Source organism: Asterias rubens, chromosome 7 (assembly GCF_902459465.1).
Source record: "Asterias rubens chromosome 7, eAstRub1.3, whole genome shotgun sequence".
NCBI lineage: Eukaryota > Metazoa > Echinodermata > Asteroidea > Forcipulatida > Asteriidae > Asterias > Asterias rubens.
The window spans coordinates 5,104,954-5,164,159 of NC_047068.1; the positions used below are offsets into that span (position 1 = coordinate 5,104,954).

The 59,206-nt window shown below is 38.4% G+C and overlaps 2 protein-coding genes across 3 annotated transcripts; both read right to left on the minus strand.

Moving 5' to 3' along the window:
- Window positions 1-328: 328 nt before the first annotated feature.
- On the minus strand, window positions 329-33,089 carry LOC117292573 (RAD50-interacting protein 1-like). 2 transcript variants are annotated; one of them, XM_033774679.1, is made up of 14 exons: window positions 32,874-33,089; window positions 29,431-29,672; window positions 27,437-27,610; window positions 26,921-27,061; window positions 25,365-25,521; window positions 24,839-24,952; window positions 24,137-24,362; window positions 22,182-22,319; window positions 21,364-21,563; window positions 20,647-20,754; window positions 20,099-20,253; window positions 19,043-19,223; window positions 12,275-12,393; window positions 329-1,410 (listed from the first exon to the last, which is right to left on the minus strand). In XM_033774679.1, the coding sequence occupies exons 1-14, from the start codon at window positions 33,027-33,029 to the stop codon at window positions 1,197-1,199; spliced, it is 2,325 nt and encodes a 774-aa protein (XP_033630570.1). In that variant the 5' UTR covers window positions 33,030-33,089; the 3' UTR covers window positions 329-1,196. The 2 variants fall into 2 exon arrangements, with proteins under 2 accessions (XP_033630570.1, XP_033630569.1); XM_033774678.1 differs by having other exon boundaries at window positions 27,437-27,667.
- Window positions 33,090-49,902: 16,813 nt separating this feature from the next.
- On the minus strand, window positions 49,903-57,481 carry LOC117293118 (NADH dehydrogenase [ubiquinone] 1 alpha subcomplex subunit 3-like). The gene is made up of 4 exons (XM_033775337.1): window positions 57,376-57,481; window positions 54,052-54,126; window positions 52,437-52,514; window positions 49,903-51,468 (listed from the first exon to the last, which is right to left on the minus strand). The coding sequence occupies exons 1-4, from the start codon at window positions 57,419-57,421 to the stop codon at window positions 51,419-51,421; spliced, it is 249 nt and encodes an 82-aa protein (XP_033631228.1). The 5' UTR covers window positions 57,422-57,481; the 3' UTR covers window positions 49,903-51,418.
- Window positions 57,482-59,206: the final 1,725 nt, after the last annotated feature.

Below are 59,206 nucleotides of genomic sequence, written 5' to 3' on the forward strand. Positions count from 1 at the left end.
TGTTTAGTTTAATTAGTGAGAGGGTGTTTAGTTTAATTAGTGAGAGGGTGTTTAGTTTAATTAGTGAGAGGGTGTTTAGTTTAATTAGTGAGAGGGTGTTTAGTTTAATTAGTGAGAGGGTGTTTAGTTTAATTAGTGAGAGGGTGTTTAGTTTAATTAGTGAGAGGGTGTTTAGTTTAATTAGTGAGAGGGTGTTTAGTTTAATTAGTGAGAGGGTGTTTAGTTTAATTAGTGAGAGGGTGTTTAGTTTAATTAGTGAGAGGGTGTTTAGTTTAATTAGTGAGAGGGTGTTTAGTTTAATTAGTGAGAGGGTGTTTAGTTTAATTAGTGAGAGGGTGTTTAGTTTAATTAGTGAGAGGGTGTTTAGTTTAATTAGTGAGAGGGTGTTTAGTTTAATTAGTGAGAGGGGAGAGATGACAAAGGGAAGGTAATCAAAACTGGGAATTTGAGAAAGGCTGGAAAAGATACATGTATAGAAGCAGTTATGATTTATTGACATTCTAACTAATAGATGCAATTGAGTTGCAGTAAAAATCATTTTAAATGATTTAACAAACGCTCATTTTAACTTCACTTAATTGAATAAGACAAGAAAGCTATCTCTGTCTTTTTGGAGATGAGCAAACACAATTTTAACAAACAATAAAACCCTTTTATAATTGATATCTGGGAAACTCGGCCATAAAAACTTTCTTTAAATAAGTATGGACTGTTCACTTTGATTATTTTTTACTTATTAATGTGGGAGATTGTACACATACCATATTGAAGATACCACCAATGTGCGCAGCCACAATATCATGGGCACACGTTTTGTTTGTGTCCATTTTATAAACAACGGTTTGAAAACCACTGATGTAGCCGTTATATCATCAATCGCTGTGTCAATGATGAATAAAAAGTACTTGAGTTTGATCTGCAAAGAGTTACTCAATATTGAAGATACCACCAATGTGCGCAGCCACAATATCGTGGGTACACATTTTGTTTGTGTCCATTTTATAAACAACAGTTTGAAAACCACTGATGTAGCAGTTGTCTCCATGCTATTTATATCAGTCAACAATCGCTGTGTCAATGATGAATAAAAAGTACTTGAGTTTGATCTGTAACAAGTTACTCATTATTCATTAAGTGTCTTTGTAGCCATAAGTTTACCCATGGTTATGTCTGTACACCATTGATTCATCTGACTCCTACTTTGGCCAATCAGTGCGTAGATTGAGTATAATCTCAGCAACCTTTGGAGATAGTCGATAAACACCAATGTCTTTAAGAGCTACTTGTGGTGCAGGATCCTTGGAATGTTGGTCTATTGATTGCTTGGCATGTAGAGTTTGATATAGAAGCTCTCTAAGTAAGATGGCTGAACCTGTCTTGAGATTCAAGAGAATGCAAGATTCTTTCACTCTGCAAAGATAACAAGAAATAAGAAATACACTCATACAAATATTGACAACAATAATAGTGGCTTTTTATAAAGCACTCATATCCATCACTCAGTGAGGCTCAAGGTGCTTTAACATTCAGTATTTTCCAAGGAATAATGTGTAGCCAATCAAAGCCAATCTTTAGGATAAGTGCTTTGTTTTTTAAGGTGAATTACACAACACATGAGACCAACGACTTTGTCCAATTCAAAGTACACAGTAGCAATAATGGTTGAGTGTTTTGCTTAAGGATGCAAGTGTCACCACCCACAGTTTGCTATAAAGAAACCCCAGAGCTTGAGTCCATTGTTGTTATCCACTTGGCCACTTAAGACATAGTTCATTGTGACAACATCCAAAGTGAATATCTTGAACTGCAACAAAAATACTCTATTCTTTCCCACTGCTGAGATAAGACTAAGACAAATAAAATACTATATTTTTGAGTATGTTGTAATGATATTCCAAATTAAATATCTAAACATTTTTAACTGCAACAATATTGTATACATGTATGTGGTTCAAACCTATTTTGTAATGATGCTTCAATTGGAATGTCTACTTTGTAGAGGGAAACTTTACAGGATTAAGAATGTGGGGCACTACATTAAAGGGATATTATAAAGCAACGAAGCCTTAATTGCTCAAATTAAACCATTGCTTCTGAGTGGCAGATGTAAACCTTGTTTTCCTTTCAAAGTTTTGATTGGTTTGAAGCTTTGCATAGGAATGAATTGAGTGGGTTTAGGAGTAACAACCATGTGATTTAATTATATTTAGGAGAAAAGTATGTTAATTGTATTGAACTTCAAATTTAAACCAAAAGAACAATCCTTGCAGGAATCAACTACTTATTTGTTTTTCAACCTTACACTGATGTAATGTAAGCACTGCAGACTCAATACTTTCCAGATTTCTGATGAAAAATCCACAAGTTATTCACAAGGGTGGGATTCGAACCCGTGACCTTTGCATTGCTAGAGCATATGTCTTACCAGTAGACCACAAAGCTAGCAGGGGATTCGAACCCATGACCTTAGCATTGCTAGAGCATATGTCTTACCAGTAGACCACCATGCTAGCAGGGGATTCAAACCCATGACCTTAGCATTGCTAGAGCATATGTCTTACCAGTAGACCACCATGCTAGCAGGGGATTCGAACCCATGACCTTAGCATTGCTAGAGCATATGTCTTACCAGTAGACCACCAAGCTAGCAGGGGATTCAAACCCATGACCTTAGCATTGCTAGAGCATATGTCTTACCAGTAGACCACCAAGCTAGAAGGGGATTCGAACCCATGACCTTAGCATTGCTAGAGCATATGTCTTACCAGTAGACCACCAAGCTAGCAGGGGATTCAAACCCATGACCTTTGCATTGCTAGAGCATATGTCTAAACAGTAGACCACCGAGCTAGCTCAGTGGATACAGATGCCATTAGAATCTCATGTGTTAGCAGTTGGTTGCATTGAATAAAAAGGAATTTTTAAGGTCAAAACCAAATGATATTCTTTATCCCCGACGACGAAACAAGACCATCTATGAACATAGACATGTAGCTGTGAAAGGAATTTGATTAGCCATCTGGATAAAATGGATAACGTTTTCACTAGTTAAGTGTTTCAACCAAAGCATTTGGGCAATGGAATATCACACATTCATGAGATGGTTAAATCACTGCATACTGAAAACATTATGGGTGAAACCAATATGGGTGAAACCAATATGACTGAAACCAGTATGGGTGAAACCATTATGGCTGAAACCATTATGACTGAAACCAGTAAGACTGAAACCAGTATGACTGAAACCAGTATGACTGAAACCAGTATGACTGAAACCAGTATGACTGAAACCAGTATGACTGAAACCAGTATGACTGAAACCAGTATGACTGAAACCAGTATGACTGAAACCAGTATGACTGAAACCATTATGACTGAAACCAGTATGACTGAAACCATTATGACTGAAACCAATATGACTGAAACCAATATGACTGAAACCAGTATGACTGAAACCAGTATGACTGAAACCAGTATGACTGAAACCAGTATGACTGAAACCAGTATGACTGAAACCAGTATGACTGAAACCAGTATGACTGAAACCAGTATGACTGAAACCAGTATGACTGAAACCAGTATGACTGAAACCATTATGACTGAAACCAGTATGACTGAAACCAGTATGACTGAAACCAATATGGCTGAAACCAGTATGACTGAAACCAATATGACTGAAACCAGTATGACTGAAACCAGTATGACTGAAACCAATATGGGTGAAACCATTATGGGTGAAACCAATATGACTGAAACCAGTATGACTGAAACCAGTATGACTGAAACCATTATGACTGAAACCAGTATGACTGAAACCAGTATGACTGAAACCAATATGGGTGAAACCATTATGGCTGAAACCAGTATGACTGAAACCAGTATGACTGAAACCATTATGACTGAAACCAGTATGACTGAAACCAGTATGACTGAAACCAGTATGACTGAAACCAGTATGACTGAAACCAGTATGACTGAAACCAGTATGACTGAAACCAGTATGACTGAAACCATTATGGCTGAAACCAGTATGACTGAAACCAGTATGACTGAAACCATTATGACTGAAACCAGTATGACTGAAACCAGTATGACTGAAACCAGTATGACTGAAACCAGTATGACTGAAACCAGTATGACTGAAACCAGTATGACTGAAACCAGTATGACTGAAACCAGTATGACTGAAACCATTATGGCTGAAACCAGTATGACTGAAACCAGTATGACTGAAACCAGTATGACTGAAACCAGTATGACTGAAACCAGTATGACTGAAACCAGTATGACTGAAACCATTATGACTGAAACCAGTATGACTGAAACCAGTATGACTGAAACCAGTATGACTGAAACCAGTATGACTGAAACCAATATGGGTGAAACCAGTATGACTGAAACCAGTATGACTGAAACCAATATGGGTGAAACCATTATGGCTGAAACCAGTATGACTGAAACCAGTATGACTGAAACCAGTATGACTGAAACCAGTATGACTGAAACCAGTATGACTGAAACCATTATGACTGAAACCAGTATGACTGAAACCAGTATGACTGAAACCAGTATGACTGAAACCAGTATGACTGAAACCAGTATGACTGAAACCAGTATGACTGAAACCAGTATGACTGAAACCAGTATGACTGAAACCAGTATGACTGAAACCAGTATGACTGAAACCATTATGGCTGAAACCAATATGGGTGAAACCATTATGGCTGAAACCAGTATGACTGAAACCAGTATGACTGAAACCAGTATGACTGAAACCAATATGGGTGAAACCAGTATGACTGAAACCAGTATGACTGAAACCAATATGACTGAAACCAGTATGACTGAAACCATTATGACTGAAACCAGTATGACTGAAACCAGTATGACTGAAACCAGTATGACTGAAACCAGTATGACTGAAACCAGTATGACTGAAACCAGTATGACTGAAACCAGTATGAGTGAAACCAGTATGACTGAAACCAGTATGACTGAAACCAGTATGACTGAAACCATTATGACTGAAACCAGTATGACTGAAACCAGTATGACTGAAACCAATATGACTGAAACCAGTATGACTGAAACCAGTATGACTGAAACCAGTATGACTGAAACCAGTATGACTGAAACCAGTATGACTGAAACCAGTATGACTGAAACCAGTATGACTGAAACCAGTATGACTGAAACCAGTATGACTGAAACCAGTATGACTGAAACCAGTATGACTGAAACCAGTATGACTGAAACCAGTATGGCTGAAACCAGTATGACTGAAACCAGTATGACTGAAACCAGTATGACTGAAACCAGTATGACTGAAACCATTATGACTGAAACCAGTATGACTGAAACCAGTATGACTGAAACCAGTATGACTGAAACCAGTATGACTGAAACCAGTATGACTGAAACCAGTATGGCTGAAACCAGTATGACTGAAACCAGTATGGCTGAAACCAGTATGACTGAAACCAGTATGACTGAAACCAGTATGACTGAAACCAGTATGACTGAAACCAGTATGACTGAAACCAGTATGACTGAAACCATTATGACTGAAACCAGTATGACTGAAACCAGTATGACTGAAACCATTATGACTGAAACCAGTATGACTGAAACCAGTATGACTGAAACCAGTATGACTGAAACCAGTATGACTGAAACCAGTATGACTGAAACCAGTATGACTGAAACCAATATGACTGAAACCAGTATGACTGAAACCAGTATGACTGAAACCAGTATGACTGAAACCAGTATGACTGAAACCAGTATGACTGAAACCAGTATGACTGAAACCAGTATGACTGAAACCAGTATGACTGAAACCAGTATGACTGAAACCAGTATGACTGAAACCAGTATGACTGAAACCAGTATGACTGAAACCAGTATGACTGAAACCAGTATGACTGAAACCATTATGACTGAAACCAATGCAGCTGTGAAACCAATCCTGCTGTGCTAACAAGACCAGTTCTACATCAGCTTGACTTTTACAATATTGATTTCTTTAAAGGTTGCACCAAAATTGGAAACTAAGCAATCTTTTTAGAGACTACTGTGTGTGATGGAGGTATAAATGAGTAGCTCCAGAATGCTGGTAATGTCATGGTCTCATGAGCAACTGTCTTGGGAATTAAGTTAGGAGAATGAGCTGAGTTTACTCTTGACAACCATTGATTTACATTCATTTTATCGTCTTTCTTAAAAGCCTTTTGCTAAACTCAACTCACATTTGATCTCCCTGCCATACTCAACATTCACCACTTACAATAAATGTTGCAAGAATAATTGTATTTTGATCCATGCATGTAGGCCTGTATTTTTCAATAAAGTAACTATTACTAGTAAGATTTACCAGCACCTGATTTAGTCACAACGAAAAAATTAAAGGCACTTGTGCTGACAGCCCATAGGATTATGTGTTTAAAAGGGTTTCCTGAGTAAGCAGAGCCATGTAATTGGGTCCAGTTTTGATAACTGTCTCATTCATCACCAAAACATTGATTGAATGCATCACATAGTTATGTACTATTAATTTATGCAAGTTTGTTTCTTGTTAGTAACATTTTAGATATAATATGCCTTCCAAAAAAGCTTATCAACCAAGACAAACAAAGTTATTTCTTTAAAGTCACTGGACACTACTGATAATTGTCAAAGACCAGTCTTCCCACTTGGTGTTCTTCAACATATGCATAAAATAACAAACCTGTGAAAATTGAACTCAATTGGTCGTCTAAGTTGTGAGATTATAATGGAAGAAAAAAACACCCTTGTCTAATGAAGTTGTGTGCTTTCAGATGCTTGACCTAAAAACCTAATTCTGAGGTCTAAAAATAATATTCTTGGAAAAATACTTCTTTCGCAAAAACTTTGTAACTTCAGAGGGAGCTGTTTTTTTTACAATGTTTTATACTATAACCATCTCCCCATTACTCGTTTCCAAGTGAGGTTTTTTGCTAATAATTATTTTGAGGAATTACCAATAGTGTCCACTGCCTTTAACAAAATGAGACATTTTTTACTATGAGGCATATTTACGCCCGACTTTAGTAAAACCTTTTTCAGTCAGCTCAAGTTATCTATAAATAAATCATGTCCTTAGATTTACTTCATTGATAGAGGACACTGTTCGAGAAGTACTTTGGAATCTATAACTCAGGGATTACAAATTCCATCATTTGAACAAACATGTATCTCTTAAGAATTGGGTCTTTGTTTCTGTTGTTTGTCAGCCATGACTCCTACTCATGCGAACAAAAAACATTTCTGCATGTATACATTAACTCAACATGGCAATTCATACTGTAGCTAGCTAGAAGTGCCTCTACAAATTGTCTTAATTTTTTATTTAGTGAAGCCCCAACAATTATTGTCATGTTGGCGCCTTGTTGTCTGGCGTCAGTCTCTCCACTGAATAAGTCAGTACTTAAGATGTACAAGTTATTCCAAAGATTGTTGTCCTAAGCATGTATCCTTGGGGTAGAAATGAATCCAAGATAATTATGTAAATTGTGTTTCTTAGTTTATATCTACAAAGAAGATAAGAATGAGCAAACTGAATCCCACATAGTTACCTGCCAAAGTACAAGTGCCCTAATAAGATCAAGTGAACTATAAATAGGAGACAAGCAGAGTATAGGCCTTCTGTTTGCAACGTGGAGACCACTTGGCTCCAACCACACTCCTCCAGAAGAGATTTCACCCAGGGATGAACTGGCAAGTTTACTATTTATAGTTCATTCTTATCTTATTTTCCACACCATGCAAAGATTCATACACCACGTAAGTGCCCACTTAACACTTTACACATGCAAGAATTGAAAAACCACAAGCAAAAAGAAAGAAAAGACCCAACATTTTTAAAACCCTTTTCTGCGGAAAAGCACCATCTGACTTAGAATTAATTTTATCAATACATAGTACAGTACATGTATGTAAAGGAAAAGTTTGATATAGACAAAGCAAAGTATGCATTGGTATAGTTCCAACATATGTTCAATAGATGGATATATTAATACAATTTTAATGTTGATAAAGAATCTGAATTCACGAAGGGAGTTAAAGTACAAGTAATAGGGCAGCAGGACAGCTGGTCAACTAAAGGGCACCTGTAGTAAACATTTATCTTTTGATGAGCTTTACTTCATAATGTATGATAACAAATTTACATCAATATTTTGTAAATTGAGTTGAAAGTGAATTTCTGTAGACATTTAAAGCCATTGGACCCTTTCAGTCAACAGTATTGTCCAAGGCCCACACTTCGTGTATCACAACTTCTATATATAATAACAAACCTGTGAAAATTTAGGCCCAATCGGTCATCGGAGTCGGGAGAAAATAACGGGAAAACCCACTCTTGTTTCCGCACATTTTGCCGTGTCATGACAAGTGTTTAAAATAAATCTGTAATTCTCGATATCGAGAATTGATATTGTTTTAATGTTTTCTCTAAAAGTAAAGCATTTCATGGAATAATATTTCAACTTTCTCCATAACCTTCTGTAAACCCTGTAAGTTATTTGTAAATCTGTGAACTTTAAAAAAAAAATCTGTACTGAAAGTGTCCAATGGCTTTAAAGAAAATCTTTTCTGCACAACTGAGGCCGTTGTTGCAGTGATGTTATTTCTGGGTGACTTTTTCTAGGTGAAATTGTGAACCCCAAATTTGCGATGAGTGTGAAAACAAGTTTGTAATTGGTGTACTGGCATGAACTTACAGTCCCTTACACACTAACAAATCACTAATGAAAAAGAAAGTTTACAACAGCGGAATAACCCCAATTCCATCCACTTTTTGTGCAAAATTTAATTGCAACAATGAGACTTCTCGCTGACATGACATATTATGGAAATATTCTTCAGCACAAACATAAGTTTTGCACCAGAATCACCTTAAAAATGGCAAAACGAAAGTTTAAGGTGCATCTCTAATGAATGCAATTTTGTTTTACATTTCATGAAATGATAGATGTTGCGTAGGGGATAAAGAATATTAATTTTGGTTTGACCCTTAACACCCTTCTGTGTTAGCACTGTATACATGTACTTAACACTTTCCCTGAATCCTGTCAACAAAAATCACGTAGGCAAATAACTCGGGAATTAAATGAAATGCTTAAACAAATACATGAACAAGTCACATACATACTGTATAATGTGCATTTTAGCTACATGGTTAAACTCGATTGGCCTTGCCTCGTGCCTCCTTGTCTTAAACCACCTCAGGTGGAAATTACCCTGAAGGAGCGTTGTCATGGTGACTTTGATGTCAAGATAAAGTTCAGATCACTTAGCAGGAGCCCTAGAATGGCTTTATCTCAAGGTCAACTCTCATTGTTTGGTTAACATGTCACCTGGTTATTATGATGCAATAAATTCTGCTTGTTTGTCTCTCCTGCCCTTTTTTTCCACAAAGGTTAGATTAATTTAAGGCACTGGACACTTTTAGTAATTGTCAAAGACCAGTATTCTCACTTGGTTTATCCCAACATATGCATTAAATAACAAATCTGTGAAAACTTGCACTCAATTGGTCATCGAGGTTGCAAGAAAATATTGGGGGAAAAAAACCACCCTTTTGCCAAAATGTATGTGCTTTCTGATGCATAATAAAAGGCTTCAGGCCTGAAGTCTTTTAATATTTGACTGAGCAATTACCTCTTCCTAAAAAAAATACATTACATCTGGGGGAGCCGTTTCTAATAATGTTTTATTACTATCAACAGCTCAAACATGTTGCGACTTGTCTGCATTCAAGTTTGAAATGTCATTTCATCAAATAAATGCTTGTTCAATTTGTTTAACAGTGTTTAATTCAATTTTGAAACATAGAATTTATTGAAGGATACAATTACAACAGAAAGTGGAGAAGGAAATCTCAGCAGATTCCGAGAATGGAACAGAAAGAACACAAAGCAGACAATACACAACACCTTCACTGTGATACATTTATCCTGATTTCATACTCTACATGACAAATCCTGACTAATCTTGATTGTGCTAATTTGAAAGACATCTGTATTTGCCCTTCTGTTTACACACCTATGTTTCAACATCCCTCTGTTTGACATGGCTGGTGTGGTTTCCTATTCCTAATAATAATAATAATACACGGTTTTTATATAGCGCTTTTTCACGGGGTGTCTCAAAGCGCTTTTGACATTATTACCCCTGGTCACTGGGCCTTAAATCATTCCTTAAACCATCTCAGCTCCCTGAGGAGTATACAGCCTGTGCGACAATTATATGCACTACATGGCTAAACCAATCACAAGAACCATCTCTGCCCTCACAGGTACCCTAACCCTAGCTCTAGCATGTAAATCATTTATAATGGGGATTGTTGGAACATAGTGGTGTGGGAACTTTATAGTGGTTTTTGAAACATGGAATTTTTGTTAACACAGGGGTGTCATCATATAGAGCAGACACAACCCTTACAGTACATGTGTACATTTAGACCAGCAGCTTCTTGTATATCTTGACAAAAAATATTAGGGAGGCTAACAACATAGGGCCTGATAGTCAGTTGGCATAGTGCTGACACGTTGATCCAAAGGTTGCAGTTTAAAGTCAATTTGTTTTTGTTCAACCAAAAATTATTTTACAAAAATCAGTAGTTAGTTGTTCTCTGTCTTAACATTACTTTGTAGTCTTAAAGTCCACTCTATAAAATCTGTTAGGGACTCAAGTTATCAAAGTTAATGAGTAATCTACATGTATCTAGGTTTTAGATTCACAACCTAAGGTCCAGCTAGACAGTATTCAAGCACAATACTTGATCACAACAAATATACTTCCAACAGTAAATAGACAGAAGAGAATTCTGTGCCGTATTGCAAATACAAAATATGCCTCAAATCTTGGAACCATTTAACTGTCAATTTCTGTCAAAAGATGAATTGACTTATAGCAGTGTGTATATATGGAGATGGCTCTATGCACACCAAGTCATGATGAAACTTGCTGTTTTATTTGCAGTTGATTATGGAATCGTGTACGAGGGTAGTCGACCGTACGTTGTACATCAAGTAAGACTCATAGTTCTGATCCATGAATTGTGAAAATAAAGGCAGGCAACAAACCCCTGGTTTAGCTTTAATGACAATGACAGCTGGTGCTGTGATTAATGTCACGAGGTTGGGTACCAGATGATAGAGGTATTTAAATCTCTATAATTTTCCAGAATGGTGTGCTTATTTTTGGTACCTATGGAAACCAAAGACAAAGCACAAAAGGTAAATAAGCGGTCTGCGTATAGGGGAATTCTAAAGACTGGGGTGCTCCATACGGAGATTTGTGTACAAAGTCTATGGGAAACTGTCAAGTGCAGGAACATAGGAAAAACAGAAGAATCCTCCACAAAGATGCATTTTTTGAAAATGTTTGTCTGTCTGTACACTGTGTGCCTGTGTGTTATTGGAACTCATTACTGAATTCACTGCAGGAAGAAGATATTAATTTCATCTTCAACCACCCAAAATAATGAACAAAATACGTTTTGAGATTGTTTCACTGTTGTTACAGTACATGTATATGGGCCATGCATTACTGCATGTAGTCCAAACAAAAGCCATTACAGACAACGATGCATTGTTTTCACTGTTTTAATTGCATTGCTCTGATTAGATCTTTCTGTTTCCAACCAATACAAGCTTGATAATGAAGGGTAAATCTAGATAATTTAGTTGTTTAATAATACCTTAAAAGGATAATAATCTTCTTCTTTTTTTCTTGTCAATAAAAGAAAAAAATGTACTTGATGGTTTGACTGACAAACACCTGCTGTTTGTTAATTATTCACTACAACCAATCATTCACCCTGTTGACATTGGAAAGCCTTGCCAGAAGCTTGTTTACATTCTAGATCCTTATTCAGTTCAGATGCCTAAATCTCTCAAATCATTCTAGCCTCCAGTCTTATTCAGTAAGATCCCACCTCATCAAGTTGGATTTACTGTCAGGATAAAACATTGGACTATGGAAACTAACAAAGTACAAAACAGTTTGTTTATCATGGAGATGATGCAGATGGAATTGGTATACATACTATCCCGTTTGTCCCCATTACAACTGATTCACCCAATCAGTGTATCAAGTACCATCAAATAGAAGGAATTCACCAACATCAAACTAACTCTCCCAATCAACACGACCAACAAATTAAAAACCACCAAAGCAAAGAAACAAAAAGAAAAACAAGCATCATATTCCTTGTATTATATCAAATATATGAAAGATTATCACTTACTCTTTGAAGAAGTTGTCTGGGCGTTGAGTGAAGTCTCCGAATTGAGGGAATATTCCTCGAATCATATCAAACTGAAGTTGGGCAGCTCCTCCTTCATTAAACTGACTGGCAAGAATTACCTACAAACAACAGACAGACATTTAATTTGAGCTACTTCAAGCATGGTGTTCATCTCAAAGCCGGTTTTGTTGTTGCAGACATTAAGCCCTTTTCACATTACTCTATTCCCCTGGGTTGCCCCCCTGGGTTGCCCCCCCTGGGGAATAACGACCAGCCTTTTTGCATTTTGGCCACTTTACCCCAAGTCTGCCCAGGGAATAGGCTTCCTCGCTGCAGAGTAGGGGTAAGCGGTAAAACCCTGCGATAAAGTGCAACCCTAACCATGTGGAATAGGGGCACAATAGGGGATACAGTGCAGTGGCTGCACTTAAACATTGCAAGCAATTGTGAAAGAAGATAATATACAATAAGTTTGATCACTCTTCCACACCATGATAAAGGTCATCTGGTGATTCTTCCTGGTGAGCCTAGGTGAGGGGTGCAACGTAACCAAACTGAGAAGGCAATTAGTCAGGACTCTTTTTTGCTACTTCACAGAATAACTGATAGTTATGATTACTGTGGTACACAGGAGACATGACAACAAAACAGAAACAGTCACGGCAATTGACAAACATCTCGATTGTTTCTTTAAAAGTGACCATTTAGTTTACATGTTTGTGTCTAAACCATATCCTAACTACATGTAATCAACATATTATCCCAATGAAACATTTTTATAAAATGTTTCTCAAAGTAACGTTGACCGCACGGAAACAAATCATTAGCTTGTGGTACAACATTGTTAAACTGAACCAATCATCTGGTATTCTTTTGAGCATGACCCTGGTGTAAATCATGATGCACTGATGAGATTACACAATTCTTCTTATAACACCCCATACAAATATTCTGCCTTTTCATTGGTTTAGAGCACGTCCCACGATATGTCCTAGTTTTACTAGACGGTGGCCGTGTGATAGTGCATCAATTGCAGTGTGATAGTCCAACGACTATCACACGGCAGGCAGTAACCAGACGTCTTTTTACCCACCTCGAATCCAATCAGTTGTGCATCTGTGTATAAAAGCGCGTACGAACGTTACGTGTACGAAGATCATAAATAGTCTGTTGGGGTGTTATTAAACAAATATTGACTGCTTTAACTCGTGCTCTTGCACCTCGGGAAAATAGAACGCTCCTGGGGATCACCATATCACTCAGGCAGTCAATATTTGTATAAAAGACCTTATGCATTGGCGCCATCAAGCTGCCATCTTAGAGGTAAAACGATGACGAAACAATCAAAACACAAAGACTTGTACACGCGGGGCACAGGTTTGGCCAATGAACGGCAGTTTTTCGACCTCTAGGTGAGGGCGCCCTACTGAAATGACATCATGTGAGTGAGTGAGTGCGCCACCAGCAGCCCCTCGCGATTGGTCTCCGCAAATTCTCAATTTTCTCCGTATTTTGGTGGTGTATCTAAGCATCAACACCCCAGAAAGCAGAGTGACCGGTAGTGGACTTTATCAAGCATTGTGGCAGGCAAGTAAAAACCCTTGATTATTATCAAGCAAGAACTATCAATTGTATTACTGTCACTGCCACTATGATTCCGCCATGACACACCACTTGGGCTACTACCTGCTTCTTGTGTATGCTACCTGTACATGTACATGTGTACACATCTCTTCAATGTGCCCACCCATGAATTATCACTCATCCCAGCAGTTGCTGCGGTACAGCTGCAGCATGCTTAGGGAAATACGATCCACCATGTCTCCTCAAAAACTGAAACTACCCGACAATGTGTATAACTATACCCTGAGTCTTGGTATTGCCAAACGACGTCGTATCCATAGGGGCTGTAGGGGCGGGGAGCACAAACAACGACATTTGAATGCATCTTCTAGTTCACTTGCTATATTACCCAGTAACAATTCTCTCATGACAACTGTGGGTTTGATGAATTGTCAATCGGCATGTAACAAGGCTGATATCATCAAGGACTACATTCAAGATCACAACATAGACATAATTGCCCTAACTGAAACATGGATTAAACCAAATGATGACATATCTCCCGCTCAAGTCACCCCCAGAGGTTTCAAGCTTGTTCACGCCCCCAGAAAGGCAAGGAAAGGTGGTGGTGTGGCCCTACTATACAAATCTGGACTTATGGCGTCCGTTGCTAAGCAAAGACATGACAACCAGACACCATCTCACAGTTCTTTTGAACACGTTGAAGTCGACATTACCGTTAACAACCAACACTTGCGTCTCATTGTACTTTATCGACCACCTCCATCAGCAAAGAATAGAGCCCCATTCAGTGTGTTCAGTGCGGAATTCACAGAACTTCTTCGATTATCTTAGGAGACTTCAACATTCATTGGGACAAAAACACTAACGAGTCAAGAGTACTGAGTGATCTCCTTATGCAATACGATCTGCAACAATTGGTAGATTTTGATACACACAAGTCCAGTCACATTATTGACTTTGTCATTACCCGCCGATCAGACTCTCTTATTCAATTGGTATCAGCTTCCGAGTTTGTTTCTGACCACTGTGCAGTCACTTGCATCATGAACCTTTGGAAACCCGAGTACACGAAAAGCCTACTCCACTACTGCAAAGTCAACTCCATTGATTTGAACAAGTTTGCTGATGACGTCATCACATCTCCCCTCAGCACAGCTCCAGCGTCGACGGTTAGCGCTCTCGCCAATCAGTATAACAGTGTGCTCAGTCAGCTGATCAATTCCCATGCACCTGTGAAGACACGCTACATTGTTGATCGGCCTGCTGTCCCCTGGTATAATGAGCTTATCAATTCCCATGCACCTGTGAAGACGCGCTACATTGTTGATCGGCCTACTGTCCCCTGGTATAATGAGCTTATCAATTCCCATGCACCTGTGAAGACACGCTACATTGTTGATCGGCCTACTGTCCCCTGGTATAATGAGCTTATCAATTCCCATGCACCTGTTAAGACGCGCTACATTGTTGATCGGCCTGCTGTCCCCTGGTATAATGAGCTGATCAATTCCCATGCACCTGTTAAGACGCGCTACATTGTTGATCGGCCTGCTGTCCCCTGGTATAATGAGCTGATCAATTCCCATGCACCTGTGAAGACGCGCTACATTGTTGATCGGCCTGCGCTCCCCTGGTATAATGAGCTGATCAATTCCCATGCACCTGTTAAGACGCGCTACATTGTTGATCGGCCTGCTGTCCCCTGGTATAATGAGCTGATCAATTCCCATGCACCTGTGAAGACACGCTACATTGTTGATCGGCCTGCGCTCCCCTGGTATAATGAACGGCCTGCGCTCCCCTGGTATAATGAACGGCCTGCGCTCCCCTGGTATAATGATCGGCCTGCGCTCCCCTGGTATAATGAACGGCCTGCGCTCCCCTGGTATAATGATCGGCCTGCGCTCCCCTGGTATAATGAACGGCCTGCGCTCCCCTGGTATAATGATCGGCCTGCGCTCCCCTGGTATAATGAACGGCCTGCGCTCCCCTGGTATAATGAACGGCCTGCGCTCCCCTGGTATAATGAACGGCCTGCTGTCCCCTGGTATAATGAACGGCCTGCTGTCCCCTGGTATAATGAACGGCCTGCTGTCCCCTGGTATAATGAGCTTATCAATTCCCATGCACCTGTGAAGACACGCTACATTGTTGATCGGCCTACTGTCCCCTGGTATAATGAGCTTATCAATTCCCATGCACCTGTGAAGACACGCTATATTGTTGATCGGCCTGCGCTCCCCTGGTATAATGAGCTTATCAATTCCCATGCACCTGTGAAGACACGCTACATTGTTGATCGGCCTGCGCTCCCCTGGTATAATGAGCTGATCAATTCCCATGCACCTGTGAAGACGCGCTACATTGTTGATCGGCCTGCTGTCCCCTGGTATAATGAACGGCCTGCTGTCCCCTGGTATAATGAACGGCCTGCTGTCCCCTGGTATAATGAGCTTATCAATTCCCATGCACCTGTGAAGACACGCTACATTGTTGATCGGCCTACTGTCCCCTGGTATAATGAGCTTATCAAGTCACATGCACCTGTGAAGACACGCTACATTGTTGATCGGCCTGCGCTCCCCTGGTATAATGAGCTTATCAATTCCCATGCACCTGTGAAGACACGCTACATTGTTGATCGGCCTGCGCTCCCCTGGTATAATGAGCTGATCAATTCCCATGCACCTGTGAAGACGCGCTACATTGTTGATTGGCCTACTGTCCCCTGGTATAATGAGCTGATCAATTCCCATGCACCTGTGAAGACACGCTACATTGTTGATCGGCCTACTGTCCCCTGGTATAATGAGCTTATCAATTCCCATGCACCTGTGAAGACACGCTACATTGTTGATCGGCCTGCTGTCCCCTGGTATAATGAGCTGATCAATTCCCATGCACCTGTGAAGACACGCTACATTGTTGATCGGCCTGCGCTCCCCTGGTATAATGAGCTGATCAATTCCCATGCACCTGTGAAGACACGCTACATTGTTGATCGGCCTACTGTCCCCTGGTATAATGAGCTGATCAATTCCCATGCACCTGTGAAGACACGCTACATTGTTGATCGGCCTGCTGTCCCCTGGTATAATGAACGGCCTGCTGTCCCCTGGTATAATGAGCTTATCACACTTGAAAAGCGTTGACGCACTAACTAGAGAGGAGGTAGCGGAAATCCAGGCTTGTAATTGATCATGACATTTTCAAAACAAAGCGTGGCAGATGTAAACTCATCTGCGCTGAAGCCAAGTCTAGTTATTACCGCGAGAAAATACAAGACTGTGAAGGTAACCAAAAGGCTCTCTTTGAAAAAACAAATCACCTCATGCACAGGAAAACAACCCACAAGCTTCCTACTGACACGCATCCGAGGGAACTAGTGAGCAGATTTTCAGCTTATTTCACTAGCAAAGTTGATCAGATGAGAAGTGACCTGGTTTCAAATCAAACAGGCCCCATACCCTCACCTATCACAGTTAGCAGTAGCTCTGACCCAACCCCACCACCGAGTCCAATCCTCGAAACCCTGAGACCTTCTTCGGAGGACGAGATCGCCAAGATTATCAAGAGATCTCCTCCCAAGTCATGCCCACTGGACCCTCTACCGACATTGCTGGTTAAGAACTTGAACAACTCATTGGTAGTCCCAATAACCGGGCTGATCAACATGTCTCTCGAAAGTGGCCAGTTCCCAGACAGCTTCAAAACTGCTTCGATCAACCCAGTAATCAAGAAAGAATCTTTGGACTGTAATGACTTAAAGAACTATCGTCCTATATCTAATTTGTCCTTTGTGTCAAAGGTCACTTAGAAGGTCGTTGCTGCAAGACTAAACGCACACTTGTTAGAAAACCAGCTGCGCGAAAGTCACCAATCTGCGTACCGTAAGTTTCATTGTGTGGAAACGGCCCTTCTTAAAGTCCACAATGACATCATGTGCGCAGTCGACAGCAAAAAGGCTGTACTGATGATCTTGCTCGACCTCTCAGCGGCCTACGATACAATTGACCACGATGTTCTCATCCAGAGACTGCATTCTAATTTTGGTATTGGGGGCACAGCTTTAAACTGGATCAAATCCTACCTACATAACCGTTCTCAACTACATGTAGTTCAAATTCAAGGGGAATCATCACCGGAGGCCAAAGTATACTATGGAGTCCCGCAGGGCTCTGTCCTAGGTCCCGTTCTTTTCACCCTATATACATCGCCACTTGGTCAAATTGCTAGGAAACATCATTTACAATCACACTTCTACGCTGATGACACACAATTATACACAACTTTCAGTCCCAACTTGGTAGGTAATCACAACAACAACATCCTCTTGTCACTCTTGTCTCTTGTAAGTTCAATCCTTCTAAAACCAAGTTCATAATCATCTCTTCTCCACAACTCCGCAACAAAGTTCCCATCCAACACATTCAGATTGGCGATACCCTGGTCACACCAAGCACAGATGTACGAAATCTCGGCGTGCTCTTTGACCAGTGCATGAACCTAGAAAAACATGTTTCTCGTGTCTGCCAATCTTCCTACATGCACCTCAGACGCATCGCTAAGATCAGACGTCTTCTTTCCATGAAGGCAGCAGAGCAACTCATCCATGCGTTTATCACCTCCAGACTGGATTTCTGCAACAGTCTGCTTGCTGGCCTTCCACAGAGCACGCTGCAGCGCCTCCAATCTGTTCAGTGCGCTGCAGCACGTCTCTTGACTGGAAACAAATTGCATGACCACATCACTCCAATCCTTTTTAATCTACATTGGCTTCCCATCAAACAACGCATCAAATTCAAAACAATCATTCTCACTTTCAAGGCACTCCAAGGTTCAGCCCCACTCTATATTGCAAACCTGTTGACTCCCCGTACTACAAGACCGGGTCTTAGATTCACCAGCAACATGCTCCTTGTTCCCGGGTCTCGTCTAGCCAGCTACGGGGACAGGGGGTTTTCCATTACAGCACCCAGGCTCTGGAATTCACTCCCTGAAAACCTCAGGGAAATCCATAACATCTCCATCTTTCAGCATCAACTTAAGACACACCTGTTCACACTTGCTTTCCCTCTTTCCATCTTGACCGGCGCCTTTGAATGGTTTTTCACCAGATTTAGCGCGCCTTTATAAATGCTGTGTTATTATTATTATATTATGTGCATAATGAGCATTTACCTCTTCATAAATGAACTTGTTGAGGTCATGAGCTATTCCCTTCCACAGTGTATTGAAGACAGATGGACACAGTTGACTTCTTAATTGTAAGAGTCTTTCTTTCAACAACTGAAGGAGTTCACATAAGGAAGCAGAAAGGGCCGGTGTGATGTAGTCTTTGGCAGAAGGCATTGAAAACCATCTAGAAAAGAAATCAACAACTCATGTTCAACTTAAACACTAAGATAAACTAATGGTTTCTATTGTTTGAGTCATGGAGAACATGTTATAAATTAAGACATACTTTTTTGACCCCTGTTTTATCACATTCACTAATAATGTAAATAATGAAAGAGAGTCAATTTTGGAAACATTTCTGCTCATTTTCATAGACATGTATTTCCCAATGCTGCCTAAAACCCTGTTTGATAGGTGGAGGAAAATATTGTTGCATCAGGGCAAAAACTTTCTATCTCGATTTTGCAAAATTGTTTTAAATCACACAAAAATTTGTTGAGTGTACATCTGGTCTATTTGAAGCGGGTTACAACAATTTCATTCTCAGGCATAATGTAAGTGTGACATGAAGGTTAGGTGCTACAATGATTAGGTTGTTATCTATGTAATCAAGAAACATTTCTCTACGACATGAACACATCTTTTCATTCCAATATTTTCCAGCATAGTGTGTACTCAATATTAACCAAAGTTATATATGTTTTTAATGATTTTTTGCCAATTTGCAGCAATGTCACTTGTGACTACTGTCCAAAATGTTTACCTCTGTTGAGGTCAACCGTATAAATGCTGCGTTACCTAAATGTGCCACTTACTTTATTAAACCAAGATTACTATAATTATGACATAAATTAAGAAAACAGAATTAGCAGTTTAAAACTGCTTAATACCAACACAAGGATCTATGGTATTAATGCCAACAATAGTTAATGGCTTGACATTTCAACCCTAGCAGAGTCTTTCTTGAAGGCTAAAGGACCAAATTGATGACATAAATTGAGTACTCATCTAGATTCCACATTTTCCAACAGAGGAGTATATCATTCCTGGGTAACTTACTTGTCTTTGCGGTAGGGTCTTCCTCTACTCTTGATGTCATTAATGACTGTCCTTAGTAACGTTGCTGTCATGTCATCTCTAAGGAGACCATATAAATGAAGAATGTCATCAAAGACAGTAGCTTCTAAGACATCCATCTGAGTCTCTCCAAGAACCTGCAAGATTAAAGAAAGAATGAACACTCAATCATTAATTATTAACTGATCAAGGATGTGTACAAAAATAACAAAATTTTAAATGGATTTCAATTTTGCATCAGGGATAAAGAAAAATAGTTTCTTTTTACCCTTACAAGTTACACCAATGTGTGCTAAGCACTGTATTTTCCAGACTTTCCAGTGTTCTGTGAAAAATCATTACCAATCAAACATAGGATTCCAACAGCCTCTAGCCACCGCTCAAGTAATGCAAGGGTTGTGAGTTCAAAACAAATTCGCATGATTTGCATTTGACCTTACTTTACAGAGACAAGTGGGACTCAGACTCGGACAAAAGGGGACTTAGACTCAGATTACAGGGACTTATTACAGCACTAGTGTCTAGTTTACCTGTGACATCTTGCTAACATCTTGGTTGGAAGTCAGAGTTTCCAAGGCACTGTTAAAACTCTCCATTGTCTCCTGCTCCTTGCTATAAAATTGAAGCTGAAGAAAGAACTGAAAGGACAAAACAGACATACATGTACAACATTGTCATGTCAAATAGGCCCAAGATCAACATTTTATATTTCAGTTGTACTTTAGGTCTCCCATTTAGGCACAATTCATTTATTAAGACTTATAATTTAATGTTTGAAGAGACGAGTCAAGTAGAAGTATACATGAATAGAGAGAGAGAGGCAGGGCAGAAAGCACAAAAAGCCAAGGGATAAAGAGACAGGGGGTCGAGGGAAGGGGCTGGTTTGACCACAAGAGTTTGCAAATACAAAGAACATCAAAGGTGAGAAGAGGGAGAAAAGGTAATTAATTATGAAAGAGGCAGACTAAGAAGGGGGATATGTGTGGGGAAAAGGAGAAGGTAAAGACAAAAGGTGATTAGTAAAATATTCTTCTTTGATGTTTAGACCGTTAAGTTGAATAGTCTGAAGATCTCTGTGGTTACTCAGAAACTTTGAGTAAGAAATGGAGTAATAAGGAAGATTGAAGTGATGTTCTACAGGTGTATCAGCTTTTGGAAATAATCAATTCCTTGAATAAAATCTTCAACTTGCCAAATGACATGTCTCTCATCTTCTGAGAAGCAAAGCTACACTAGTCTACACTCACCACTTGCTCAGACCATTCTTTGAGGATATCCATGATATAATTGACACCATTAAGGATTGCACTATGTCTTCCAGCAAGGGGATCATTTAATTCCAACTTCATGACTTGCAAGAGGCGGACTCTAAAGTCATCTAGAAGATAAAGTTGCAACTCCAGAAATCTCAGATGATGAGTTGGGGAAGGAAGGACCTTGTAACGCTCTGAAAAATTAAAAGAGCAGAATATTAATCTTCAAAGAACACAACAATTCTTCTATCATTTCACAATGTTATAAACTTAAGGAGCATAAATGAAACTTGTTTAAGTGTTACATTTAACTTAAGCATTCTTGATGGTTTTTTTGTTAATTAATGATTAAGGGCATAAATTCTCTGAAGCTAGACCGTCAAGGAGAGACGAGCAATGTGAGAAGCAATAGCAAACAACAAGAAGCTACAAAAATGAATCTTTCAAATTTATCATTCCATTAAGGAGTTTCTAACACGAAGAGCCTTCAATTAGGAAAACTGAGAGCACAAACAAAATACAATTTTTTACAGAGTCAGAGGCTGTGGAAGACTCACACAATTCTTTGTAAATGTTTTTATTTCTACTTCCCTATAAATGTCTACAAACATATGCCAACTGCATATAGCTACAAGGCAACCTTGGTGGTCTAGTTGGTAAGACATCTGCTCTAGATTGGCAAAGGTCATAGGTTCCAATCCCACCCGATTAATGCGCTGTGATTTTGTCACAGGATTCAGGAAAGTACTGAGAGGCACATTGGTGCAAGGGTTAAACCAACAATATTCTTTATCCCCATCTTTGATACCAACCTGTAATAACCAACATTAATGTCATGAAACTCTCTACACACTCAGGTACTTTAAGATCATCAGTTTCTTCTAGGTCTCGATACTGTGGTAGCCAAGCTGTTGGGAGACCTAGTAAGGAATCAATCTTCTCAACAGCAACTGTAGATTACAGAAGAGAAACAAAAAGGAATACAAATAGAGAATCAGTAACTGTAGATTACAGAAGAGAAACAAAAAGGAATACAAATAGAGAATCAGCAACTGTAGATTACAGAAGAGAAACAAAAAGGAATACTAATAGAGAATCAGCAACTGTAGATTACAGAAGAAAACAAAAAGGAATACAAATAGAGAATCAGTAACTGTAGATTACAGAAGAGAAACAAAAGGAATACAAATAGAGGATCAGTAACTGTAGATTACAGAAGAGAAACAAAAAGGAATACAAATAGAGAATCAGTAACTGTAGATTACAGAAGAGAAACAAAAAGGAATACAAATAGAGAATCAGCAACTGTAGATTACAGAAGAAAACAAAAAGGAATACAAATAGAGGAATCAGCAACTGTAGATTACAGAAGAGAAACAAAAAGGAATACAAATAGAGAATCAGCAACTGTAGATTACAGAAGAGAAACAAAAAGGAATACAAATAGAGGAATCAGCAACTGTAGATTACAAAAGAGAAACAAAAAGGAATACAAATAGAGGATCAGCAACTGTAGATTACAGAACAGAAACAAAAAGGAATACAAATAGAGAATCAGTAACTGTAGATTACAGAACAGAAACAAAAAGGAATACAAATAGAGGATCAGCAACTGTAGATTACAGAAGAGAAACAAAAAGGAATACAAATAGAGAATCAGTAACTGTAGATTACAGAAGAGAAACAAAAAGGAATACAAATAGAGGATCAGCAACTGTAGATTACAGAACAGAAACAAAAAGGAATACAAATAGAGAATCAGTAACTGTAGATTACAGAACAGAAACAAAAAGGAATACAAATAGAGGATCAGCAACTGTAGATTACAGAAGAGAAACAAAAAGGAATACAAATAGAGAATCAGTAACTGTAGATTACAGAAGAGAAACAAAAAGGAATACAAATAGAGAATCAGCAACTGTAGATTACAGAAGAGAAACAAAAAGGAATACAAATAGAGGATCAGTAACTGTAGATTACAGAAGAGAAACACAAAGGAATACAAATAGAGAATCAGTAACTGTAGATTACAGAAGAGAAACAAAAAGGAATACAAATAGAGGATCAGTAACTGTAGATTACAGAAGAGAAACAAAAAGGAATACAAATAGAGAATCAGTAACTGTAGATTACAGAAGAAAACAAAAAGGAATACAAATAGAGAATCAGTAACTGTAGATTACAGAAGAAAACAAAAAGGAATACAAATAGAGAATCAGTAACTGTAGATTACAGAAGAAAACAAAAAGGAATACAAATAGAGAATCAGTAACTGTAGATTACAGAAGAGAAACAAAAAGGAATACAAATAGAGGAATCAGTTGCTTCACAACCAGAAACCCTTTTACAACTAAAGTGAGCATCCAAATTACTAAATCATACAAAATTCAGTTTTCTTGTGGTTTTGTTTTTAAAGGTCTGTAAAACTGTGCTATACATTATGTCTCATCTAACTAAATTTTCAAGACTTTATTTAATTGTGAAAGTAAAATGTTTCATTTCCCGCATTTTTTTATAGTATTTTTTGTATTAGAGTTCGCCCCAAACAAGGCTACAAGCCACTCTTGGTTTGGGACCACAATAAGAACAATTATTATTAGAAAAGATACAAACAGTATCCCCAGGGAGCTGAGAAAGATTAAAGGAATGATATTGGCCCATGGTCCTGGCCACTAAATGTTAAGTGTAATGATACGGTTATTGTAAAATGCACTACACATGAAATAGTTATTGTTATTATTGTTATACAAAGCACAATGTAACTTACATTTCTTCTCTACAACAAGCCATCTCTCAAAACATTCCTTCCCAGTTAAGACATAAAGACATCCTGGTTGATTCTGAGGATAGTTGTAATTATTCCTTAGTTCCCGATCAAACATTAAATGTTCATCAATTGTATGAGATAGAAGATGTTCATCATATAGAAGCTCTGGGATGTCACGCTGAAGCTTGGATGCTACGATGTTCAGAAGGCCACGGGTGAATTCAACCTAATAATAAGAATTGTAATTAATGTTGAATTTGCATAAGGGATAAAGAGAAACTAATTTTGGTTTAACCCTTGAGGGCCGGTCCCACTGCAGCGATTACTAGAACGATAACGATAACGACGCAAAGAGAACGCATTCTATTGGTTGAATGAGCGTGTGCGTGTTCTGGAGCAATTTAACCAATAGAGTGTGTTCTCTCTGCGTCGTGATCAGTATCGTTTTCGTTATCGCTGCAGTGTGACTCGGCCTTTACACCAATGTGTGTAAGAACTGTATCATAAGTATTTTCAGGAGTGACAAACAAAACCCATTACTCGGATGGGATTCGTACCCACAGAGATTGTGAAAGACTGTGTAGGCTCTGTGTGCTTTAGTACCTTAGCATTGATATGACCAAAAACAAAACCCATTACTCGGGTGGGATTCGCACCCACAGAGATTGTGAAAGACTGTGTAGGCTCTGTGTGCTTTAGTACCTTAGCATTGATATGACCAAGATGTTCAGCATCCAGGATTGGCTGGAAGATATTCTCTAAGAAGTCGCTGTGATCTCGGATCCAATTCAAGACTTGAGTCAAGTACCACTCCGGCTGAAAATAGAAACAAATTTAAACTTCACAAATAGTTTGACGTTACGTTATTATATTTGAAACATTAATACTGGTTCACATCTTTAGATTGGGCCAAGATTGCCACGAGAAGTGGGCCAATATTGACAGGAGAAGTTGGGTGGCTTGTGGTGCTTGGCTTGCCAAACCAGACTGGGAATACAAGATAAGCCGATAGTGATGCTGTGCCATGCCTACCTTGTAGAAATATGTGATCGAGGGAGGGGCATTTTTCAGGCTTAAAAGTCTCAGCACAACAATGGGTATGGAGAATAAGGGGTAGTAGTTAAGGTAAAAGTGGAACCGATGCCTCAAATCAACCAATGGCACCCACAGTACATGCTGTGGTGCCCTGTGCTTTTGCAGTGGTGCCATTTCCAGAAATAAAAATTACCTTATCCAGTCCATTGGTTTGCTTCTTGCCGTGGAAGTGATAACGAAATCTCTTATGAAGTGGTTTGAGCAGCAAGTACAGAGGGAGGAGTAAAGGTCGCGACCCTGGAAGATGGTTATACTCCTGGGTGGAGGTATCTTCAGACGCTAAAGAATCTCTAGATTAACTACTAAGGAATAAGTCAACTAGCTCCAAGTCCTTTCAATAATTTAAAAGATTAAATCTTTTACTAAATCTCCCAGAAAACAGTTCCAATCAACACCTTGCATTATGATGGCACAAGCCCAAGACAGTCCACCCACTGTGGCCAATGAAGAGCTAACATTGGCTGAGAGAGTCACATGCAGCTGGTGCCTGTGTCTATTGTTTGGCATCAAAGATGGCGGCCAATGCAAAGTAATAGTTGAGAAATCTATATTTATGCACACGCACAAAAACGATTTTGGAGTAGTCTCATAAAACTGCTTAAATCACACAAACTTACTATAAGCACAATTGGAACAAATCCTGTTAAGCAGCTTGAGTCTACCCAACAAAATATCATAAACTATAGAATGTGGGCAAGTAAACTAATAAATAGTGAACATTTATAGACTGAAATTTTCTGACAAATATAATAATCTAATTTCAATACCAAACTTCAATTCTGAATGTAAACATTTCCAATAGATTTGCGTCAACGGACAGTAGCCTACGACGATTGATGATGATTGTTTAGAACTCAGTGATAGAACAACCAATTGGTAAAACTGTGTCCAGAACTAACTGTGTACAGAAATATACTGCGTACATGTGTGTTGTTGATGCATACACACTTAATAAGCACAAGTGGAATGTAGTGGAATGTAGTGGAATGTAGTGCGTACTACAAGACCGGGTCTAAGATTCACCAGCAACATGCTCCTTGTTCCCCGGTCTCGTCTAGCCAGCTACGGGGATAGGGGTTTTTTCATTACAGCACCCAGACTCTGGAATTCACTTTCTGAAAACCTCAGGGAAATAACATCTCCATCTTTCAGCAGCAACTCAAGATACACCTCTTTACACTTGCTTTCCCTACTACTTGAGAATTCCCTCTTTTCCATCTTGACTGGCGCCTCTGAATGGTTTTACACCAGATTTAGTGCCCCTTTATAAATGCTGTGGAATGGTTAATGATTATTATTATTAGTGTGTCTATGTCCCATATACCAGGATACCAAAGGCCGAATGGTGCGTGGGACACCAACACACTACTGTACTACATGTTTCAAGCTCCCTAATAATGAAACGCATTGAGCAGAGTTTCAATAGCAAAACACGCAGGCTGCAACATAATGTGGTGATATGATATAATATCACACTGTTGTTGCTATCGATCGACCAATCAGAATTGAGAATTTAGTCTGCTTGAAGATAATACAATAAATCATTATGCGGGCTCAATAGTGTTTCTACCATTCAAAACCTGACAAAAGAAAATTTAGTCTGGCATAGTATCATTTAAAACCAGAGGGGGATGACGTTGAAAGGTCAGATAGGAGGGTTTTATAACGAATGGACACTCCAAAGGATACGGTAATTGCAGTTTGACAAGCTGACCAAAAAGTATCTCAACTCTTTCCTTAAGTTCAGCTTGCTGAGCTGGTGGTGGTGGCATTGGTACAGCACTACTAACAAATGGCCAGTTTAACGCCGCCAGTACTTCTTCAAACTCACTGTAAGAAATGTTAAAAATCAAAATAACAGGTTGACATGAAAAATACTGGGGAGGAAACACTTTCAATAATTAGGCACTTTATCCTGGGTGGTTGAGCACTGATGTAGTAACTTAGACCTAATTTCATGGCACTTATTACAACAAAATTCTCCCCTTTTATGTCAATCCTGTGATTCACTGGGCCATAAAATTATGCGAAAAGTAGCACCATGACATTGGCCCCTGCTCAGGTAGATCACTAAGATAGTTAACTAAATAAGGGGATTGAAACTAAGCTTGCTAACTTCTCTTTGAGGATCTTGTGCCAAAACAACATCGTTGAAGTGACAAATGAAACAAGGTTGGTGCACTAAATAAAGGGATTGAAACTAACCTTGCTAACTTCTCTTTGAGGATCTTGTACCAAAACAACACCGTTGAAGTGACAAATGAAACAAGGTTGGTGCACGATGATCCATGCAGCACTTCAATAACTTGAGTAAGTTTAGCAAAGTGAGTAACAGCACTTGGCATAGCACCAGCGGATATCCCTTTCTGAACCTCGGAGCTGTGGAAGAGTTTGAATGGAGCTGAGTTGACCAGGAGAGAGCCTTGGATCTCTGAGCTGTTAGTGTCAAAAGATAACGGTGCAAGGGGTGCAAGTTTGGCAGAATTCACGGCAGGTGGGTGCAGGATACAGGACAGAGAGGGGAGGGGGAGGGAGGGTTAAGGTTAATAGAGGGTAGGAAAAGGTAGGCAAACAAAAGCAACTTATTGTTAGTTTGCACTCAACAAATTAACAGCTATGACTTTTATAAGCAAATGATTTAAACTCAGTTTCAGATAAACATAAAGATAGTGTGCAAACTCCAAACACCAAATTGTTTATCATTTTGATACATGATTCAGTTCAATTTAGTTAGAAAACTAATCTCAAAGATTTTCAGCCAAGACCACATTGTTCACCACAGGCTAGAAGGCTGAAATCTAGGTTTGGACTAGATTGCTATGCAAATATTGAAACAACGAGACAACTAGGAATATTAGCTGGCTACTGACAGGTTAGTATGCAGGTTCTTCATAATTATGTGAACAAAAAGGATTTTGAGAAATAAAACAAATTATTCCCACCACCAGGCCTTATCACACAGACACAGACCATCGCCTCTTTTGTTTCCTCTTTATCAGAAAAATCTACTCTGCGGTAGTAGAATATAGCAAGACATGTTCTTTAAAGAACATAATCTGCCTATCGAGATATACAAATGGTGTTAGTACAAACCATATAAAGACAGAAAAAAAAGTAACGCAGCTGTTGTAAAAGCACCTACAATTTTAAAATTGTTACTCATATTCTAAAAATGAAAATACCAGAAGACGGAAAATTTAGTTACGGTGATTTTGACACCTCGTTAGTTACAATCAGTCAAGTATTGTTGTCGCAGTATGTGCTTGAAGGTGAAAAGTGCCCATTTCCATTGTTGCAGTAACTACTATTGAAATGACTGATCTCTCCTCTGATTCAATTTTTAAAAGCTGTTCTTGTCAATAGGAGTTACTGCAACAATGGAAATGGGCACTTTTCACCTGTAATCACTTACCACGACAACAATTCTCGACCGATTGTAACAAACGAGGTGTCTCGTTTTAAAATTATAGGTGCTTTTCCCAAAACTGCGTTACTTTTTTTGCTGTCTTTAGACATTGATACCTCACCTCACTCTGACCTCTCCTCATGACATTGATTTAATACTAATGTATGTCACATTATGGTACTTTAAAGGCAGTGGACACTATAGGTAATTACTCAAAATAATTATAAGCTTAAAACCTTACTTGATGACGAGTAATGGGGAGAGGTTGATGGTATAAAACATTGTGAGAAACGGCTCCCTCTGAAGTGCATTTCAATTTTCCACAAATTTGATTTCGAGACCTCAAGATTAGAACTTGAGGTCTCGAAATCAAGCATCTGAAAGCACACAACTTCGTGTGACAAGGGTGTTTTTTCTTTCATTATTATCTCGCAATTTCAATGACCGATTGAGCTCAAATTTTCACAGGTTGGGTATTTGATGCAAATGTTGAGATACACCAAGTGAGAAGACTGGTCTTTCGACAGTAACCAACAGTGTCCATTGTCTTTAAACTTGCCCTTTACCATGTTTACAAAAAGGCATTATAAGGCTTTTATTATGACAACACAAGACAAGGTTAATATTTTATATACTCCAATTTGAGCATGTTTCTAATAAATGCAGTCTTTTCTTTCCAATAGCTAGATGCTTGATAATAAGAAATTGTTGCCTCAAAATGTGTTGCTGAGGACAGAAAGCAAAAAGGTTGTACCATATTGAGCTAATACTGAAAATGATGTTTATTGATCACCTTAGATCCTCTACCAGCGCCAACCATTTCATATACTCCATACATCTTTCAAGCTCTTGAACTTCTTCTGTCTTCTTGTCAAGTTCATCTACGATCAGCTCAGCCCGATTAAGATGGCTATTAATGGCTCTTCGTGATTGTTTGTGAGAAGAAGTCAATGTTTCAATCTTCCATGTTGCTTGTTGCGCTTCTTGGAGAGCTCCTTGTATTCTTGTTGGTGTTTCGGTGCTGACTGCTGTCAGCTTTACAAAGGAAACAAATAAAGATGTTCAAATAATGTATATAAGCAGCCTAAAGATAAGGTATCATATACACTGTTGAGACCTGACCTTTGACCCCAAAGACTCTAATTGTTGACTTCAGTTTAAAGTTTAAAGTCATCAGTTTCAAGCACAACAACTAATGAGTACAATTAAATGCCTGATGTGGCAGTGGCAGTGGCAGCTAGAAGCCACTCAGTAGGTAATTTTTTAAAAGGTCTTGTTAGGGCCCGGTTATTGGGTTTGGCCTAATACGTAGCTGGATATTGCTTAGTCACATTGGATCACCGTCAGATCATAGACCTTATTCTTATTGCTGTTGGGCGCAAAAATCAATCCTTCTGCAAACTTCAGCCTGCACACCGGCAGGCCTGATACTTCACAGAGACAACGAAGGCGATTGCCTCCGTGTTCCCTGGTCATTGCCTTGGTGCCCTTGAAATGCTCTCAGTAAAAATTTACAGTTTCCTCATAGGGTGCCCTTTACCAAGAAGAAAATGCCTTGGTGCCCTTGCCCTTTCAAAAGCAAAGCATACAGCCCTGCACCAGATGTTCCACGCAAATTTCAAGCCCTGCGCAAATTTGATGATGTCATAAACTTTTTTTTTACCAGCTTTTGCAGTGTCAAACCATGAATCAAAAGTCATTTTGGCAACTTTTTATTCCACATCACACTTTTTCAAAAAGAATCAGCTTGAGAATTTAAAAAGGTTCTTTAATATTTTCAGACCAACTGGACTTTAGGCTAAAAAAGTCCATAAATGGCCATGTCCAGGAACTGGGCCCTATGCTGCACCCTGTCTGGTTATTTATGGCGTGCAGTTTAGGTTGAGCATGGTGAAATGTACGTGCGAACTTCATCCGCAGGCGTAAAATTTATGCCTGCAAATTTCACTCCCAAAAGCTTGAAGTTTGCGCTGCCAATCTTGAAGATTGCACGCGCAAGCTTCAAGCAAGCTTGTATGGGCATAGTTGCGATAACATAACCCTTCTTGTTATAACAACTAGTGCGGGCAGCCAGTTTGTGCCCAACATTCATTGGCAATTCGCCTAGTTGACGTTGCCAAACAGCCAAAAGGCATTTTGGGAAGAAACAGGGCACTGCATGCACCTTTTTCCTTCTCATAATCAATATGGGCCTCTTTCACTTTCTCTTTCAGCTTCAGCCATTCATTCATCACTATGCAGATAACTTTCCGTATGGCGCCACCACTTTTTCACTCATTTTTACCAAAAGGGATATCTCATTGAGGTAAATTAGATACTATAATAATTATTTCATATCGAATGAAAAAGTGGTGACACCATACGGAAACATTTCCAACGAGGCATAATTCTGGTACGGTAGCAATATTTACCAGAAACGTGCAAAATCTACTGGTGATTGTTATAACAACAGCCGAATGGGCGGATTTGTGCTGACAATAAAAAAAAAGGACAATCATCATATTAGCCCTGGTAGGATGTCAGTCAGTGCCACTGCACTGACGTCCTGGGTATAAAGGCTCTGTACAATGCGAACACAAGTTTGACTACAATTTTCTTTATTTTTTACCTGATTTGAGAAGTTGAAATACCATTCATATATTCATAGTGTCCCTCACTATATTCTCAACGAGTTTACAGCTAACAAATATATCCATGGAAGAAATTATTTCCGAAAATATGTCAAAGTTTTGCACTGGCGATGTGGTCATCATGTACCAATTGATAGTATGACCCCAAGTGTGCATGGCTTTGAGTACAGTGCATTATCTTGCCGCTATTCGCCGTCAACTGGGTAGGTTCCGTCAACTCGCCCACTGGCGATGTGATCATCGTGTACCAATTGATAGTGTGAGCCCAAGTGCGCATGGCTTTGAGTACAGTGCATTATCTTGCCGCTATTCGCCGTCAACTGGGTAGGTGCCGTTAACTCGCCTTCAACTCCTCCAATATACATTTTAAAATCCAGGAGGCATAAAACTGTAAAATATTCCAGCTCAAATAGAATTTTTATAAGGTTCAGGTTGAATTTCGGTTACAAAAATTAATTTTTTTTTCTTGTGAAAAAAAATATTTCTAAGCAGCAAAGCCGTCTGCCGCCATTTTGCTTTTTTACAGTGCTTCTTGTACATGTGCGGACAACAGAGGGCGCTTTCCTGCGCGCGTATATATATTTTTTGGGGGATGGTTAGCATGCACTTATTTATGGTAAAAAGTGGCATGCTTCCAGCACATGGAGTCTTGGCACAAGACGTCAATGTTCGGTATCGCATAGTTCTGCGCTTTGTGTAAATTGCTCGCTGACTATAGTATTATCCATCTGCTTAGTGTTTGGTTGACGCAAGTTGATGGCGGTTTGGCTGCAAATAGTAGGCCGCCAGTGATCAGTGCAAGAAAGCGTTTACATGGAAGTTAGTGCACGACGTGGGATCGGAAAACGTAAATTTCAATTTTCTTTTCACAAAATATTAACACCAAAGGAGAAAATTCAACAATTTTAAATATACGAGCTTGGAGTTCAAACTACAAGGAACATTGTGAGTAAAAGTTCAGACTCCCGAGTTAGGTTCAGGTAACAGATTTTTGAAATTTTTTCACAATGGAACGGGACCTTTATACCCTGGACTCCGTTGCGTTGCCTGCAATGGAGTAGTCCAACCTGGGCTACATCATATCAACATTTAAAGGGAAGGTACACATTTGGTAACTACTCAAAACAAATGTTAACTTAAAAACTGACTTGGTAACGAGCATTGGAGAGCTGATGATAGTAGTATAAAACATTGTGAGAAAAGGCTCCCTCTGAAGTAGCATAGATTTCGAAATAGAGGTAATTTCCTAATAAAATACTTCTACTACTACTACTACTACTACTAGGGGCCTACTACTAACTAGCTAGAAGTTTTTTATTTTTTTTCCCTATCTATCTGGAGCACACAATGCGTCCAACTCCAACAAGGGTGTTTTTCTTTTACCATTTTCTCCCAACTCCGATGACCAATTGAACTCAAATTTTCACAGGTTTTTGATGTTAATAAAATATGTTGAGATACTCCAAGTGAGGACACTGGTCTTTGACAACTACCAAAAGTGTACCTTCCATAACAATAATAATGGAATGTGTGTCGGAAATACACGACTATACATGCATTTAAAGTTAAACCTTAACGAAACAGATTAAGAAGAAGTAGACTAAACCTGCTTCTCTAGAATATTCCTTTCCTCCAATGCACCATTAAGAAGCTCCTCGGCCTTAGAAAGGCTCTTAATATCTTCACCAATCTGTCCATCAATCAAACAACACACTTCACGACGTAGCGTTGACTCGCTAGCTGTGTCACTGTCAATCTCCATTTTTGCCAATGTTTACAAAATTCACCGCTCTTCTCGCTGCTGCAGCGCATGCAGTCTACATGCACTGCCTGTCTGTCGTGTTTACTAAGTAGTAGTGTGACGTGTTCGATTAGTCAGACCCCTAGTAAAACACATTAAAAAAGACCTATGTGGGTTTGGGTACCAGCAAGAATTCACAAATCTAAACGTAGACTTTATGACAAGTCGTTAGGCGCAGTCTGTTTGTTACTAACACACATTCTGCCGTTCATGCAAACAGTCACAGTATTATTATACACATGCAACGGTCGTAGGTAGCGCGTGGTTGCCACCATTGATCTCTATTATATAATGACTCTCACACACATACTGGGATCGAGGATGAGTATACCGTCCCCGTGACCACACCGCGCTTAACAATTACCGACTTGATTTCAAGACTAATCTAAACGAAGCGACAAAGCAAGTTAGACTTGTTGATGTAAAGTCTGGGTGTCAGGACACTTCGTACCTTTGCCACTTCGTACCCTGGACACTTCGTACCTTTTGAAGGTACGAAGTGTCTTTGGACACTTCGTACCTTGGACACTTCGTACCTTCCCTTGAGACACTTCGTACCTTCCCGTGAGACACTTCGTACCTTCTCACGAGACACTTCGTACCTTCAGACGAGACACTTCGTACCTTCAGGATTTCTGCATAGTTTCTGAATTTCTGCATCAACTGAAGGGTCACATTGCTAGTGTCGCCAATAGACTTATTGCACCGATTGAGGACATAAGTGCATTATTTAAACAAAAAGGAAACAAAAATTATTTCTAATATCTAAGAACAACTTAAAAACACTTACAAGAAACACCCAAACACTTCACAACCCCAAGGATATTCCACAAATATTTTTAACAGTAATCATTATTTTTAATGAACTTCACTTTAATGTCCATATCAAATAAATAAATCATAATAAAAATCATAGTAAAACACGTTTTAAAAATAAATACTTTTAACTTAAAAACTGGTATTCCATCTTTTCCTATAATCCGGAAACATCGGATGACGTCATGTACACCGGGCCTCAAAAACTTCCAGCGGAGCGGCGCCCTCTATGGCTGACTGGAACGAATGGCTGATCCGCACGAATGTTACAATTTTAAATTATGATTTTAAACTTCACACTGACAAGGACTTTCACATTTTAGACATTAATAACAATTCATGAGGTATTCAGTTATATACTTTTATAATTTTACTGAAGGTACGAAGTGACTCGGCTGATGGTACGAAGTGACTTATCTGATGGTCACTTCGTACCCCGCCCACGGTACGAAGTGACCAATTTGGGTACGGTACGAAGTGTCCCGAAGGTACGAAGTGTCCAGGGTACGAAGTGGCAAAGGTACGAAGTGTCCGACATCCAAAGTCTGCATCGCACTATTACTATTATTAGCGTCAATCACGCAAGTTTCTCCCACCCACCGTCCTCCATGCTTCCACAGAGTTACCACTATTGGTTACTCAAAATAATTATTAGCATAAGGGAGAGATTGATAGTATAAAACATTTTGAGAAACGGCTCCCTCTGAAGTGACGTAGTTTTCGAGAAAGAAGTATAATTTTCCGCGAATTTGATTTCGAGACCTCAGATTTAGATTTGAGAATTTGAGGTCTCGAAAGCAAGCATGAAGCACACAGCTTCGTGTGACAAGGGTGTTTTTTCTTTCATTATTATCTCGCAACTTCGACCACCAATTGAGCTCAAATTTTCTCAGTTTTGTTATTTTATGCATAGGACTATGTTGGAATACACCAAATGAGAAGACTGCATGCAGTCTTTGACATTATTACCAAATTGTGTCCAGTTTCTTTAACACAGGGACACTTTTTCTCATAACTTTATAACAATAATTAGCAAAATCACCCCGTTAACACTCAATCCAGTCGGAAGTGTCGAGGCCGAGCGGTTAAGAGCACCGAATTAAAACTCTGGTGTTTCTGATCAGTAGAGTGTGGGTTCGAATCCCCAGCAAGACACTTAACCATTGATTTGTCCTTCTGGTTAGAAGCCGTTGGTCCTATTGTGTAACGCTTGTAGAAGAACCCAGTGCACTTAAATCGAAAAGAGAAGGGGTTCGCCCCGGTGGCTGCTGTATGCGCCAGCATGGTTCTCAAAATTCATCTCTGCAATAACCTATCTTTCTGAAAGTTTATACTCAGCGCCTTGAGTACCGTGTTAGGTATAATACGTGCGCTATAGAAGACTGTGATATTATTATTATTATTGCTGCTGCTGCTGCGGCTGCTGCGGCTGCTGCGGCTGCTGCGGCTGCTGCGGCTGCTGCGGCTGCTGCTGCTGCTGTATGTCTGAATAAAGTTGCACTGAGATGTTCAAATGCCAGCAATTCTTATATACAAATTTTTTGCCATTTTTGGGTGAATATTGTCACAAAATAATGTTAGTTCAATCAACAGTTAAGTTTACCAGTAGTCCCTTTACGCATCGAGGTAGGCATGAAATTATGTTATAAGAGTATGCCTATATACCTTTTATAATTGAATATCAAACAAGAGACAATGTACCAACAAAATAACAAATAATGTTGATTTTATTCATGCATCACTAAACTACAATTGGTTATAAAAAATACATTATTAGTAGAAAATTGACAATGCAAGAAAGAAACAAAAATTAATAATCAGATTTGGAAAAAGATTTCACGCAGAGTCATTTTGCACTGAATGCTAAAAGGCACTGGATACGTTTGGTAATAATTGTCAAAGACCAGATGCTCATATCCCAATAAAGTAACAAGTCTGTGAAAATTTGGACTCAACTGGTCATCGAAGATGCAAGATAATAATGAAAGAAACAAATCCCTGTTAAACAATTGTGTGTGCGTTCAGATGCCTAAAAAGGCTTCAGTCCCGTGAGAATTTACCTCTATCTCAAAACTATGTTACTTCTCAACAGCTCTCTATTGCTCGTTACCATGCCTTTTCAGCCAATACATATTTTGAGAAGTTACCACTAGTGTCCAGCGCCTTTAAAATTAACTAAAATTAAAGTTTGTGTTCGTAATTCATTCGTGTTTTGTTTGTATAAACAAATTAAACAAGACATTATTCCAGTACGTTCAAATCATATCGCATGCATTAAGGATTCGCTGATGAGAAAGTCATGTTTGAACAGATTGAACGGGCATGGCTTCGCGGATGCTTGAAAATTAAATGCTATTTTATGTTCTTCTATTCGTTTGCTCTTTGTATGTGCATGGAAACACGCGAGCTTACAGTATTGACTACGGCGTCCCTTTAAGGTAATGTAACAGTTTCATTAACTTAAATTGAACGCTTCCTCTTCGTGCATAACTAGCAAGTTCTGGTGTTTTTTTGTTTTTGAAAATGTACGTTTAATTAACGATCAAACTTGTTGACGCCGTTGCAAAAGAAACGATGCGCAATTAAAAAAAAACTTTAGGAAATGTTTTTGAGTAAGAGTTCCCAAAATTCACCTCTCCCTATAACAGTACCCTTTGAGGCCGACAAATTGGGTTGCAGCTCCTGGTTATACTTTTTAAAACTGTATATTGAAGAGAACATTCCGAATTGAATGATAAATAATAACGGCGATGTAGCCTGAACACTGAACCGAACAATGTTGAGGATTTGTTTTTGCTGTTTATTTGATCTATTCGACGTTTCTAAGCGGGTAGCCGTGAATTAGGACGGGGAGTGTTTGGGACTAGCTACAGCAGTAAGCGGGTAGCCGGGAGTTAGGGCGGAGGGTGTTTGGGACTAGCTACAGCAGTAAGCGGGTAGCCGGGAGTTAGGGCGGAGGGTGTTTGGGACTAGCTACAGCAGTAAGCGGGCAGCCGGGAGTTAGGGCGGGGGTGTTTGGGATGATCTTCACAGATGTGAGGAGTTTCATTGTCGAGATGTAACATTCAGGTCCTTCGTAACTTCGACAATAATCAACCATTGCATCACGACCCTTCACGTTGTACATGCCCCAGCGCTCGTCAAAGAGTCCTGTCAACCAAGCTTCTTTCATCTGCTTTAGGGAACAAAGTGACAAACCAATACTTTGACAGTAGGCTTCGGCTGAATCCAAATCATCTTTCGAATATTGTTCTTTTGTCAGACAAATACTGCGTCCTGCAAATGGAAGCAAACACAAATACGAACATCGTAAATAACAACATAGAAACAAAGGAGACAACGATGCGTGTCGAGATATTGGCTAACAAGTTTTTAGCCTTCGAGAAAGACTCTGCTAGGGTCGAAACGTCATGCCATTAACTATTTTTTGCAGTTCTTATTCTGTCAGGGCACTCTTGTTATCTGTGATGAACTAAAAGTGTCATTCTGTATAAACTAAAAGAGCCATCTGTATATTATACTAAAAGTGCCTTTCTGTATAAACTAAAAGTGCCATTTTGTAAAAACTAAAAGTGCCATTCTGTAAAAACTAAAAGTGCAATTTTGTAAAAACTAAAAGTGCCATTTTGTAAAAACTAAAAGTGCCATTCTGTAAAAACTAAAAGTGCCATTCTGTAAAAACTAAAAGTGCCATTCTGTAAAAACTAAAAGTGCCATTCTGTATAAACTGAAAGTGCCAATCTGTATAAACTAAAAGTGCCATTCTGTATAAACTAAAAGTGCCATTCTGTAAAAACTAAAATTGCCATTCTGTAAAAACTAAAAGTGCCAATCTGTATAAACTAAAAGTGCCAATCTGTATAAACTAAAAGTGCCATTCTGTATAAACTAAAATTGCCATTCTGTATAAACTAAAATTGCCATTCTGTAAAAACTAAAAGTGCCATTCTGTATAAACTAAAAGTGCCATTCTGTATAAACTGAAAGTGCCAATCTGTATAAACTAAAAGTGCCATTCTGTATAAACTAAAATTGCCATTCTGTATAAACTAAAAGTGCCATTTTGTAAAAACTAAAAGTGCCATTCTGTAAAAACTAAAAGTGCAATTTTGTAAAAACTAAAAGTGCAATTTTGTAAAAACTAAAAGTGCCATTCTGTAAAAACTAAAAGTGCCATTCTGTAAAAACTAAAAGTGCCATTCTGTAAAAACTAAAAGTGCCATTCTGTATAAACTGAAAGTGCCAATCTGTATAAACTAAAAGTGCCATTCTGTATAAACTAAAAGTGCCATTCTGTAAAAACTAAAATTGCCATTCTGTAAAAACTAAAAGTGCCAATCTGTATAAACTAAAAGTGCCAATCTGTATAAACTAAAAGTGCCATTCTGTATAAACTAAAAGTGCCATTCTGTATAAACTAAAATTGCCATTCTGTAAAAACTAAAAGTGCCATTCTGTATAAACTAAAAGTGCCATTCTGTATAAACTGAAAGTGCCAATCTGTATAAACTAAAAGTGCCATTCTGTATAAACTAAAATTGCCATTCTGTATAAACTTAAAGTGCCATTCTGTATAAACTAAAAGTGCCATTCTGTAAAAACTAAAAGTGTCATTTTGTATAAACTAAAAGTGCCATTATGTAAAAACTAAAAGTTCCATGCTGTGTGAACTAAAAGTACCAATCTGTATTTACCGTTCTGTATAAACTATAGTGCCATTCTGTATCATAACTAAAAGTGCCGTTCTGTATGAACTAAAAGTTCCATGCTGTGTGAACTTAAAGTGTCATTCTGTATCAATTGCAAAGTTTACTACCTGAATTGCAGGTACAAGGATTTCCACCTCATCAAAAGCCTTTGTAATATGAGAGAGTGCTGCATAACAATTTTGTGTTTTTTCCTGAACTGTTGCTTCGAAATGTTCTATACCACTTTCAGCAGTCGTTATAATTGGTTTGTATGAATGCAGTGGCCATCGTGTACTTACGTGAAAACGACCAAAAGTACTTTTCCGGACAATCTTTGTGTTTGTCTTTTAATGCAGACGCAGAGATCCCGAACAAAAATGCTGTCGTGGTGGTCACAACAGTCAAAATAAGCATCATCTTTAAAATCATCTGAAACGAAACCATCCAACCGTTATTAAATAAAACGTCTAATATGTATGCTTTTACAAATGGGGCCGGTGGTACATTGTTAACCAATCTTTTAATCTAAAAGCCCACAATACCATATAAGAACAAAGAGAACGGCCGATTCCAAAGTAAAGACGTCATTAGTGCTCATTCTGATCTTTGAATTTTCTGTTATACATGATTATTTCACTGGTATTCGCTGCTTTGTGCCTCTGAGTTGAAATTGTTGTAAATGTTTGATTTAATCCTGTCCATGTGAGAACCCATTTTTATAAGCTTGATCTCATTATTTTGACATACAGCCTGGTTATAAAGTCTTGACGTCTGTGTTGAATAAACTTCCCAATTTTAGCTGCACTGTAACGTTTGACAAATCTCTGTTTCCGTATCAACAAGGTCTCTAATGCTACTCTCATACTGTGGAGAATATGCAAGCGAATGTACTTTAGAACGGATATATTTAACAATCGCTCAAACATCGCAACATTCGCCGTGTCTTCGTAAGCGTTGGTGTTTTACTAAGAAGCCTTTTATACCGATCATCGTTATTGACTCCAGTTTTATGGGCACATCTCAATAACCTCCATGTCACGACATGCCAATTTTCAAGTTAGATTAAGTTAGATCAGTACGATTATTGCTTATGAACTTTATAAGTGGTTTAAAAAACTAAATAATATGTATAAGGTCCTAAAGTAGGTGCCATTTACTTTGGAGACAACACCTTGGTGCTCTTGCTCTTTCAAAAACAAAGCATCGGGTCTGAATTCTTGTATATTATTGTTCTCTTTAAGCCGTATGATCGTGGTTACCAACTTAGGAACTCCGGACATCTGGATCAGTTTAAATGCCGAACAGAGCGCTATAGAAAGAGCCCTCTCCCTCACCTCACACGCCTTTTTAACGACTGAATTGCAATAGAATGCAGTTTTTTTATGCGCTTTTTGAAATAGTGATGGCCTTCAAAATTCACTGGACTATGCCTGCAATATTTTTATCCAGGTTACTGTTTCGCAACTTATAAAACAATTTGTTTTATACATTGTAAATATTTGTCTCTCCTTAACCAATTATTTCTTAAATTTGTAATAGTGTGATTTTTTTGTCTAATTTTAATCTTTTTATATTTTCCTGTAGTTTGATCTCCGGTTGCCATGGGAATTTATTTTTAAAGAATAAACCAATAATGAATGAATGAATGATGAATGAAACGGATTGTTTATTTATTATAATCTTTTATTTGTTATAGGTTTTCCCGGCCAATTTCAACAAAAAATCATTCAATTTCATTAACATACTTTCAAATTCTTGCATTTTCCCCTAATCCTCTCAAACTTGGGTTTCTTTTTAGCTCTTAATGCATTTCATTTAAGGGCATTCAAGACTACACTTTGGCCATTCTTAAGTTGAATTTTTACTACCCATTTACAGTTGACGGATTCAAATTAAGACTCACCGAAGCGAACATGATTTTGCTGCTAGTTTGGGTTTTCTTTTTCATTTATGTGCAACGAATTTCAACTTCTTTGCATTCAAATTAAAGATGACCTATGGCTTTATGAGAAAAATGGAATTATAGCTCCTTAATTAGCACATAAGTTGTCCTTTGTAAGAGGCGTTTCCATGTATTTTACATCATTATTTACATCATGAGTTTTTTCTTTATTGTAATAGTTGTTCCTTTTGCGTTGTTACTCTTCCATAAGTTTAAGTCTGCACCCGATAAATTTGAAATGCAAAACTAATTATTTTGCTTTAGTCTTGATGTGTTGTTGCCCTGCATGGTTAGGTTGTCTTTGTTTTTCTGTTAAAGTCAGGACCATTTCAAATTAAAATTTAACAAATTTAAAAAAAAAAAGTCTTACAATCATAGGGGTCGTTATACGATTTTGTTTATATGTTAGTCTTAAATGTTTCAACCTGTCTCACCCTATATAACTACATTATTCACTGCTCTCTTTACCGACCTCGGGCAGCCATCTTTTTAGCCAAAATTACCTTGGCCTTTACTTGGAGGCAATGCCAAATAAGTTTCCCTCAAAGCATCCGCCTTTAAATAAGCAGCTATACGAATCAGAAAGCACATAACATAGAATTTGAATTTGAATGTAAACATTTGGAAACTGTTTGCTCATAAATGAAATTGAATGGTTGACCAGGGCCGTATTTCACAGCAACTATTTAGGCGGCCATATTGCACGTTCACCATGTATTTGTATTGTTACGTCATTTATTTAGGCGGCCATATTGCACGTTCACCATGTATTTGTATTGTTACGTCATTTATTTAGGCGGCCATATTGCACGTTCACCATGTATTTGTATTGTTACGTCATTTATTTAGGCGGCCATATTGCACGTTCACCATGTATTTGTATTGTTACGTCATTTATTTAGGCGGCCATATTGCACGTTCACCATGTATTTGTATTGTTACGTCATTTATTTAGGCGGCCATATTGCACGTTCACCATGTATTTGTATTGTTACGTCATTTATTTTCGTGCGGATAAGCACCGGAAGGTTAGCATGCCTTTTCGTGTGCTTACAGTTAGCAGCGCTTTGAAATGAAGATCGCACAGTAAGCACAAAATCGGCCGCTAAGCAGCGCTATGAAATTTGGCCCAGGTCTTGCTGCTGGCTTTTACGAAACTGAATGATTCTTGCAGCCTAGTGAAATTGAATGATCTTATATATGACCAGTGAATGCTAAACTATAGTGAAATTGATTTACTCTTTTTGACTGTTGAATGATGATTCAACGGAGCATTCGTTTTCAAACTAACCTGAATGAGCCAGGGATTAAAATGAATGGATTTTGAGGAAATTTTTTCCGGGTAGACACAATTACAAGTTTATTTTAACTTTGCCATTCCCTGGATGACCTCTGCTTGTTTTTGTTCATTAAAAGCAAGGTGTTCATCAAATTTTAGTTGAATGAATTGGTGAAGACATTTTACATTATAAATCCGATTGGTTCAGGAGTTCGATGAGTTTGTGATGACAGTATACGATGGTTTTGATGTTGTAAAAGTCCAATGTTTCCTTCAGAAGTTATTTTTTTCTTCAAATAATAAACATGAACTTAAAGTAATTGTCAAAATTTTATTTTGGTATGTACTTTTTGTAGCGTTTGTGGATATTTTGAAGACCCGTGACTGAAAGATTGGAAACAAATCCATTGTGTGGTAGGCCTACATGAGTTTATTATTTTGAAATACTAATCTCGACTTCAAACATACCTTGAAATTGGTGGAACTTTAATCTCTCTGGTGAAAACCGTCTCTGAAACAGTTGGGCCTCATTTTATAGGGCCCCCAAACCATTCCTCATTGGTTCGCGGTGATGATGACGTGATTGTTGCCTAACAAATCATACAGATTCATGACCAATCAAATTTCTTCCATTTGTTAGATATTGTCGTCTAGAGACCTGCAGCCGATTCCACTTGCGCAACGTTTATGGCGCAACCTTCGCCATAATTATAAACGTTGCGCAAGTGGACTTATGCAGTTGCGTAAAGTGTCGTGAAATCGGCCCCAGTGGCAAGTAGAACTTGTTGTCAAGCAATCTTTCCAACAAATTAGCTATTTTTATTCCAACTGAAGTCCCCGGATTCTGTCTAACAAAGAAAATTTGACTAACAAACCCATTCCAGTTTGGTCTGCGGTGAAAAGAACCTGAATGGACTGGTCACTTAACAAAAAGGATAGATTTATGACAAGTACAAATGAAGTAGGCTACCTCGTAAGCCAATACAAATGCTTCATTTGGCTGGATACCGTCGTCTAGAGATGTTGCAAATAGCAATCTGCGTCAGTACTGACGTGGTCGGTCTTTTTAACTTCAAGTAACAATTCCATTTTTGTTTTGTCACCGAAATTTTGCTCCACCAAATTAAGCGAAAATTCCGATTTATAAAGCTGAAGGGACTCACACTAATGTTGTCAAGAAATTTGGGATATTTACCATTCTTATATGTCTCGTTAGAGTATTCAAAGCTCATCCAACCACCAAAGGACAATGTCCCTATGAAGCTGTCTGGCATCGAATCAGGAACGATTTGGTTAAATTATCTGTGATAATCAATGCACATAGAATAAAACACCAATAAAGGCTAAAAAGACAGTATATTGTTTGTAAAGAAATCGAATTATCCGTCAGTCTGGGAAGATTTATAGTGTTGAGTAATTCAATGCTCCTGCAACAAATGACGAATTTAGTGCCTGGATGCTGTCCTTGCATTGAATCAGAAAGGATTGGGTTACATAACTGTTGAATCATTGTACCCCAGAGCTTTATATACAGATATGTATTAGTTATGGTTGAAATGATCGATGACTATACAGCTGAGAAATCTGGTATAGATTATAAAGGCTGTTTGGCCGTTGAAAGGCAGTGGACACTATTGGTAATTGTCAAAGACTAGCCTTCACAGTTTGTGTATCTCAACATATGCATAAAATAATTAACCTGTGAAATTTTAGCTCAATCGGTCATCGAAGTTGCGAGATAATAAAGACAGAAAAAACACCCTTGTCACACGAAGTTGTGTGCGTTTAGATGGTTGATTTCGAGACCTCAAGTTCTAAATCTGAGGTCTCGAAATCAAATTCGTGGAAAACTACTTCTTTCTCGAAAACTATGGCACTTCAGAGGGAGCCGTTTCTCACAGTGTTTTATACCATCAACCTCTCCCCATTACTCGTTACCAAGTAAGGTTTTATGCTAATAATTATTTTGAGTAATTGCCAATAGTGTCCACTGCCTTTAAAAGGGCCAAGCGTCTAAAGAGACCATGCAAGCAGACTCGTTGTCACACAAGCTTTCAGGCAAAAGAGGTTGTTGACAACTCAAACTCACTCAAAGGACAGTATAGTCCCCGGATTCTTACGAAATGGGAAGATTCCTCCACACGATTGCATGAGCAATGGAATGCTTAGTTGGCTTGCGTGTTCTTCCTTTTGATTAGTCGAATAAGTGCAGTTAGCAGAAGTCTTTTAAAGAGCTTAGAAGGCCGTTGACGCACAAACAATCGAACTCATCTAACCAACGACAAAGTCCCTTGATTCTTTGATACACAAACTATTTCGAACATAATCCCAACCTCCAGAAACTGCACTATAATGATGTCCCCCCCCCCCCGAAAGAAAGTGTATTAAGCCTTTGGGCCTTGCACAAAACATTCAAAGTGACACATTTTGATTGCGCTCTACTCGTTTATATGTATAGTAGTTGACGGTCGAAACAGTTTTGTTTCGCAACCAGTTTCTTATTATTATGTGATGATCTTGGGTCTGGGGTCGTCCGAGAGAGTGTCAGTGTCTGTACTTTTTACTGTAAATTTGATGTACTTTTATCTTCTCGGTAAATCAATCTTTATTGAGCAAATCAATATTAAACACTTTCTACCTCACTGGGATCCCTACAAGCCAAATATCCATCGTCGGGTGTTGTAATCCTTGGGGATTTCAATCAACTAAATACAGATCAATTGTGTCGTTTAACTGGTCTTGTTCAGACGGTTAACACCCCAACCCGAGGTCAAGCCATTTTGGACAAAATCCTAACGAACATGCAACACCACTACCGTTTTCCGCAAATAACTTCACCAATTGGTTTAAGTGACCACAACTCAGTTCTCTGGATTCCATTGGAAGCTGACAAGAAACAAAACACCTTTCATCAGAAGATTGTTCGTCCAATTAGAGAATCTGACAAAAGGAACTTCAGACAATGGATCACTGAATGCGATTGGAATGATGTCCAATCGGCACCATCTACATCTACTAAAACTGACGCCTTTTACCAAACTGTTGAAAGTGCCTTGGGTCGGTTTCTCCCAACAAAGAATGTCTCAGTCCATTGTAATGACAAGCCGTGGATAACACCTGAACTCAAGTCGATCATAGTTAAACGACAGAAAGCCTTTAACAGTGGCAAACTTTCCTTGTGGAGGTTACTACGCAACAAGGTAGTTAGACTCATTAAACAAGCCAAACTTGCTTTTTATAACTGCAGGGTGGCTAGACTTAAATCCACCAACCCAAGACAATGGCACCGTGTTATCCAGAAAATGAGTGGCCTCAATTCACGCAAAAACTTGATTCTGCCCGGTTCCTCCCCATTGGACATAGCCAATGAGATCAATAATACCTTTATCGCTGCTACAAGAGACATTCCGGCTCTGGATCATGCTCGTTTACCTGCATACTTGCCTTCGCATTCACCACCTCCTACCATCACCCCTGAGGAAGTCTACAAGAAACTGAATAAAATCAAAATTGGCAAGAGTGAAGGTCCTGACTGCTTTCCGCCCCGTCTCATCAAAGACTTTGCATACGAACTTTGTTTTCCATTAACAAATATTTTTAACTGTTCAATGCATGAGGGAATTGTTCCTGACATCTGGAAAATGTCTTACATCGTTCCTATACCTAAGTCTAATCCTCCCACATTGAACAATTTACGCCCAATTTCACTCACATGTATTTTTGCCAAAATATTTGAAGACTTTGTGGGTGATTGGATACTTGAAGACATCAGAACGCTTATTGACAAACATCAGTTTGGGTCACTGAAAGGTTCTTCAACTACACATTATTTAGTCAAACTTTTGGATGACATTCAAAAGGCCGTTGATGTTCCTAAGCATTCTGCTGCCTTGATCACTACTGATTTTAGTAAAGCTTTTGATCGTATTGACCATCACATTTTAATTGAAAAGTTCATTCATTTAGGTGTGAGAACCTCTATTTTACCATGGATTTGTAGTTTTTTATCTTCTCGTTCACAGGCAGTGCGGTATAATGGGACACTTTCAAACTGGGAAACCGTCAAAGCCGGTGTCCCACAAGGTACCAAAATTGGACCGATTGCCTTTTTGGTCATGTTTAATGATTTTGTCACTGATCATCAAGAGGTTACTCACTATAAGTATGTAGATGACATGACCCTTAGCCAGTCTTTTAAAAACTCTGAGAATGCTATTGGTTTGCAAAACGAATTAGACTGTCTCCAACAGTGGGCTGACACTAACAACATGAAAATCAATCCTCCCAAGTGTCAAGCTTTGAGTATTTGTTTCCAACGCCCCCAGCTGTACCACCTAGTTTCCATATTGGTAATTCAGCCATCACTAACACAAGCTGTATGAAAATTCTTGAGGTTCATCTTCATCTAGTAATCTTAAATGGGATACCCAGATAAATTCAATGTGCAAAGCCTTCAACTATAAATTGTACCTTCTGCGCCAATTAAAACGGTGCTGCACTTCTATTGATGATTTGTTGAGTGTATGTATGTTAGACCAACTATTGAATATGCTTGCCCAGTCTGGTATTCAAGCCTCACGAAGTCTCAACTTGGATGCCTTGAAAAGTTGCAGCGCAAGGCTCTTCGTATTATCTTGTCCTACGATTACTGTGAAACTAAGTCTTTTGCTGAAATTTATTCTCAGCTTGGCCTCCCTGCCATGGATGTTAGACTTGAGCAGCTCTTCGTTAATTTTTGTAAATCCCTCCTCACTTCTGACAGATATAAACAATGGCTTCCCCCACCTCGAAACAACAACCTGAGAAATTCCAATAAACTTTGTACAATTAAATGTAGGTCTAACCGTTTCAAAAACAGTTGCATCCCCTCCCTAGTTGAGCTGCTCAATCACCAATAATTGTTCTGGCCTGTAGATAACTTGTTTTCATTGTGTAAATATTTGTAATGTATATACTTACAGTTTTTAAATTTTATATTCACATCTACTCTATTTTTTATAATCTCGTTTGTATATTTGCTGGTTTTTGATGTTTTAATGTATTTTTATATTGTAAACCTAAACACAATTCAGCCTTTTGGCTGCTACGTTTGATTTTTAATAAACCAATAATAATAATAATGAAAGCACACTTAAGCCCAGGTCATTATATTATGGTCAACCATAAAGTTGGCCTTGGCTATTGAAATGATCCAAACAAACAAAATACAGCATTTCTACATTTTGAAAGGGCAAACTATGATGTAGAACAGATCGGAAACAATTCTCATTAACTCATATTTTTAATTCCTGCCTTAATGCTGGTTGTTTTCCAACCAAATGGAAAGATGCTTGTGTGTGTCCTGTGCCTAAAATCACCAAGGTTATCAGTTTTGATCATTTACGGCCAATTTCTATAACTCCAATTATGGCAAGAATTTTTGAAGGGTTTTTAGCTGATTGGATGATGAATGACATAATACATATTATTGATCCTAAGCAGTTTGGTAACCTGAAAGGTAGTTCAGTTTCGCATTATCTTATTGACATGATGGATACAATACATACGAATATTGATAAGGGTGGAACATCAGTCAACTTGTGTACTGTTGATTTTAGCAACGCTTTTGATCACGTCAATCATACAACTGTTGTTGAAAAATAAATACTATTGGAAGTTAATCCAGCCATCCTTCCCACCATAGTAGTTTCTTACAGGTCGAACCCAAAGTGTTCGGTATCATGGTGCAATCTCAATCCCACTGAGACTGACATGTGGTGTCCCACAGGGCACCAAGTTGGGACCAATCCTCTTGTTTGGCCATGGTCAATGATGCTGCCAATGATATCCAACATCGATGGAAGTATGTGGATGATCTCAGTGTGGTTGAGATTGTTCCCAGAGGTGAACAGTCAAACTTACAATCTGGTGTTAATGCACTTGTACATTGGTGTGATGTTAATGATATGAAACTGAATCCTTCCAAATGTAAGGTAATGCAGATTTCTTTTCTTAGAAATCCGGTTTCATCCATTCAGCTGCATGTCAATGGTGTGCAACTTGAAGCTGTCTCATCACTAAAGCTTCTTGGGATTACCATTCAAAATAATCTCAAATGGGACCAACAAGTTCAACAGATTGTTAGTATGGCTTCACGACGACTTTACATACTAAGTAAATTAAAGAAAAATCAAGTTCAAGCCAATGACCTCATTGTTATTTTTACATTCGCCCATTACTCGAATCCGGTGTTGCTGTGTGGTCATCGGGAATCACTGAAATACAAGCTCATAATATTGAAAAAGTTCAAAAAAAGGCTTTGCGTATTATTGCTTATCCGAATATTTTGTCTTATCTTGATCACTAGACTTGTGGACAAGTCGTTAAATCGGCCCCACGCGCTGAGATAGTGCTCTCGCGAGATCACTGCTCTCGCGCGAACTGACGGCTCCCCGATTTTGACTCCTGAAATCTCAGCGCGTGGGGCCGATTTAACGACTTGTCCACAAGTCTACTTGATCACTTGAACTTTTTTAGACTTGAATCATTGAATGAAAGGCGTAAACACCTAGTTCTTAAATTTACCAAATCTCTGCTCACTTCTGATAATCATCGCCACCTCCCCCCAGAACGTAAATCTAATTATTTGTCAGAGCATACTTTAAGAAACACCAGCATTTGGAACACCTTCAGATAAAAACTCAGAGATACGAAAACTCGCCAGTCCCCTCAATGCTCCAGATGCTTAACTCAATCAGTTCATGATAACAGCTCCATTTTATTTCATTTGTGCTCCTGTTGTGTCCAAATCTCCCTTGCTGTTGCTGTTTTGTTTTAAACTCCCTTGTTTTGTTTTTATTTTGTGTCCACAAATCGTCCCCTCCTGTCTATGGCTGTTTTCCCAATTCCTGTGTGTCTGTTTAACTCTAGTAATATTTTTTAATATTATTGTTTTATTATGTAAACTTGTACATATATTTTTGATGTAATTTGATTGTTAACCAAAATGCCATTAGTCTGTGACTTTTTATTTGGTCTTGTATCTTTATATGAAAATAAACCAATTTTGAATTGAATTGAATTGAACTGAAGATCAGTGGTTCCATTGGATACAATGATATCATTGGATGAATGCAGTGACTAAAAGCTTCCGTATCTGTTTTGACTGGTCTTAGGTCATCTCGGACGACCAATCAAAACACAGATAAAAATGTAAAGCCTACTTTCTGTCGTCTGCATGCTGTGTCCACGTGTGTATTGTGTGTGTGTTCACACATGTGTACGTACTGGCATAAATTGTAATGTTGGTGTAGAATTTGAATACGTATCTCTTACTTTATTTATTAATTGATTACTTTATTTATTAATTGATTGTTTGATATATGTATCTATTTATATTTGTTTATTTATATTTATTAATCCATTATTTATACGTTTGGATATTTTTATGTTGGAAAAGAGCTCGTTTCCGTTGCGTGTGTTGTTATTTTTTTTTTTATTTTTTTTTTTTTTATTCATTTACTGATTCACCTATTTGTTTAGCCATATATTGAATTTTTGTTGTTGTCTTGTTGCTTTGTTGTTTTATTGCTTTATTCATATTTAATCATCTGTTTATTGATGTAAGAGTTTAAGTGGAAAAGGTGATTGCTTGATTAACTTTTTCGTTGATTGACCTATTTTTTGTTAAATCCATCCCTTTATTGAATTATTTGTTGCTTTATCTCTTTTTTAAATGTACTTTTCTAATTATTTATTCATTCATTTGTTAATACTTTTTATTTATTTGTTTTAATTAACTATTTATTTGTTTATTTATTTATTTGCTATTTGCTTGTCTAATTTCTGGTTTTGGTTTTGTTATTTTAATTTGTGCTTTGTGTAAACAGATTATTTATATTAATATTTATTTCAAATTATAATTTTCCAAAGAGAGTATTTTATATAGTGTGTTTGCTTCCCTATGTGACTGGATTAACAGGCTTTAGAGCTAGTGTTTAATTATACTTTTGTTGATCCTGGCCATCACATTAGGGTTGTTTTATAATTTCCTGTGCCCTTATTGTTTTTCTTGCTTTGTATTTACTTTTGTACATGTACTTATAATTACCTATTTGACATACTGTCTGCTTGTATTTGTAATTGTTTATTGGCCAAATAAAGAATAAGAATAAGAATAAGAAATGAATGTGGGTGAAAGCAATCGAACTCTCTGGGTTGGCAATAACTTGACACTGGAAGGCGCACGTTAAAAAGACAACTATTTCTATGAAAAGAAAAAACTCCTCGGAGCTAGCTCCCTGTACTGTTGACTCGGGATATCACGAAACCCGACTTGAACCAAGTCTACAGTAAAAGGGGAGGGTGGATTTGGATAATCTTTTGGGCCGAATGTTCCTTTTACAGGTAGTCTTTAGATTTGACTCAAAACGACTTCCAAATGATTTCCATGCCAGTTTCATAGCTTGCAATCTGAACCATACGAACAATCGGTATAACTTAAATAGCACAACTTTCATAACTTTGAATCAAACAACCAGTTAATTAGTTAATTAATAATTTAGTAAAAGCCAACTTCAAACACAAGAATGAAATTAAACAATCAATACAAATATGTTGTGTTTTCTCATAAATCTGAAACTATTTGATTCTATAAAGTCAGCCATTGGCTCTAACTTATAAAATCACACAGAACCATTGGCCAAACCTTCAATAAACAAAGCTTCATCAAGTGAAGTTATTGATTGAAATAACTTGAACCTCAAATGATCTTGCTCTAAATGAAGATGTGTTGATCTGCAAAAAAAATTTGGGTTTTATCGCTGTGTTTTTTTGCAAAATGAAGTATAGCTGTGCCCTCTCAAAGATTAAATTCAAGGCATGGGGCGTGATCCCTAATTGGGAGGTCCTTAAACATTTAGCTAGTTGAGTTTATTCTTTCAGAGTCAATGGTTATAAGTAACTCCCATCTATAAGATTCAGAAGTAATTATAACAGCCGATAAACTTGTGTTTAAAAAACACTTCTTGGCATTCAGGTCCCTCCCAACCTAAAGGACTAAAACTAATTTCACTGGAAACTTTTAAATTCCTTCAAATATTAAAACAAAACTCTTCTTCAAACTCTATTGACAATTTCAACCCCAAACAAGAGACTTAAACTTAGTCGTCTCTCTCCATTGCATGTTTACTATGATACAGACATCTCTGGGCATTGACTGTGATGTTTCTTTACTAAACACTAGGGGTCATTTTTACAGAGCTGTTAAGCACAAATTTTCCTTCAAAGTTGCTAAGGAATTTATAAGACTGGAACCAGTTGTAAAAGTATTAATTCACACATTATAATATACCTGTTTACACAAGGCCACTCTGATAATTAAAATGTCTATGTACTCAGTAAACTGTTGGCTTTAACAGCTCTTTGAAATTGATACAAGACAAGCCCCAGTTCCATATAGCCGCTAAGCAGAAAAGATTGCTTGAGAAACTTGCTCAGCAAATATCAGTAGGGAACCAGTTGCAAGCACAGTATATTACACTGTATTTTCAACTGGAAACCTATGTGTATGCTTGATAACATTTCAGCTTAGCAACTCTATGAAATAACGTGAACTCAGACGGTATGATTAAAGTAGAAGCAAGACTCATATTGATGTTGGTGGCCCCGTCTTCCCTTCAACAAATCGGATTGGGTCTAGGGAGAAACAAAGAAATCAAACATACATCTGTAATTGTGCAAGCTTTAAATTGTGGATTTGTACAAGAGTACATCTAGACAGAATGTCTAAACATTGGTTCTACCTCTTTCCACATTCTAAAAGTGTACATACACCAGTTGCACTGTTTTTAGAAGCTCAAGGGGCAAGTTTGAAGTGTTTTTTTACTAACCCATAGCAATTTCTAATTAGAAAATGTATGCCAAACACAAATAACTAAATATATTTTAATAAATTTCCTGTGAGCAAAGATAAATTGACCGGAATGGGACTTGAATCTACTACTTCTGGCTAATCTTGAGGAAACAGGCTCCTTTTAATTCATTCATTTATTATTATTCTTCATCATGATATTAAAATATGAAATTCCATATCCTCTCTTTAAAAAAAACAAGACGTCACCACAATAAAAGAACTTGAGATATTAATAAGAATATATCTAAGAGGCACATCACACAACAAACTTGATCAACTAAAAAGTAAAACAATTTCAAGAACTTGCCAGGGTTTGACCCCTTACCCCTACTCCAGAGCAGGGGTAGCTATGCCGTGGGGAATGCCCATTTGCTGGGGGCAAACCGGAGGTAATCATAGGGTGAAAAGGCCAGCTGTTATTCCCCAGGAGCAACGAACCCTGGGGAGCAACGAACCCTGGGGAATAGAGTAGTGTAAAAAGGGCTGTTGTGGGACAGGAAAAACTCAATATGGTTGGAATCACATTGGTCCTGGAAGTTACAATACTCAGTGAGATTAAATTAAATTGAATTGAATAGAACTGATTTGAACTGAATTGAATCGACTCACTCTTCCAAACAAGCCACTTCACTTTTTGTGGGAGATGCCTGGTTTTAGCATAGAGCATCACATTGTGCATTTCCAAGAAACTTTGCAGGAAAAAAAACCCAAGATTTGTTTGAGCAAATGAAACAGTGTTGTTATTACTTACTGGGATACTTGGTTGGCATTAGTCTGTTACTGTCCTCAGTAATGTGCTTGAATGGCCACACCAGGTAAACTAATGGTGCTGAAAATACACAAAATATAGTAGAAATAAGTTAACCAAAATTGCCCTTGGAATTTTTGAGGTTTCTGATGATTCTTGCCAACATATTGCTGTAGGGGACATGAAGGAGAGAGCGAGGTGCATGCTTGTTGCATACTGAAATGGAGGATCGCAATCACAACATGAAGGAGAGAGGGAGGTGCATGCTGGTTGCATACTGAAATGGAGGATCGCAATCACAACATGAAGGAGAGAGCGAGGTGCATGCTGGTTACATACTGAAATGGAGGATCGCAATCGCAACATGAAGGAGAGAGCGAGGTGCATGCTTGTTGCATACTGAAATGGAGGATCGCAATCACAACATAAAGGAGAGAGCGAGGTGCATGCTTGTTGCATACTGAAATGGAGGATTACAATCACAACATGTAGGAGAGAGCAAGGTGCATGCTGGTTGCATACTGAAATGGAGGATCACAATCACAACATGAAGGAGAGAGCGAGGTGCATGCTGGTTACATACTGAAATGGAGGATGGCTATCACAGCCACAAACCTCTAGACTTTTTCAGAACCATTTTACAAACTCAATAATTAATTCTCTTTTTACCCCTCATTCATTGTGAAATGAACAATATTTTGACTCGCCCAGCAGCCTAGTAAAGAAATTTGTTTGTCTCACCCACCGCTGTTTTCACTTGCATTTCGCCCTGGGCACCCACTTTATTTATATAGAGTGGGCATCTCAGTCAGTTCAGACGATGCTTAAGCCCATCGCCCTTGCCTTTCGATAGCAGATATGCGTCAAAGGAGGCAGACCACAGTTGAAGTTGGAAGACGAAGCTGTGAGCCAAGCGATGGATCTGATGACACAATGCGTAAGTTTTCACAGCTCGAGTAGCTTCTGACTTGTAACAAGTCATTTTTTGCAATGAGTCAAATCACAATTAAAAAAACATAGTGACTCAAGTCCGACTTGAGTCCAAGTCACATGACTCTAGTCAACAACTCACTGCGTTTTAACTACACACATGTGACAATCCCATGACTACTTTGCTAAGCGCATGCATAGTAGACAGCATGAGACAGTCTTAAATGCATGCATGCTTGCCCTGTGCATGGATACTAGCTTTGGCACTTGTAAACAGCAATATAAAGCATCTGACACAAGATGGTGAATAGACCAGTGAGAATTTGTACTAAATTTGGTTGATATAAACTGGGTACTGGGGCTTGAGGTTGGCTCAGTGTATTCTTTCCCTTCCTTAAAGAGGGTACTGGGGCTTGAGGTTGGCTCAGTGTATTCTTTCCCTTCCTTAAAGAGGGTACTGGGGCTTGAGGTTGGCTCAGTGTATTCTTTCCCTGCCTTTCACCTCTTTGGACATAGGTTTAGGTTTGAATCCAACCTCAGACCGTAGCTTTGCATGTAGATTGAGTTTTCAGTCCCTACATGACGGTGTGAGATCTGAAGCTGAACAATTCTTCATGTTTCCTACTCACAATCTTGTTATGATCTCTTGCGTTGGTGAATGTGTAAATAAAAATCTATAAATACTTACGGATACCTCCAAGTGCAGCAGACACAACAAGAACTGGCTCAGTGTCCCATGCATACTTCAGCCAGGGAATAATACCTGGAAAATAACAACATCAATTGAAATAAACAAAATCATTCATGCCAACTAAACCTAAAACAAGATATTTAAAGCATAAACACAGGTTTTTTTTCCGTTATCGTGGATCGTGGAGACGATAGGGGAATTAACCTCATCTGGTCTTGGCTTTTGCTTTGTGCCCCTTCAAAACGTCTAAATCTTAAATTTCATAATTTTAATGATTCAGCATGTTGTTTATAAGTGTCTTCTCTACAAAAGGTTGGAGTGATGTTTCCTTTTTTATCAAGATCAATTAAGATACCTTGGCAACTATGTTACGTATGTAATTCAGATACAGATAAAACACACATGTTACGTATGTAATTCAGATACAGATAAAACACACACAGACTAGTAATGTAATTGTACATTGTAACCCTCACTCATCATCGGTCATCATCACTCGACTCCCCCATCAATCAGGTCTACTGACTCTGTACTGTGACCATCGGGAGGATGGAGGGTTACTACAAAAATGAACTACGTACAACAAAAACAATTCAATTCAATATAAAACATTAATTCGGTATTGTTATGTTTACAGACGACTTGTAGCAAGTCTAATGACATCTATGTCAAAGGTGATGTGCATGAAGGCCGCCGCCATATTTAGTCAGTAAAGCGAGTCAACGTGAAAGTACGACATTAAATTGGCGACTTCAAATTGATTTGTCCTAGTCATAGTTATTTGCTTGTGTTAGCTAAAAGTGGAAGACACAAAAATTGATTTGTCCTAGTCATAGTTATTTGCTTGTGTTAGCTAAAAGTGGAAGACACAACAATTGATTTGTCCTAGTCCTAGTTATTTGCTTGTGTTAGCTAAAAGTGGAAGACACAACAGGTAAAGACCTTTCTCATGCTACCTCCAGCTTGGTCAAAATCCTTGTATCGAATAACAGTAATGCACGCTAATGTTATATTTAAAATAATGTTCATAAATACCTCAGACAGTTTCGCTATTCCTATTGGTGGAGAGCGCATCACATGGGTATGTATGAAGAAGCTCGCTTGCCACCAACAAAGTCGCCCCCTAACCGGCTTGCCCCAGGTCGTTACAAAGTCGCCCCCTGACAATGTCGCCCCCTGACAATGTCGCCCCCAAACAATGTCGCCCCCTAGCAAAGTCGCCCCCTGACAATGTTGCCCCCCTAGCCAATGTCGCCCCCAGCCAATGTCGCCCCCTAGCAAAGTCGCCCCCAGAAAATAATTAAGGCTACAATACTTATGGTAACCAAATATAATTAAAACATTTTCAGAAAAATTCTGTATGAAGTAATGTGCAAACAACCAGACAACCAGACAACAATTTTGTTTACAACACGGCATCGAAATGTCTAGTTTGGAACTTATGAAACCAAAACATTTAGCTTTCCACCAAGTATCCTCTATATAGTAACAGGTAGTCTTACGCTTTAAAAAAAATGTTACATCTGTAATTGCTATTTAGCCTATTATATTTATATCGTCTCGCACATGCTCGTTGTCAGTTGTCACTGTTTGTTGAGGATTCATTATTTGTTCCTCCCTGAATCAGTGAATATGGTCTCACTTGACTCAAATGTTACATCTGTAATTCATGAATTGCTATTTAGCCTATTATATTTGTAAAAGACAGGTCCAACGTTTATTAAGTATTTGTTTAAAATAAATAATGTATATGGGATAATTCAGAAAATCGATTGATTGAAAGTAATGTTCACAAAACTTAATACACAAATAATTAAAACAAACTAAAGAATACCAACTCTATTTAGGAAACTTAAGCAATACTTATAATGAGAAATATTTCATAAAAATTAAGAACCATAAAAACATGTTTGGCCTATCATTATATTTAAAATAGAGGTATGACAAGATACAGGTAAAATTCCCCTATAATAATACGACGTATGACAAGATACAGGTAAAATTCCCCTATAATAGTAGAAATTTTCTCACACAAACTGCAAAGGATCAAAGTTCATTTTCTACCGTTTTGTTACACTTTAGTTCACCTAAATTATGCTTTAGAAAGATGTCTTTTTTAAACGGTGATTATTATTAATTTCTGAGATAATGTCCAAAAATCATTCTCATTGGTTATTTTAGTTTTGCACTTCAGAAACTCATTATTTAGCTTTCCACCAAGTATCCACTTGAGAAACAGTTAGTCTCACTATTTTTTTTAAATGTTAGGCCTACATCTGTAATTCAGTAATTGCTATTTAGCCTATTATTTGTATAAAAAAAAACCAGATTAAATTTGTTTGGTGTTATAATTTAAATTGAGCGACGTTAATAAAATCATTGACAAAAAGATTGAACTTTGTGCATAGAGTTTATTATTATTGATAACGTTTTTCCTCAAGCAGACTTTACTTTATATTATTTCCAATACAATAAAAAAGCCATTACCGAAAGAATCCATTATTTTTTGGGGGGTGACGTTGCTAGGGGGCGTCATTGGCTGGAGCTAGCTGGGGGCAACATTTTCAGTAGACAGTAGGCTCTACTTTATATTCTTTCCAATACAATAATTGAATTCGCAAAAGCCATTATCCCGTAAGAATCCTTACTTATTTTCTGGGGGCGACTTTGCTAGGGGCAACATTGTCAGGGGGCAACTTTGCCAAGGGGCGACATTGTTTGGACTTAGGGGACGACATTGTCAATGTCAGGGGGTGACTTTGTAACGTCCCGGGGCAAGCCAGTTAGGCCCTTATTAGGGGGCGACTTTGCAGGGGGCGACTTTGTTGGTGGCGAGCTTGCTAGGTGGCGAGATGATCAGTATTCATAATCATCTTGCAATGGAAGAATTAAGGAACAGACTATTTTGTTCTTCAGCCTCTTTTCGGTATTAACATTGATATCAATGAGAGAAATTCAAGATGGCATGGCTGAACCGTGATTATTACTTAGTTTCTATTGACCTCAAAACTGGTACCAAGATTCAACGATTCACCAAAAAGGATGAAAAAGGGTAGTTGCGATAACGTAACCCTCCTCCCGACGGCCACCAGCGTATCGTAACTACATTGTAGAAGAAGGGAAGGGGGGTGGTCGAGGCTATTATTACGGCGGCACGAAATGAATGTCCGGAAATTGGGCAAAATAAATAATCACTTTACAATTAAACAACTAAAGTCAAAACTTTGCCAATTGATTACCAGGCAACCAGACTAGTTTACATTAAAGTTGATAATAAGCTTTAAAATATACTAAACAAACTTGAAATAAGTGGAAACAAACCCTTTTTCCAAGCTTGCTGAGCCGGCGAAATTAGTCGAGTAGCCATGTTTAATTCTAAAACACTGCGCCCTCTACGGTGGCTGCAATAAGGCGTCTTTCATCACTAATCCGCTGTAAGACTGACTCTGCTGTTTCTTCGTTGCCAGCCGTCTTGTCAGTATGTTTTTCGAAAGAGCTGAAATTTTAAACCTGTAAATTTAATTAATAACCATGTCGTACAAAAATATGGGTCTCCCCACAAAATGCATACACTTCCACTAGTTGCGATGACGTAACCCTCCTGCCGACGGTGGAGCCGGGTTACGTTATATCGCAACTAACAGTGTTCACTTCCACTTGACTGGGGGATATTTGGGGGTTGTACAGTAGACCTACGACAGTAAAGAAGATTGATTAAAATCATTTTGTGATAGAATTTCTTACATTGACAGTAGAATCAAAATTGAAACCAATTTAATTTTAAAGTAGCTGAAAACCCAGTCAGACTCCGATCCAAGGCGGGATTCGAACCGTAGTCCATCCACAGGGGGTGAAAGACACGTGAGGGTTGAGAAACGTTACTGTAGTATATGCTTCTAATTAGATTAAAATATTAGGGGATGAAAGGTGATAACATCTTTTCCCGTATAAACGCAAAACTTCGAGTGAAACGTTTCTCAAAATGAGTTTTACAATGCGAAGCTGCCTCTGGTTTTCTTACCAAGGAAGGTTGTAATGCCTCTAGTTTTCAGAGTAATTACCAATAAAATGTAGGATATAATAGGCATACACACCAATGGACCCAGCAAGGATTTGTTAACAAGATGAGGAGATCAACTTCAATGACTTTTATATCCATCTATACAGGGATATGTTGCCGGTGTCAGATGCAATTGTGTCCGCCATGCAATACTGTCCGCTCCGGACACTTTTGCATATGCAATCGTATCCGGGGCTATGCAAAAAAACCGTCCGGTGGACATGTAAATGACTGTACATTGTGCGCGCGTAAGCGGGCGCGTCAGCGGGCGTGCATGTATTGAACCTACGTACGTATAATTATACAGCATGAATTATTCACGTATGATTGCAGCGAATACCTAACGGCCGACAGTTCGTGACATTCACTTAGCTTAGAAAATAGATTTAGCCGTTGCAAACAACTTACCAACCAAATGGACCGAGAGTATAAATGCAAAAAAATAGTTAATGGCCTGACGTTTCGACCCTAGCAGTCTTTCTCGAAGGCTAAATGACAACACAACAAACATGAACAGGTAACTTAGTGAAACATAAGCAGTGAAGTGGAAATACATGAATGGGAAATACATTCTGATACAAAATGATTTTCTATTTGTCTGAAGGAAGGGGCTTTTATCGTCAAGTAGGCACATGGAGACTCTGCAACCCAAACACCATGTGACGTCACATATATAGAGTTTTAATGACTGGGGGATGGGGCCGGTGTTGCATGCAATTATGTCATTCTATGCAATAACCCCGAGGACATTATTGCATACTTGCAGTAACGGTCCGCCGGACGGTTTTGCATATGCAATCGTGTCCGCCCGGACGCTGCTGCATAATTTAATTGTGTCCGCCCGGACATATTTTTTATATGCAGTTGTGTCCGCCCCCGTGCAAAACCGTCCTTCTCACGCCCTTGGTCGACGGAACACGTGCAAGTTAAGTGCATGTCATGAATGACATTGGAAAATGTTTGGCTGTTGGGTACTCACTGCAATCATAAAATACGTGAATATTCATGCTGCATATAATACGTAGGTTCAGTGCATGCACGCTCGCTTACGCGCGCACATGTACATGTCCGTCGGACGGTTTTTACATCGCC

Excerpts from the sequence above, each read along its gene's own strand:
- LOC117292573 (XM_033774678.1), bottom strand. The coding sequence starts at position 33,029 with ATGGAGATTGACAGTGACACAGCTAGCGAGTCAACGCTACGTCGTGAA. Across the intron at positions 24,953-25,364 it reads AAACCAATGGACTGGATAAG|CCGGAGTGGTACTTGACTCA; the intron begins GTAATTTTTATT and ends TTCTATTTTCAG. Across the intron at positions 1,411-12,274 it reads CCAGACAACTTCTTCAAAGA|AGTGAAAGAATCTTGCATTC; the intron begins GTAAGTGATAAT and ends TTATCTTTGCAG.
- LOC117293118 (XM_033775337.1), bottom strand. The coding sequence starts at position 57,421 with ATGGCTACTCGACTAATTTCGCCGGCTCAGCAAGCTTGGAAAAAGG. Across the intron at positions 54,127-57,375 it reads TCAGCAAGCTTGGAAAAAGG|GTATTATTCCCTGGCTGAAG; the intron begins GTTTGTTTCCAC and ends GTTATTTTCCAG. Across the intron at positions 51,469-52,436 it reads AATGCCAACCAAGTATCCCA|ACCCAATCCGATTTGTTGAA; the intron begins GTAAGTAATAAC and ends GTTTCTCCCTAG.